Source organism: Lithobates pipiens, unplaced genomic scaffold (assembly GCF_037356315.1).
Source record: "Lithobates pipiens isolate NorthernLeopardFrog02 unplaced genomic scaffold, aLitPip1_a1.2 Scaffold_19, whole genome shotgun sequence".
Taxonomy (NCBI): Eukaryota; Metazoa; Chordata; class Amphibia; order Anura; family Ranidae; genus Lithobates; species Lithobates pipiens.
Window position 1 is genome coordinate 458,601,798 of NW_027507764.1, and position 63,515 is coordinate 458,665,312.

The 63,515-nt window shown below is 42.9% G+C and overlaps 1 protein-coding gene across 1 annotated transcript; it reads right to left on the reverse strand.

The window, feature by feature from the left end:
* Positions 1-11,756: 11,756 nt before the first annotated feature.
* Positions 11,757-60,416, reverse strand: GGH (gamma-glutamyl hydrolase). Its single transcript, XM_077492775.1, has 9 exons — positions 60,077-60,416; positions 39,052-39,166; positions 35,602-35,652; positions 29,704-29,788; positions 28,925-29,063; positions 20,825-20,931; positions 19,219-19,309; positions 14,880-15,017; positions 11,757-12,231 (listed from the first exon to the last, which is right to left on the reverse strand). The coding sequence occupies exons 1-9, from the start codon at positions 60,366-60,368 to the stop codon at positions 12,113-12,115; spliced, it is 1,137 nt and encodes a 378-aa protein (XP_077348901.1). The 5' UTR covers positions 60,369-60,416; the 3' UTR covers positions 11,757-12,112.
* Between the last annotated feature and the right edge of the window lie 3,099 nt (positions 60,417-63,515).

Here is a 63,515-nt window from a genome sequence, read left to right on the forward strand (position 1 = left end):
TGTGGCCTGGTACGGTTCGGGGGAGGGGGGTGCTCTCTCATCCCCCCCCTCTTTTCCTGAGGCCTTCCAGGTTGCATGCTCGGATTAGGGTCTGGTATGGATTTTGGGGGGACATCTATGCAATTTTTTCAACATTTTGGTGCAGGGTTCCCCATAACCGCTTGTTGACCAGCCACCGCAGTTGTACTGCGTCAACATGGCTTGGCTGCATGAATCGCCATCACGTTACGTCAGTAACATATTCGGCCCCCTGCTTGCCCATGGAGCCGATGCAAGTGCCCGGCGGTCACGATCACTGCCGGTCTCTCGCTGGGGGCACACCGAGAACCGGGATCTGTGTGTGTAAACACAAAGTTTCCGGTTTTCTGAGGGGAGGACAGACAGATCATCTGTTCATACAGTGTATGAACAGCGATCTGTCATTTCCCCTGCACAGTCCCCTCCCCCCTTAAGTTAGAATACACAATAGGGAACACATTAACCCATTGATCACCCCCTAGTGTTAACCCCTTCACTGCCAGTGACATTTTTACAGTAATAAATGCATTTTCATAGCACTGATCGCTGTATTAATGCCAATGGACCCAAAAATGTGTCAAAATTGTCTGACGTGTCCGCCATAATGTTACAGTCCCCCCAAAAAAACGCAGATCGCCACCATTACTAGTAAAAAAATTAAAAAAATAATAAAAATGCCAACGATGCCCTATTTTGTAGACGCTATAACTTTTGCGCAAGCCAATTAATATATGCTTATTGCGATTTTTTTACCAAAAATATGTAGAAGAATACATATCGGCCTAAAATGAGGAAAAAAATGTTTTTATATATTTTTGGGGGATATTTATCATAGCAAAAAGTGAAAAATAATGCGCTTATTTTTTCAAAATTGACAATCTTTTTTGTTTATAGCGCAAAAAATAAAAACTGCAGAGGTGATCGAATACCACCAAAAGAAAGCTCTATTTGTGGGAAAAAAAGGGCGTCAATTTTGTTTGGGTGCAACGTTGCAGGACTGCGCAATTGTCAGTTAAAACAATGCAGTGCCAAATTCGCAAAAGTGCTCTGGTCAGGAAGGGGGTAAAATCTTCCGGGGCTGATGCAGTTAACAGATAAAAGGTGAATGGTGCTGCGCTGCTTGCAACTAAAGTGCATAAATAAATGTAATACACGTGCAATATAAAATGAATTGCTATGCAACCTCTGCAATGATGAATCAAAATATTGTGCAAATAGAACAATAGTCTTCCAATATGTAAATGATGTTGTGTTGTTTACAAGAAAAATGGATCAACTCAATATAATAAACGTGCAATAATAAATAGAATATAGGTACAAACTCTGCAAAAATAACTGTGCAAACAAATCAATAAAAACTGTGCAAATGTAGCAATAAATTAAACGTGCAAACCATTGATAATTTTATATATACATAAATTAATAAAATATTCACTAATAAATCAAACTGTGTGACTTCTATCAATCTATATTTTGGACAGTAAATGAAATCCAGTGTTCTGTGTTGAAGTTCATATAGATTGTTTATATAGATTAAAAAGTCTCTTATATTCTATCTCTCCTGTCACCTTTATATAAGTGATTGCTTCTATGTTGTCTGGGACTATACAACTGCTGGCAAAAAGTATGAAATCAAAATGTTCATTCAATTGTTTAATTGTGTAGAAAACAAACTAATCACAGACATGCCTCAAAACTATTTTAATTTAACATTCCAACCTTCTGGCTTTAAAGGGGTTGTAAACCCTCAAGAGGTGAAAAATCTTTTGTGCTACAGCACCCCCTCCCCCCTTTTTTCTTACCTGAGCTCGACCGATTGTTCCAGCACCGGGTACGAGCACAGCACCTCCAGCCACTATCTCAGGTCCTCATTGGATAGATTTATAGCAGTGGGAGCCATTGGCTCCCGCTGCTGTCAGTGAAATCCAGTGACACAGGAGCTGACACAGGAGCTGGGGGATGGAGCCGAGTCCTGCTGTCTACATCAATGGACGCAGCAGCAGGACTTGGGGGCATGCCCGCACGAGTGCCCCCTTGGAAAGCAGCTCTCTGAAGGGGCACTCGAGAAGAGGAGAAGAAAGGAGCGACGCGGGGGGGCATAAAAGGAGGATTGGGGCAACACTGCGCAAAATCCATGCACAGAGGGGGTAAGTATGGAATGTTTATTATTAAAAAACAACAAAAAAAAAACCTTTACCATCACTTTAATAAACACTTAAAAAAAAAGAAAGAAAACTAGTAAGTTGCTACTGTTTTTGCAGATCAAGCAGATTGCTTCAGCCATAATTAATTATTTTTTTTGTTCTACATTATTCAACCCTTGTACAGCTAAGTATTTTCCAGTTGATTGCTGGTATGGAGCCCTCAGAGAAAATGAAAAATAGTTTTCTATACTAAACACAATTTAGGGGCTGTAAACCCTCATGTTTTTTCACCTTAAAGAGGAGGTCCACCTAAAAAATATATATATTAAAATCCAGCAGCTACAAATACTGCAGCTGCTGGCTTTTAATATTTTAATAACTTTTAATAAATGGACACTTACCTGTCCCAGGGTCCGGCGATGTCGGCAGCCGAAGCCAATCAATCGCTCGGCTCTCGGCAGCTGCCGCTGCCATACTCGGTGACAGAATCAGGAAGTGAAGCCTCGCGGCTTCACTACCCGGTTTCCTACTGCACATGCGCGAGTCGCGCTGTGCATCCTAACTAGTACCCGCTATCTCCTGGGATCCGTGTGTGTCCCAGCAGACAGCGTGGGGGGAGGGGAAGCATAGACTCCGTGGGAGTCTATGCCCAGAAGTGGGTGCAAATACCTGTCTTAGATATGCATCTGCATCCCTCCTGAAAGATGCCAAATGTGACACCGGAGGGGGGGAGGGTTCCGAAAAGCGGAGATTACATTTTTGTGTGAACCTCCGTTTTAATGCATCCTATGCATTAAGGTGAAAAAACTTTTGTCACTGAGCGCCCCCCCATTTTACTCACCTGAGTCCTGTATTCCCCTGCTGCAGATGAGCTCTTCCTCTCTGCCCAGGGTTCTCAGCTCTTGATTGGATAGATTGATAGCAGCGCAGCAGGGGCGGAGCCGAGTCCTACATTGGACATCTATGAATGCTGGACTCGGGAGCGTGCCCACAAGGTAGAGCGCTTCTCCTAGGGAGTTATACAATGTGGGGAGGAGCTACCAGCACAGCCGGTGGACCCAAGAATTCGAGGATCAGGGCCACTCAGTGCAAAATGAACTGCACAGTGGAGGCAAGCATGAAATGCTTGTTATTTAATTTTTTTTTTTTTAAAGCCTTACAATCACTTTAATGATAGCACAAACTCCCACCCAGTCTAAAATAAATTAGTTACATAATGCCATTCTGGTTGGGGGGTTAAAATTTATGAGTTATGATCTTGATTAGTGCAGGGGGTGAGCAGGACCTTGTCAGGAAAGAAAAATTGCGGTAAGTATATAAAAACAATTTTCCGTTTTCTCCACAAAACGAGCTTTAAAATTGTTAATCAAGTCTCAGCTGCAAAACCAAATCCATCCACTAGATGGCACTTTGTGACATTACCATAGCAAATAAACCTTCATCTGTGAAGTTTTCTGAATGAAGTAGCAAAATGAGACCAGCAGAAAAATCTTCAAAAAGGTAAAATAAAAATGTATGTACGTCGACAGCATGGCACGGGCAGGCATATTGACGTACATGTACGTCCCTTGCCTCCCGCGGGTCGGGGGCCCGATCGGGCCCCCGCCCGGTGCCTGCGGCAGTCGGTTTTCGTCCGGGAGCGATCCGGGACGAGGGGGCAGCCATTCATTCATGGCCACCCCCACGCGATCGCTCCCGACGAATAGGAATCCCCCGTGACATCACTTCCTCTCCTGTAATGTAAACACAGGAGAGGAAGTGATGTATTCTCTCCTCCGTGTCGGTATTTTTCGTTCCGACACGGAGGAGAGCGGATCGGTGAGTTGCACCAACACTCTACACACACAGTAGAACATGCCAGGCACACTCACACCCCCCTTTACCCCCCGATCACCCCCCCAATTACCCCTGCCCCCCAGTCACAGTGACACCAATGTCATTTTTTTATTTTTTTTTTATTTTATTTTTTTTTTTTGCATTGGTGTCATTTGTGACTGTAATAACTGTTAGGGCAGTTAGGGTTAGCCCCCTTTAGTTCTAATGTACCCCCCTAACCCCCCCAATAAAGGTTTAACCCCGTGATCACCCCCCGTCGCCAGTGTCACTAAGGCTGGGTTCACATTGCAGCGGTTTATGAGAACGAATGTGATTCGCACCGCACTGCAGTGCAAATCACATCCGATCTCTGTGCGATTCGAGTTCAGCCATTCGCCGCACCCGCCGCACCCGCCACACCCGCCGCACCCGCCGCAAATTCGCACGGGACCCTTTTTTTGGCCCGCAGCAGAATCGGATCGCATGGGTGTTCACACCATGCGATCCGAGTTTGCAGATCGCACTGCGATATGCGAACTGATCTGGGGGTGTCAGTAACATTTCACTGACACTCCCAGCAGTCCGCATAGGGCAGTGTGAACTGCCGCCGGGAGGCATGCGATGCGGGAACCCGCCGCGGATTCGCGGCGTTTCCGCATCGCTCCAGTGTGAACCCAGCCTAATAAGCGATCATTTTTCTGATCGCCGTATTAGTGTCACAGGTGACGCTAGTTAGGCAGGTAGGTATTTAGGTTCGCCGCAGCTTTTTATAGCGCCAGGGACCCCCATATACTACCGCATAAAGCCCCCTGATTGCCCCCTAGTTAACCCTTTCACCAGTGATCACCATATAACTGTTACAGGTGACGCTGGTTGGTTAGTTATTTTTTTATAGTTTCAGGGCACCCGCCATTTATTACCTAATAAAGGTTTAACCCCCTGATCACCCGGCGGGTGTCATTTGTGACTAATAACTGTTAGGGCAGTTAGGGTTAGCCCCCTTTAGTTCTAAGGTACCCCCCTAACCCCCCCAATAAAGGTTTAACCCCGTGATCACCCCCCGTCGCCAGTGTCACTAAGGCTGGGTTCACATTGCAGCGGTTTATGAGAACGGATGTGATTCGCACCGCACTGCAGTGCAAATCACATCCGATCTCTGTGCGATTCGAGTTCAGCTATACAGATAGTATGGCTGAATTCGTGTCGCACCCGCCGCACCCGCCGCAAACTCGCACGGGACCCTTTTTTTGGTCCGCAGCAGAATCGGATCGCATGGGTGTTCACACCATGCGATCCAAGTTTGCAGATCGCACTGCGATATGCGAACTGATCTGGGGGTGTCATTAACATTTCACTGACACTCCCAGCAGTTCGCATAGGGCAGTGTGAACTGCCGCCGGGAGGCATGCGATGCGGGAACCCGCCGCGCATTCGTGGCGTTCCCGCATCGCTCCAGTGTGAACCCAGCCTAATAAGCGATCGTTTTTCTGATCGCTGTATTAGTGTCACAGGTGACGCTAGTTAGGCAGGTAGGTATTTAGGTTCGCCGCAGCTTTTTATAGCGCCAGGGACCCCCATATACTACCGCATAAAGCCCCCTGATTGCCCCCTAGTTAACCCTTTCACCAGTGATCACCATATAACTGTTACAGGTGACGCTGGTTGGTTAGTTATTTTTTTATAGTTTCAGGGCACCCGCCATTTATTACCTAGTCTCACTAGTGTACCCCTAAATTTAGGGGTGTCTACTTTCCAAAATGGGGTCATTTGGGGGGGGGTTTGTGCCATCTTGGCATTTTATGGCCTTCAAAACTGTAACGCCCTTAGAAAGCCTGAAGGCGGTGCTTGGTTTTCGGGGCCCCGTACGCGGCTAGGCTCCCAAAAAGTCCCACATATGTGGTATCCCCGTACTCAGGAGAAGCAGCAGAATTTATTTTGGGGTGTCATTTCACATATGCCCATGGCATGCGTGAGCAATATATCATTTAGTGACAACTTTGTGAAAAAAAAAAAAAAAAAAGTTTGTAATTTTCCCGCAACTTGTGGCAAAATATAAAATATTCCATGGACTCAACATGCCTCTCAGCAAATAGCTTGGGGTGTCTACTTTCTAAAATGGGGTCATTTGTGGGGGTTTTGTGCCATCTTGGCATTTTATGGCCTTCAAAACTGTAATAGGTAGTGAGAAGTGAACTCAAAAATTTACGCCCTTAGAAAGCCTGAAGGCGGTGCTTGGTTTTCGGGGCCCCGTACGCGGCTAGGCTCCCAAAAAGTCCCACATATGTGGTATCCCCGTACTCAGGAGAAGCAGCAGAATTTATTTTGGGGTGTCATTTCACATATGCCCATGGCATGCGTGAGCAATATATCATTTAGTGACAACTTTGTGAAAAAAAAAAAAAAAAGTTTGTAATTTTCCCGCAACTTGTGGCAAAATATAAAATATTCCATGGACTCAACATGCCTCTCAGCAAATAGCTTGGGGTGTCTACTTTCTAAAATGGGGTCATTTGTGGGGGTTTTGTGCCATCTTGGCATTTTATGGCCTTCAAAACTGTAATAGGTAGTGAGAAGTGAACTCAAAAATTTACGCCCTTAGAAAGCCTGAAGGCGGTGCTTGGTTTTCGGGGCCCCGTACGCGGCTAGGCTCCCAAAAAGTCCCACATATGTGGTATCCCCGTACTCAGGAGAAGCAGCAGAATTTATTTTGGGGTGTCATTTCACATATGCCCATAGCATGTGTGAGCAATATATCATTTAGTGACAACTTTGTGTAAAAAAATAAAATAAAATTTTTTTTTGTCATTATTCAATCGCTTGAGGCAAAAAAATAAAATATTCAATGGGCTCAACATGCCTCTTATCAATTTCCTTAGGGGGTCTACTTTCCAAAATGGGGTCATTTGGGGGGGGTTTGTACTGCCCTGCCAATTTAGCACCTCAAGAAATGAGATAGGCAGTCGTAAACTAAAAGCTGTGTAAATTCCAGAAAACGTACCTTAGTTTGTAGATGTGACAACTTTTGCGCAAACCAATAAATATACAATTATTGACTTTTTTTTTACCAAAGACATGTGGCTGAATACATTTTGGCCTAAATGTATGACTAAAATTGAGTTTATTGGATTTTTCTAATAACAAAAAGTAGAAAATATCATTTTTTTTCAAAATTTGCGGTCTTTTTACGTTTATATCGCAAAAAATAAAAATCGCAGAGGCAATCAAATACCATCAAAAGAAAGCTCTATTTGTGGGAAGAAAAGGACGCAAATTTTGTTTGGGTACAACATTGCATGACCGCGCAATTACCAGTTAAAGCAGCGCAGTGCCAAAGTGTAAAAAGACCTCTGGTCATTTACCAGCAAAATGGTCCGGTCTGAAAGTGGGTATACTCAGTACTTTATATACTGTACAATCACATCAGTCCCTGCGAAACAGATTACATTCTTAAGAATTCCTTCCATATCCTATACATACACACACATATTGGGGCATTTGGAATGTGACATGAAACCCGTGTACATGGAGGAAACCCGTGTAAGCACAGAGAAAACATGCAGATAGTGTCCTGTGCGATTCAAACCAAGGACCCAAGTACTGCATACCCCACCTCTCCCCTTGCTTAGGTATGCTCAGTGCAGTTTGCTTTATTTTGTATGTGTTCCAACCATCCTGTTACTTGTATAGGTGCTTTTTTTTTTTTTAAACTTATCTAGCATAATAAATGTGAGATATTTCATTGCAATGTAGATGTCCGAGATTATGAGGCCAATTTACTAAAGAAGTTGAGAATATTCACACAATAAATTATTTTATGTTACTATGTGAAAAGTAAACTCCTGTGTACTTTAGCTGCAAATAATATTTGAAGTCAGTTCTCAACTCTTTAACCACTTCAATATCGGGCACTTTCCCCCCTTACTGCCCAAGCCAATTTTCAGCTTTCAGCGCTGTTTAAATGACAATTGCGCGGTCATGCTACGCTGTACCCAAACAAACTTTTTATCATTTTCTTCCCACAAATAGAGCTTTTTTTTTGTGGTATTTGATCACCTCTGCGTTTTTTATTTTTTGCTAAACAAATGAAAAAACGACCGAAAATTTTGAAAAAAAAAAAAAGTTTTTATTCGTTTGTTATAAAAGTTTGTAAATAGGTACGTTCTCTTCTTTACTGATGGGGCTGCACTGGCGGGCACCGATGATGGGCATTGATATGCAGAACTGATGAGACACTCATAGGCGGCACATATGGGCACTGAAAGGCTGAACTGATGGGTACTTATGGGTGGCACGGATGGGCATTGATGAGTGGCACTGATTGACACTGATCAATGGCACTGATTGGCATCATGGGTGGGCACACATTGCCACCAGGGATGCCATACCTGGTTGTCATCAGTGGTGGCCACCCCTGGCGGTCCTGGGTGGGCATCCAAGGGGGGGGGGCTGCACTGTTAATCTGCGCAGACCCCCCATCAGAGAAGCAGCCGATCAACTCTCCTCGCATCTGTCAAACATGTTCCTGTTTACATCGTGATCAGGTGTGATTGGACACAGCTGATCACGAAGTAAATAATCTCCGTCAGAGACTCTTTGCCTAGATCGGAGTTGCGGTGTGTCAGACTGACGCGCCACACCAACAATCGCCACGATGCACGCCCCCGGGCCCGCGCAGCAGCTTGTTATTCTGACCACGTCATATGATGTCCAGTCAGGATATCACAACCACTTTGCTGACATCATTTTGCTATATGGCGGGCGGCAAGTGGTTAATATTTGCTGATATTCCTTGCTACACTTATTACCATTCACTGTGAATAATGTACATATAAGGACTCTAAGACCACAATAAACAAAAAATCTCTGGTTTGATAAAACATAGATTGAACTCTTTGGCCTGAATGGCAAGCACCATGTCTGGAGGAAACCAGACACCACTCATCATCTGACCAATATCAGCCCTACAGTGAAGCATGGTGGTGACAGCATCATGCCGTGGGGATGTTTTTCAGCAGCAGGAACTGTGAGACTAGTCAGGATCGAGGGAAAGATGAATGCAGCAATGTAGAGAGACATCTTTGATGAAAACCTGCTCCAGAGCGCTCTGGACCCAAGACTGGGGTGAAGGTTCATCTTCCAACAGGACAACGACCCCAAGCACACAGCCAAGATAACAAAGGAGTGGCTACGGAACAACTCTGTGAATGTTCTTCAGTGGCCCAGCAAGAGCCCAGACTTGAACCCGATTGAACATCTCTGGAGAGATCTGATAAGGCCTGTGCACCGACGATCCCAGTCCAACCTGATGGAGCTTGAGAGGTCTTGCAAAGAATGGGAGAAACTGACCAAAAATAGGTGTGCCAAGCTTGTAGCATCATACTCAAAAACACTTGAGGCTGTAAATGGTGCTTCAACAAAGTATTGAGCAAAGGCTGTGAATATTTAAAAAAATAAATAAAAATCATTTGTTCATAAAGGAAATTTGCAAAGATTTCAAAGAAACTTCTTTCACGTTGTCATTATGGGGTATTGTTTGAAGAATATAATGAATTTAATCCATTTTGGAATAAGGCTGTAACATAACAAAATGTGGAAAAAGTGAAGCGCTGTGAAAACTTTCTGGATGCACTGTATGTCAATTAAAAAAAAAATTTAAAATGAAATATGCACTTGAGTAGTCCGTTATTTTTCTTATAAACCTTCACAATGCAACATCCAGCTATTACTATCGCATGTTCCTGGGCTGTTACGTTTTTTTTTATTTTTATGGAAGATTGAAACTTAGCCAAACCAAAGGCAAAACTTAAGGCAACATTTATAGAGTTTTATGGAGCGACTATGTGTTACTAAGTGACACAGCCGTTAGGGTTCAGTCACACTATGGATGACCTGCATTTTTTTGCACTCTAAATGCAGGGCACATAGAAAACAATTGCTTTCTATGTACCCCATTCCCATCACAATACTGGTAAGTGTGGAAAAAAAAAAAAAAGTAGCAGGTCTGCATTTTTCTGCAGTGCACTGGATGGCACTGATATGTCACAGCAGTGTAATGCACTGTGCAGTGACATTAAAGTGCATGTAAACCCACTCATCCTTTCTAAACTACTGCAATATTGGTTATCTAGAAGGATATACATGCCTCCTGCATGTATACTTATCTGTCAAATGTCTCCCCTCTGTCTGCTATGAGACCTGAAAAACTGCAGAATGTGTGGGTGGGTCCGTTTTCCAGGGCTCAGTGGGTGGAGCCGTGATGTCAGTAGAGTCCCCACCCACCTCTACACTCCCCTTATCAACATGTATTTTCTCCTGTGTATTTCTTACACTGAACTTCTGCTATGATCACTAACATCCAGTCAAAACCCAATAAAGTCCCCACATGACTTTAGCATGCCAAATCATGCTGAGGTGTGGAACAGCCAATCCTTGCAGAGCAGCAGAAGAAAGGAGTGGGAGGGAATTAAAAAATAATGCATGTCTCTTAGGCTAGTGCACGAGATATGTAAATCACCTGCCACTCACAGCAAGGGGGAGGATTTGACAAAGTTTTTCTCTGTTTGTCAAGATTTATCTCACTGAACAATAAAAGACGATTGTTCAGAGCTGGATTAACCTTTTGTGGCAAGACTGGGCTCAAATGATAGGAAATCTTATACACTACATTATGACATCAAAAAAAAAAAAAAAAAAATTGTGTTTACATCTACTTTAACCACTTGCCTACTGGGTACTTTCACCTTCTTCATGCCCAGGCCAATATTTTCAGCTTTCAGAGTGGTCACACTTGGAATTGCGTGGTCATAAAACACTGTACCAAAATGAAGTTTGCATCATTTTGAGACAGACAGAGCTTTCTTTTGGTGGTATTTAATTACTTCATGGTTTTTTGTCGAACAAAACAAAAAAAAAAGACCGAAAATTTTGAAAAAAAGAAATACAAAAAAAAGTGTTCTAAAATTTTGCAATAAGCCATTTTTCTTAACTGATGTGCGCTGATCAGGCAGCAATGATGATTACAGCCCTGATTATCAGTGTAAATGTCCCGTCACAGGATAGCTGGTTATCGGAAATGCAGATAACCGAGGACACTAGCAATGCATCGATTCATTTCAGCACCCCTAGAAATCATGGGGCAGTTTCTCAGCCTGCATAAAGGCCAACTAACTCGCAAAATCCATGCAGTTTTAGTGAAAGCTGTAAATTGTCACCATTTGCGAAATTGGAGCAATGCGTCAGTTAAAAACTCAACTTTAAAATATTAAAAACTCCCTTTAATTATGTATACATGAATGCGTTTTGAAATCTAACGAGCATACATAATTCAAAATCAATCCTCATATACGAGTTCTATCACCTGCAATCTGACTGGGGGTGGGTGGAGCAGCATCAAGGTTATAATGAACTGCACAGAGCTGTCCGTCTAGCACTGTTAACATGCATACAGGTCTGTATAGCAGAGAGAGAACCTGATCAGTATGCTGCTGCTCATTCATTGTTCAACCAGCAGCCTGGGGGCAGGTTGTGTTCCTTGCAATGGAAAATGTTGTCCCTATCCTGGCTATGAAGTGTGGCAGAGTGTGAGAGTCAAAAAAGCGGTTGAGCCGAATTACATTTTGCAGGTCAAATAGTAACCATATGTATTTTATTGGTATATGTACAGCGACTGTAGCTCTGCTTCAAGTATACCATGCAACTTTGCTTTTGCTCAGTCTGTTGCAGTAATACAAGCAATTGCAATTAAATAACCCAAAATAGAAAAAAAAACACAAGTCAGACTGGAGTGTCGTCAGCATTTAATTGTATGCAACAGTCCCATTAAAAAAAATTAAGAACAGCGGACACAGGACTCCCCACAGATATTAAACACAGGTTTACATTCATTCAGCGTTACTGACTGCTTACCAGTAACATAAGTGGCTTAACCAACCAATCACTGAAATGGTCATAATAAAAAAAATAAAAAACAGGATTGGCTTGACAGCTCTTAGTTGGAAAGGAGTTTGTAAAAAAAATAAAATAATAAATTATATTGCTTTCCTGCGATAATGCATTGGCGTCATAAAGTACAAAGTGCATAGCAAAAATATGTTCTCACCACAGGCTGCAGCACATTAAAGCAAGTTTTAATAAGTTCAGAAAAAATACATTTGTTCAAAGACGGAGATATTTCCAGTGTATGCTGGGCAGTAATTATATATTAATGGGTATGCCGTTTCTGCTTCCTTGGAGTATTGGTGCTGACTTTTTCGAGCTGTAAGAAGAAAATACATAGCAATTAGTAAGTGCATCACAAATTATTTATAGCATACACAAAAATGACTTCAGGGGCTTCTCCCCCTTGGGAGTCCAAGGTACATTCATTAACGGGGGTCATATTCAGGCACATTCCCACTGGCTTAAATAACCAATTTTCTGTGGGTCTAATATGTGGCAAATGTATGCAGTGAGGGACTTTGCGGGTCTTCTGCAGGAATCAATAGGAAATCTTTAATAAAATCAGTGATTCGCCATTTGAAAAACAGCAAATGTTTAAAAGGGTAACTCCACCATCGTGGGGGAAAAAATAGCAAATAAAGAAAAAAAAAATAATATATAATGTGTACAATTGTGACAAGTCACATTGTAATTGAATGCTATTAAAAATTACCTTTCCTTTTCAATCTGCAGCCACTGTGGTTTTTTGAGAATGCAATGAAATATGGCTACCTGGAGGTATTCTCTACACAGAATGTGTACTGACCACTCCCCGGAATCATCATTTCCTGCTTGTGTGATTGGCTCACCAATTTTCCCAGAAGTCTGCCTAAGATACAAGGCAGATTTCAGGCATCCCCTGCAACAAAAATGTAATTTTTGGTGAGCCACTCCCAGTAGGAACATGTCTAAAGGGATGCAGGCCCAGCATATTTCCTCATTAGAGCCCTGCAGGTGCACAGCTGATGGATAATTATGAAACCACTCCCATTAGACCCACTCATTACTGAGGCTCAGAGGAACACACAGGCATTTTTGGCCATAAAAAAAGTAAAACGCTTCTAAACGCAAACGCAGCAAAACGCAGCTAAACTGACATTTTAAACGTGGGTTACCATCTGTCAAGTTAAATTGTTCAGGAGAGGTTGTAAGAACGTCCCGTGTACATTAAGCCTAAGTATTCAATTTCCCTGATCAAATATACCCATCACCAGAAACCTCCAATTCCAGCAGTATGAGTAATGTGTGGGAAACCACATGGGCTAACAAGCTGTCACTATTCACATAAGGTTTTCACATAAGTTGGCCAATCTCTGTAAAGTACTGGGATCACTCTTCATAGAAGTGGGAGCAATCCCTTCACAAGGGGTGTCAACGTATCAGAATGTTGGCCAAGTTTAGGAGAAATGTTGCAGGTCATGATCTATGAAATGACGAGTAGATTTTCTGCAACCTGTTATTCTCCATTAGAGAAACCCTTATATTTTATTTTAGATTTGCAAAAGAGACAGATTTAACAGCTGCTTATCATAATCAGGTTATAAATCAGTTAAAGACAAAATAATAAGGACTTCCAAGCTTCAGAAAGGCTCATTACGGATTACAGACATTTTTTAGCAAGCCGTAGTTAGCAGTGACAGGGAGATCTCCTACCACCTGTTCCATGTAGCCATCTGTTGAAGTAGGGGCACTTCACCGAAAGTGTTGCTGAAAGCCATGCAATGTGACCACACACAGCACTAACACTGTGACAATCTGTTGACAACTGACTCTCATTCTAAAAACAAAAATATTCTGAGAGTACCAATCCCTTTGACACTGGATGGGCAAAAGAGGTTTTCCTTAGATGCACACGTCTATCAAAATTCTCAATCAGTATTTAAAAATGCACCCATATAGAAAAATGAAAAAATTGCATTTGCAATATTTTTGACTGGAGCCTGCAAAGCAATGCAACTGCAATCACTGCATCACAGGGATAATGCACAGTATTCCTCTAGGTCCGAGTCCATACAGGGGTAGGGACCTACCATTAATCCAAGTGGAGGAAGCATTTAATGAGACATCACTGCACTTACAAATCATGGAAATCTAAGTGTTCCTCTCTATGTTGGTCCTCTCTCGCAGTGTGCTCCCTCTGTGCCCTCAGTACAGCACATATCCAGTACAGTGTAATCCCTCCAGTATGTAGAGGACAGGAGTGGCAGAATATGGAAGGATTTATTGTAAATGGCAGTCTGTGGGGTGACCAGGGAGTGATGTTGGACAGATAAGGGTCCGAGTGATGTCCGTCACGTCAGCTAGATGTATGCAGTGGAACTGGGGTTGATGTAAGCTGGGGGAGGGGAGTTTATAATAATAATATTATATATATATATATATATATTTATTTTGTGCTCATCTAATATATACAATACCACTGTACATAATACAAAATTGGTACTCAAAGAAAATATCCTCCTGTTATAAGATGTAAATATGTCTATATAATCCTGCCTCTAGCACTCTATTCATGTCCAGATGATGTGATATTTATGACAATCTATTTAACCCTTGGGTCTAAGCTCTCCACTTACCCTGGGCCCTCAGTCTGCCCCTGGTCAGAATGCAGGAGGAGTCTAGGCTCCTTCTCACGGGTCCCGCTTCTGTTATCCTGGCCCCTTCCTCCTGTCAAGTGCCCTCAAAGCAAGCAGCTTGCTATGGGGGCACTAGAGCTGAGTCACAGCTCCTTGTGCCCATTCAGATGGGGCTCGGGTAAGTATTGGGGTGGCTGCTGCACACAGAAGGTTTTTTTTATCTTAATCATTAAGATATGAAAACCTTCTGCCTTTACAACTGCGAGGCACAATGGGTACTGCTACATGAATTGCCGATATTCTAAAGCTCTAAAATGTTCCCAATTATTTTTCAGTGTGAAATTGTTACCTTCATTAACAAAAAAGTCAGCCATGTAAAAAGCGACTTGTATGGCTTCAGCAGCATGGGAAATAGCAGAGGATTTCTTCCACTCGAATGGATTCTTTTCGGGGTGCCATTGAACTCCATAAAATGGGTAATCATATGCTGGAAAAGACAGAATACAGGTTGTCAGAACAGCAAACACTCAGAAGAATTTTGGTTATGCTTCTACAGACCAGCAGAGGTTACATTCACTGCAACAGAAACAAAGAAGTAAACTGTTGGCAGGGTGAAAAAAAAATAAAAAATTTTATCCAAACTTTACTACCATTATGATCTAGGTCTTATCCAACTGCCACTCCAATTAATAATTTAGACAGCTGTCCTTATGGGATACAGATGCCAACTATGAAAGCAATAGGTTTCTATTGGACCCATCAGAGCATCCACATTGCTGTTGCCTTTGTCGAGAATCCCCTCACCTTCCAACATGCCACTCAAAAGATTCAACATGCAATAAAGACCCCGTTTTGTTCAAAATGGCCATCAGCATACCTACTGTGTCTCACAAGGAAACTACATGCCCATTGGCTTGGATGTACATAACGAAGGTTGTAAAGGCTCGCTCACACCTACGTCTAAAGAATGATCCATGGTGGATCGCTTTTCAGAAAATGATGGGAGGCACAACTGATGGGTATTAGGGAGGAGATACTGCCACCTCCTCAATGCCCTTTTTTTTCCTTTAACAGCCAAATAGGGTATTTGAATAGGAATACCTGCACAAAAGCTTAATGTTTGGTTCATGGTTGCAGACCTATTCACTTGAATATGTTGCATTGGGTGGCAATACTGCCTCTGAAGAAGTAACATTTAACAGATGTAATAAACCTACACCAGTCCATCTGAAACAAAAATAAAAGTTTTTAGATGGAATTGTACTTTATGTGTAAACTCCATATCTGAACAAATGAAGATTTACAACTGAGCTGTGATTAAATCCAAGAATGTCCTTTATTAATATTTTCATGAGGATTTTTGAGCTTCCCATTTGCCGGCAAAGGCCTTTCCTGCTGGGGAGGGCACAGCCCGATAGAGGCACATAAGAAGTGCCAACTACACTCCATATCTAGCACAGAAGTCATCCTCTACTTCTCCCTGTGTGAAATACATAAACCACAAGGATGACATGTTCTGTATCGCAACCTCAATTTAGGAGTAAAAACACAATTATACTACAGGGAATTGGACTCTTTTAGGAGATCTAATTAAAATCACAAGATCTACATCTTAATGCCTTGTTTACAGAACAAATTCTCTCCCCTGAGATCTTCCTAATGTGACTGCATCATTCTGGCATTCACAAGTTAGGGATGTAATATCTCATATCAACATTGCATTCAATACATGAAGGGCTTTTATTTATTTTTTTTAAACAAAACTGAACTTTCACTTTGTATTGAAAAAACAAAACCAAAAACCTTATCCTGCAGATTTTCTTCTATGCTTGAGTGCCTACAATCCCCCCCCCCCCCCCCCCCCCCCAATACAGCCATCCTGTGCTTAAAGTGATTGTAAAGTCTTGTTTAAAAAAAAATAAAAAATAATAATAAACAACAACAACAAGTCATACTTGCCTACTCTGTGCAGTTGGATTTGCACAGAGCAGCTCGGATCCTCTTCTCAGGTGCCTCTTTGCTGCTCCTGGCCCCTCCCTCTGATGAGTACCCCCACAGGCCAGCAGCTTACTAAGGGGGCTCTCAAGCCGAGCTGCAGCTCTGTGTGTCCATTCAGGCACACAGCTGCCGTTTGGCCCAGCCCCCTCTCTCCCGATTGGCTGACTGACTTTGATTGACAGCCGCGGGAGCCAATGGCACCACGGCTGTGCCCCAGCCAATCAGGAGGAGAGCCTCGGATGAGGGAATTGTGGACATCACTGGTGAGAGATGGGGCTCAGGGTAAGTATTAGGGTGTGCTGAGGCAGCTGCTACACACAGAAGGTTTTTTTTATCGTAATGCATTAAGATGAAAAACCTTTTGCCTTTACAACTCCTTTAATGCGTTACCCTAAAACTTCATATTCCTGATATGTGCCTGCTGTACTTGTATGAGAAAGTCTCTTGTTCTCTTTCTATTGCTTCGTGTTAAAATCCCTGGTGTTTCTGGGAGTCCCTCTGCTTTCCTAATAAAAACTGACCACACTAAGGAGGATAACACATTGTGGTCCGTTACCTAGCTATGGTAGGAACTCAGCCTGCTCTCATCCAATGATCAGACTTGCCCTGATATACCCCTGCTGCACAGCCTTTCACTGGAAAGTTCAATGTGCTGCAGATTCTCCTCCCCCAGCTCTTATGCAGCTGAGAACACAGGGAATGTGATCACTTATAACAAAGAGGAAAAAAAAAAATATATATAAATACATTATAAACACTTTTATTTTTTAAATATGCAAAAATGTTTTGCCTTTCATTTCTATTTTAAACTGAAAGGGTGATTTTTAAAAGTAGATAGTTTACAATCACTTTAACCCTTGAAACTGTGAATCAGGAGGAGTCGGGTGATGTCACTGCCAGTCGCGGCTGAGACCGGAAGTCCTGCCATTTTCTTCCTTGGAAGATTCTGTTATGCTGATTGAAGGTTTTTTTTCCCCCATTATGAGAGTTACTACTTTTTAATAAATGTTTTTTAAAAGCACTTTACTATGATGATTTTTACTATTGCATGTTACATCCGCTGGAGAGGAAATTCTGCCTAAAGTGATACCTTGTGGAGGAGAACTGAGGGTACCCTGTATGAAAAATCTAGGTCTAGCTGCTAGTTTTCACGGTGGTGGAGCACAGATTTCAATTGGATTGGGATTATATCACTGAAGAAGAGGTTTTATCTTTGTTATTATTTAAGCAACACTGGACTTTGACTTTTTTGTTATGGGATTGTTTATAAGAATTGCAGCACTGGAAATTAGCTATACTATTTACAAGGATTATTATTTAGCTTTTATTCCATGTATCTATTTACTGGCACTTACTGAATGACCCTTTGTGGTTTGTACTTTCATATTAGCACTAGTTTGTCGTTTTCAATAAGATTTGCAGCACTGAAAACTGGCCTCACTATCCGGTAGGAGCAACGCCTTTTGCTTTACCTTATATCATGTTATTTTGATATTTTATTTTTTTGACAATTTGTAAATATACATCAAGATCCTTCTGATATTTATAGCACTGGCACACAATTCACAACCCAGCAGGGTAGAAAATCATTATTTTATGTGTTAATGTGTATTGTTTTGCATCTAGGAGTTGGCAGCACTGCATTCCTTTTAGGTTCATTACCTGAGCAAGAGTGCATGTATGCTTTTTTATATTATTGCGTTATTTGAATGTGTTTGTACTATGATTTAGTTATACATTTTTATTGGGCGTTTGAGGTAGCGCCACACTTTTTATTGCTACTTAACAATAAAAGCAATGATTTTAACACTATTGAATAAGCCCTACTAGATGGACCTTGTTTATATTTTTGCATATAGTCTAACGTGGTTGTAGTCTAAACTAGGAATTTTTATTGTGTTTGGCATACATCTTTTCTAGTGACTCCCCCTTATACTTTTTGTAATTATCCAAGTGGAATGGATTGGGAACCTTGGGGATTACAGTCTCTTCAGTGTTTTGCACTGTCAGAATACGCCAATTAATGTTGCAGCTGATTGGCTGTAGGGCTGATCCAACAAAAAATTTCCAAAAAAGCCAGTTCATGTGAAGTCAGTCATTTGATTGACTTCTCATGAATAGGAATGGCCATAGATGGGTTGAAATTTGACCTGTCCCTGCTGAACTGGACATATTTTGATCCATCTATGACTAGTTAAAGGGCTTGCTCACACACCACTGCATGCTAAACGTTCGTCTTAGCATGCAGTCTGCTGTCAGTTCAGGGGCAGTGGGCTGCACCATTTACATTTTTTTTTTAATTACACATTATTTAGTTCTCCACAGTGCGTTTCAGTACAATGCCGCATGTCTGCATTTTAGTACACCTTACCAAACCTACAGGCTGTGTTGCAGTCTTAATTAAGCACATACAAAACAATGGTTTTCTATATGCCGTATATTTCACCTTCATGTATCCAGTGTGGAAAAATCACAAGTTACTGTACTATCTGTTTTATTACACATTCTTAGAGCTCATTCACAAACTCAATTTAATTGTTAAATATCATAACATATAAATATTCACACACATTTGTTACACAAGATATGTTTTTAGTAAACGGACTACTCCTGAGTTATTCTAATGCAAAAATTCATGCAGCATTTAAGCCTTATCTTCCATAATACAGTAAGTGTAGTCCAAGGCCTACCTTCCATAGTGGATACATATTCCAAATTGCCATCGAAGTTTGTTGAAAGAACATTATAGAACTTCCTTAGCTTCTCATTTGCTGTATAATTCTATGAAATAAAACATTTACATGTAAGCATATAAATTATATACAAAAATATTAAATAGCTGCTTGTTGAATTCTTTAGACCAGGGTTGTCAAACCCACGGCCCAGTGGAGTTTAGTATGCAGCCCGGCAAGCCACGGCAGCCGGCACATATGGAGGAATGCAGGGGATAGCGTACACATATGCATAGTGGCCGAAGCAGCACAGAAAATGCAGAACGGGCACAGCTAAAGGGATGCCAGGGTGCTGTTTTTGTAAAAGCACAGCAGCAAGTGCAGGAATTCCTTATAGCGCCAGGTGACTAAATGCCACATAGCTGTATCCAGGGATGCTGGAGTGGGCTTTGCCCCCCAGATTTCAGCTATGCCCCCCAAGGCCCCCCTCCCACCCCTCACAGCACATTCCATGGTTGCCAACTGTCATTAAACTCAAGGTCAGTTTGTAAAATCCATGATTTCTTACATCTGTCCATGATTGTTTGTTACGGACAGGCAGTCTTCATGTCCGTAACAGATATTCAGACAGATGTAAAAATCTCTGATTTTACAAAAGGTCCATAAATTTAGGCCTGATTCAGACTACTGCAGGTGGTTGCGGGTATCACAGTTGTTCCAGCTCCAATCACCACCCACAGCCAAAAACACGTTGCTCTTTAAAGATGTGCGCAGCTGGCATTTATTCTTAATGGCACCCCCGTGTATCTAAAAACCCAGCACATTTTCAGGTACGGGAACTGCCAGGAAATGGCATGGTGCAAGAGCACCATGCCATTTCCCATCTGCTGCAATTCAAAAATGGCACAGGAACCTTTTGAAAGGGTTGCCGTGCCTGAGCAAATGTGGCCCAAGGCAATTCCTTTTCTTCCAGTGTGACCTAGGAAGGTCAAAAGGTTTGACACCCCTGCTTTATACTGTCAGAAAGTTGACAACGTAATTACCAAACAAACACAGAGAGTGTCATGTAGTTTAACAAGGAATAATTAAAAATAGATTCGTGTAGGTCAAGTGCATTTCTTTTGAACAATATAAGGTTTTCACTACTCCTATCAGGAGAGATTTTCCCTCATTTCCTATTCTGATGACAATGGCTCACAAGACAGGAAGTGAGGGGATCTCTCCTAATAGCAGCACAGACAGAAATAAAAAGGAGTTGTGGGAAGATTAGAAATCCTGTCAGATTTGCATTTCTCTCTGTGTCTCTGTTGCACCTTTATGCAAATGTTTCTTTAGTTGGCTATACACATTACAGCTACATAGTGTATAGGGCCTAAATAAACCATTCAACCTATATCCAGTCAGATAGGCCCACACACAGAAGAACTATTGGTACAAAAGAGATTTGGATTGCAATGTGTGTGGACAGCTTTAGGTATAGTTTGTTGTTATTCAGTATATGTGTAATAGGAAAATAAGGTTTATTAGGTTCAGATTGTGACCAATAAGCACCACACATGAACACAGAGATAACCGGATGAATTAATAATTTGACGTTTTTTTTTTTTCTTTTTATTTCACCCACCTTCACCGACAGGCTCCAGGAATGATAATGTGAAGATATTGGTTTATTTTTCAGCGACTGATACAGCGACGGGGAGATGTTTTGGAACAATTTGCTGCGTAACGCACCTACAAGACAGTACAGTATAAAGGCAGCGCAAATAAAAAAATAAAAATAAAAAAAACACATAATACAGGAGAAAAAAAAAATACATATAAAGAAAAAATAATAATAAAAAAAAAAAGTTCCACAATTGTACCACCATTCACGAATGAACAAACTGATTCTCAAAATGTTGAAAATAAATTACTTTTAAAGAAAGGTCTCTTCATCAGACCGCTCATTTTAGCAAAAGTCTTTCCATAAGGTTATACTGTATGTGCATTTAACATTTTATGAATGTTATTTTCCTGTAAAATCCTACATTGTGCAAACATCAAAAGTATGGAGAGTTCTGCTGGGTGCCATTTTGGATGCGAAATCAGCAACTCCAGCAGACTTAGAGATACTCTATTGTATTCCCCTTTATTCCTCCCTCAGCAGCTACATGAAAAGATTATGTAGGGAAAGGAGAGGGTTGAGAAGCTCAGCCAGCACAGTCAGCAATTAGATACTCCCAGAAGAGAAGAGGGCTATGACCTGCAAGGAGGGAGGTGGCTGTGCTAGGAAACGCTCCCTGACGTAGTCAACCCAACCCTTTAAATTAACTCTTAAAATCCTCCCCATCAGTTATCCGTAAAATCTTTACCTTTGTGTTTACCCCAACACTTAAACTGCATATATAGCCAAAACAGTTCTTTAAGCTTTGGATAGCGAAAAATTTAGTTTTTTTGTTTTTATCCGTCTGTCCCATTGGTGAGATTTCTCCTTTACAGCCCATCTTGAAAACTCAACAGGCAGCAAGATGAAATCTCTAAAAATTACATTGGCACTATAACAGGTGTTCCCAGTGGAATACAACCACTTACCTCTTGTTCTGGTGAGAACGCCTATTCACACCACTGCAGTCTGGTGCTTGTGTCAGTATGTGTTATGCCTCACATTAACCTGCATTGCATTAAGGCTTGCCATTCATTTGAATGGCCTTTGCACCAGAACACACAAACATGCCTGCCTCATTTTTTGCAACACAACACTACAGTGTTGCATTGGAATGCCATTCAAAATGAACACCACCCGGGTGAACTGGAACTTCATGAAGGCACCCTAGAACACATGGTCTCAGGTCCTCCATGTTGAGTTGGATACTGCCATCTAACATCTTTTTCCATATATGCAATGGCACGGGGTGTCCCTTACCCTCCTTAATATTTATACTTATCTTAGGAGCCCTTTTTATGGTCAGTAAGGACGGATGAAGGCATTGCTGGTTATCAAAAAGCCTCAGGGATGCACAAAGTGGCAGCATTCGTGGATGACCTGATCTTTTTCCTAACGGAACCGCTTATTTCCCTCCCGAAACTATTACAGTCTTTGCAAGAATATGGGGCTCTCTTTTTTTCCAAATCAATTTATCTAAGTCTTCTGTCCTAACATCACAGGGGACAGATACATGGCTAAATTACTACGCTCGACATTCCCATTCCATTGAGCGACTGACTCTATTCCATTACTTAGGAGTGGACATCACCTCTGACCCTTCTAATCTGTACTTGGCAAATTTCACCCGTCTGCTTGTCCACCTTAAAGCAGATCTACTCCACTGGCATTCATGGACACTGACATGGTTTGGCCACTGCAATTCCCTCAAGATGACCATGCTGCCCAGGGTGTTGTATTTGTTGCAAGCACTTCCCATTCGCCTCCCTCCTGTGTTCTTTAAATGTGTGAACGCTTTTCAGGACTTTGTCTGGTCCCATCGTTAGCCCCGCATTAAGATGCAACTTCTTCATCTTGCTAAACACATGGGAGGGGTGGGCCTCCCAGATGTAAAAGCCTACTACAGAGCAGCGAATCTCACTAGACTGGGCATTGTCACGTAGAGGCGAAACACTGGGTGGCCATCCTGGGCAACCCAGAATTTCCACCTGACCTTCGGAACCCTCAGTTCCAGAGGTTGGTTGCGAGTGGACAGCTCCATCTCTGCGACTTTGTGGGTCCTGATGGCCGACTCCCCCCCCCTCTTATGCGGTGGCTGCTGCGGGCCCACCATTGGATTTCTGGAGTGGTCTCCAGCTCCGTAACGTTCTCCATGGGTGTCTGCGGACCTCAACCATATTTTTTCAGCTTACAGAGCTGGAACACATTCGTCACCGGGGAGAGCCAATTCTCCACGGTCGTTCAATGATCTACACTTCTTTGACTCACCCAACGAAAGGGTTTGTTCCACCCTTCCTTTCCAAATGGGAGGCAGACCTAGGCATCCAATTCAATGACTCTCAAAAAGGAGAAGATCCTTCATTTTGCCCAAAAATATGCCACTAGAGTTTAGGAGACCTGTTGCAAGATCTTCATAGTTTCATAGTTAGTAAGGTTGAATAAAGACACCAGTCCATCCAGTTCAACCTGAGTGAGTGTCTACCCCTATCCCTGTACATTGTACACTCACATTGGTCCCTACCCTCAAGGAGCCCACAATCTAAGGTCCCCATTCATATACTAAGGCCAATTTTGGTCAGAAGCCAATTAACTTACCTGCATGTCTTTGGAGTGTGGGAGGAAACCGGAGTACCCGGAGGAAACCCACGCAGGCACAGGGAGAACATGCAAACTCCAGGCAGGTAGTGTCATGGTTGGGATTTGAACCAGCGACCCTTTTACTGCTAGGTGAGAGTGCTAACCACTAGACCACTGTACCATCTTGACCAGATGGTACAGAGTGCAGACTACAGATGGTACCAGAGCACCCACCATTCTACACCGTTTTTTTTCTCAGCTCTCCAGCTTATGTTGGCGGTGTGAAAATGCTGAGGGAACGATGCTCCACATCTTCTGGGATTGTCCCAAGCTTGAGCCCTTTTGGCGCGAGGTGATCTGCACGATCAAACACCTGATGAATGTTGAGTCCTCTCTCAAAAGAGGCAGATTAAGAAATACAAGGGCCCCCCTTACAATCCAGTTGCTCAATGTGGCTAAGGCATGCATCCCCCTCTGTTGGAGATCGGAGACCCCCCTTCCATATCCCTGTGGTTTGCTAAAGTAAATGAACTGAGAGATATGGAGGATCTCACCACTACCTTGCACAACCGGGGGGAGACCTTCCATGAGAGCTGGAGACCCGGCACCATTTTGTATACACAGATGCCTTCCAGAGATGGCACAATCAGAATGACCTTCCAAAACTAGTCCTATTTCCTGCGCGAGGGGCCCTACCTGTAAACTTCCTTTCTATTTCTCTTGCTTTCCCTTCTTTTGTACTCGGGGGACGCCTGATCCCCGAACCCCCTTCTCTTCTGGTAATTACCCTTTCCACGTATCCTTGGCTCGGTCATGGCCTATAGCATATGGACAAGGTGCGATCCCTGCTTGCATTGCACTCCCCTCATGGTCCCATTCCCAGGCTAAGCGGGCCATAGGTTTGCCATGTCTCCCGATAGATTGTTAAAGTTCCATTTTATTTTACATTATTTTAGTATGCTGATTTGCTATTAATGATTCTATGTCTTCGGTCTCCCATGTAATTACCTGTTGGCTTTCTGAGCATGACATGGATAATTACCTCCAAAACCATAATGTCTTCTCCTGACCAACCGTAAGGTGCAGAGCGGGGCTTGTTATATAACTGTGTGACCCGCTTTTTTGCCACTTGAGTCTGTTATCTGTTACTAGTACATACCTTGACTGTTTAATGCAGATTTCTTTGAAAAATAAAAGAATGAAAAAAAATAAAATAATATGAATGCCACTGCAGCACACCAGTCCACATACCATGCACTACCTGAATGCAATAGTGTGAATGGGCCCTAAACTGATGGATTCCCCCTCACTTTCTGTCTGGGTGGCAATGATTTCCAGGCAGCAATAAAAACGACATTGGATTCAAAACCACCACCATTCTACTTAAAACAAGAAAAACTAAAAAACATTTTGGCTATAGATACACTTGAAACCCAATATCTTTGAAATGATGAAAGAAGTCACAGGACTCTCTGAAGTCCAATTAACTTGACAAATTGCCTTCATCTTAACTATCTCCACAGGCTCTTAAATCAGTGGGGTGTAAAATCTAATGCTAGCTCTGAATATAGCAAATGCTTTCTGGTTGTAGTTTTTGCAAAAAAAGTAATTTGACATGGCGGATTAGGAAAGAGGTGGAATCTGTGCAAAAGGGGGCCTCCATGGTTGTCATTGTGATTAATTAAAACCACATGTAAATCAAGGTGTAAACAAAAAAACAACACACTTTTCTAAATAATGATGCGGTTTTGTGCAGAGCTTACAAACAATTGCAAATTATATAAACATTAATGAGTACAGACATCAAATCATATAAAAAGGTGCAAATCACATTGCCACCAAAAACATAATGTGAAAAATTCCATTATATATACACACACACACACACACACACACACACACACACGAAATTCCCCTAAACATGTGTATAAGTAGTCCACCACAACGAGTGCATATATCCGTAATTGTTCTGAAGTTAAGCGCGATAAAAAAAAAAAAATAAAAAAAAAATGTCCTCTCTTAGCCAAGAAAACAGGAAACACTTCACAAAAACACTACACTGCATGTAGAACCATGTTACCAGATAATAAGACCACAAATAAAGGTCGGTCAAACATTCTTAAAGCAGGGGTCCACTCAAGAAAAAAAAATATATATTAAAAGCCAGCAGCTACAAATACTGCAGCTGCTGACTTTTAATAAATGGACACTTACCTGTCCGGGGTGCCCGCGATATCGGCAGCCGAAGCCGATGAATCGCTCGGCTCTCGGCTGCTGCCGCCACCATCCTCTGTGAGGTAATCAGGACGTGAAGCGTTGCAGCTTCACTGCGCATGCGTGAGTCCCACTGCGCGTTCTAACTGGTCCCCGCTGTGTTCTGGGACTTATGTGTTTCCCAAAACAGGTATCTACACCCCCTTCCCACCTGAAAAGGTGCCAAATGTGACACCGGAAGGGGGGGGGGGTTCCATAAAGCGGAGGTTCCATTTTTGTGTGAACCTCTGCATTAATATCATCAGTGCCAGGACATCCCAGGGTCTCCAAAGAAACTCCCACATACAACTTGTTCAGAAGACGTCCACAAAAATCAAAGATGGATAGAGAAAGTGTAGTAAATGGTTTTCCAATTTTATTTAAAATGATTAAAAATACACACGGTCGGACATTCCATGGAAAATGTCCAATCAACCGCGTTGTCGGATAATCCGACCGTGTGTGGGCTCCATCGAACTGTTTCCGTCGGAATATCCGACCAACAAAGTTTTAGAGCTGGGCTATAAAATTTTGCGACAACATGATCCATTCGGACTTCGTCCGATCGTTTGCAGAGAATTTAGATCGGACAAAGTGCCACGCATGCTCAGATCAAATTCCTAGACCAAAGCTATTGGCCACTAGCATGAACGTAGTCCCGTCGTAACGAAATAACGTCATCACGTTACGAACGATCGGATTGTCCGACCGTGTATATGCAACACCAGTTTCAGACAAAATCCGTCTGATAAAATTCAACGGATTTTGTTGTCGGAATGTCCGACCGTGTGTACAAGGGCTTATAAAGCATCAAATTCTCTCCTCATGCTGCAAAACGGCTCACTTCCCCTGATGACATCTGCTGTAAAGAAACAAAATCAGGCATGTCAATATCAGGTGTCAACAGCAATCACACAAGCCAAGACCCGGAAGTGGGCTGTTTCACAGCACGAGTTCCTGTTGCGGTTGTTGCAGCACGAGTTCCTTTGGAGACCCTAGGACAGTGATGGCGAACCTTGGCACTCCAGATGTTTTGGAACTACAATTCCCAGGATACTCATCTACACTGCAGAGTGCATGAGCATCATGGGAAATGTAGTTCCAAAACATCTGGGGTGCCAAGGTTCGCCATCACTGCCCTAGGATGTCCTAGCGATGACAATATTAAGAGCGTGTTTGTTGAGAATCCTATGTGTCTGCATGAATAATTTCTGTTATGAATCCAGTATACAACTTATGTAATTGTAAAGTGACGTTAAAACTTTGTAAAAAGCAAATGAAAAAAATAAATAAATTATAAAACAATAAAGAGCATTTGACCACCCTTTATTGGTGGTCTTATTATCTGGTAAGGAGGATCTACATATACTGTGATGGAGGACATTTTTGAAAGGATTTATCACGCTTAAACTTCAGAACTATTACGGATACAGTGAGAGGAAAAAAGTATTTGATCCCCTACTGATTTTGTACGTTTGCCCACTGACAAACAATCAGTCTATAGCTTTAATGGTAGGTTTATTTTAACAGTGAGAGACAGAAATATCCAGAAAAACACATTTCAAAAAAGTTATAAATTGATTTGCATTTTAATCAGTGAAATTATTATTTGATCCCCTATCAATCAGCAAGATTCCTGACTCCCAGGTGTCTCTACATGTAACTAGCTGAGATTAGGAGCACTCTTAAATAGGAGTGCTATTAATCTCAGCTTGTTACCTGTATAGAAGACACCTGTCCACAGAGCAATCACATTCCAATCTCTCCACTATTGCCAAGATCAAAGAGCTGTCCAAGGATGTCAGGGACAAGATTGTAGACCTACACATGGCTGGAATGGGCTACAAGACCATTGCCAAGCAGCTTGGTGGTATTATCTGCAAATGGAAGAAAACACAAAACTGTCAATCTCCCTCAGTCTGGGGCTACATGCAAGATCTCACCTCGTGGAGTTTCAACGATCATGAGAATGGTGAGGAATCAGCCCAGAACTACAGAGGAGAGTCTTGTCAATGATTTCATTGCAGCTCGGACCATAGTCACCAAGAAAACACACTACGCTGTGACGAACTGAAATCCTGCAGCGCCCACTCTTGTTTACACACAGAGATCCCGTTTCTCGCCGTGTCATGAGCGATCACGGAAGCCCGACGGTCATCGAGACTGCCGGGCACTTGCATCGGCTCCAGGGGCGAGCAGTGGGCGCTAGTGGCTACCTAAGGAAGCAAAGTAACAGAACGTCGATTCACCTTCCTGTGCCATTCAGCTGCAGTAAAACTAAGGCGGCTGGTTGGTAAGCGGTTAAAGGTCCTGCAGTGGCCTAACCAATCTACAGACCTTAATTCCATAGAAAATATGTAGAGGGAGCTGAAGGTTCAAGTTACCAAACGTTGGCCTCGAAACCTTAATGACTTGGAGAGGATCTGCAAAGAGTGGGACAAAATCCCTACTGAGATGTGTGCAAACCTGGTGGCCAACTACAAGAAACGTCTGACCTCTGATTGGCAACAAGGGTTTTGCCACTACTAAGTCATGAATTGCAAAGGGGTCAAATACTTATTCACTCATTAAAATGCAAATCAATTTATAACTTTTTTAGCGTTTTTTCTGGATTTTTTTGTTGTCATTCTGTCTCACTGTTAAAATAAACCTACCATTAAAATGATAGACTGATCATTTATTTGTCAGTGGGCAAACGTACAAAAATCAGCAGGAGATCAAATTTTTTCCCCCGCTGTATATGCACTGATTGTGGTAGAAAGTTTACACATTTTTAGGGGAATTTCTTAAAATGGATGGACTTTTTCACATTATATGTTTTGGTTGCAATTTGATTTGCACTTTTTAGATGATTTGATGTCTGTAGTCAATGTGTATAGGTGCTGCACAAAAAATGGTATCATTTATATTTTGGGTTAGTGTCAAGACACTTGGTGTTAGCTGCTATATTTTCACATACATTTACACCTAAGCGCTTGAACCCAGAAATTGAGTGGTTGGATGGAGCCACTCAGCCATAACCTTCTATTTAACACTCAGGCTCAGGGGTTCTGCATGGAATGACTTGTGTGTGCAGATTTACACAGCAGAATCCACCTAATAGCAGTGTATACAGGTAAAGTGACACATTTGGAAAAAGTGACCCTCTGGGGACAAGTTAACTTTAACCTGAAAATGAATCCTTTTTTCCTAAATATAGTTTTCTTTTAGGTTGCTCAAATTAGTAGAGGCCCATTTCTATAAAGAACTTACTTTCAGTGAAGTTTAGAGGCAATAAAATACCATCTGTATGAGTCGTTGTTAAGAGGAGTTCCCCACTTGTTAGAACTGTCATTTGTTCAAATCCTAAACACGTTCCCCAAAAGGGAAAATAGTCACCTCGATCATTTGCCTGTAGGAGACACAATAATGAGAATGTATTTACTAGTTTGGAGCATGAAATGTGGGTGCAAGTTCATTTTTGGAGGTCACTTAAAATGTCTGTTTCTACAAGAAAACAAAAACAGAACAACTCGGTGCCAAAAAAAAATGTATGTAAATAAAATATTGTTTATGTGTACCCAGTCAGATAAGTGCAGGAGGTGGCATGCACCTTTTTGGACTTAACCCTTAGTATGCATGCACATATTTCAATGTAGTTGAATTCCTGGAGTTCTGCTTTAAAGGGATTGTAAAGCTTGCACTTTTTTTTTTTTTTTTTTACTAAAACAACAAACATGTTATACTTACCTGCTCTGTGTAATAGTTTTGAAGAGTACCCCCGATCTTCCTCTTCTGGAGTTGCCCACAAGCGCTCCAGGCTCCTCTTTTTCAGTGAGTACCTCCACAGAAAACCTCTATGGGGGCACTCATGTGGGTATACCCAGTGAGGCGGGAGAGCTGCTGCTCTTGTGCACATCGCTGGATCAAGATCGAGCTCAAGTATAAGGAGGGTTGGAAAGCTGACTTCTCAAAAGCGATAATAAATGGTTAAAATTTAGATGTTCATATTTAGGGGGGGGGGGGGGGAACTATATTTAATAATGAGTTACCTCAATGGCCAGGTCATAAAATATCTTGGACACTCTTGCATATTCTGAAGTTTCAAGGTCAACTCCACCACCTGGCAGAAGAACCCTAGAAAACAAAAAAGAAAAAAAAAAAAAAAAGTGGTAAACTAAAGTACTTTGATCTTGTTTTTTTTTTTAAAATACTTTTTATTGAGTTTTTGTGTGAAAATAAATAAATAAAAATGGCATAACAAAGACTCTGGGCATACCCCAGCTTAAACAACACACAATGCAACAGTCCTATAAGTTCTAATATATTTATTGTTACAACTACAACTCGTGCTATCAATTGGAAGGGATATCGGGAAGTATAATGGATCATATACTTTATGTGACCACTTTAGGGAGAGGTGCTGATTCTGGGGGGAAACTCTAGGTGTCCTGTGATCTCGTCTGACATAACTCGACTAGCACCAAATGCATGTCAACTTCCATTTTGGAAAGGGTCTACTAATATAGGATTTTTGTACTCTCCTTAAAATTATTTTCTTGGAATCCACTGAGGGACATAGGAAGTTCACCCTTTGGGTTGTTCTGCTAATTACAGGAGGACTGGACACTGGCAAACAAACCAAATGTAGTCAAACCCAAGACAACACCTCCCACTACCAGCATGCTTCACCATTGTAGTAAAGCAGTACTGAGAGCACAAATAAAAAAATAAAGCAAACCTGCGTCCCTCAGTAGGCTTTTACAATTAGTACAACTCTAATTTTCTCATTCACTGAGGGACACGGGTAATCTTTCATCTTTGAGTCCAGGGCAGCACATGCAATCGCTATCAGGTCCAATAAAAAAAAAAAAAAACACAAACGAGGATCAGTCTATGCTCAAAGGCCACTTGAAGATGCTTGATGCCAGGAAAATCAAGTACACTCACAACCAGTGAAGTAGGTCTTGACAAGAAAGAAGAAACTGATCCAAAATGCAGAGCTTGGAAACCTGTTACCTCGACCAGTAAAAAGGTGAAATAAACTGAAGCACCCTACAGTTTCCATCTGGGATGAATAAAAGAGTCAGTAGCTGATAGGTAGAGACTCGCAGCCTGATCCATAGTCAAACAGAAAGAAGCTCATCTCAGAGAGTGACAAAGAATGGTGTCCCAATTGGCAAGATATGAAACTGTTCTTAGACAGGAAAAAGGTCTAGGTCTCAACTCGCCTGATCCAATCACAGGCCCAATTGAAATGGAGTTTCCATGCATGGAATACTATCAGGTCAGACACTTATTGTGCAGGAGGCAACGACTACCATGAAAACTTCTTAAGGGTGAATTAAAGTGGTAGTAAACTCTCATTCATTATTTTAACCTACAGGTAAGCTTATAACAAAGCTTACCTGTAGGTAAAATTAATATCTCCTAAACGTACAGTTTAGGGAGATATTCTAGCTAGCAGCAGTCGGCGATATCACAGGCACATGCGCTCTGAAGGAACAGCATACACATTTTGGCTCGGGCCAGTCAATCGGCTGCAGTGGACGAACCTCAAAAGGAAGATTAGATAAAGATGGAAGCGCCTACAATTGGTGACAACGCGCCACTGGAGGGCTTTGTTTTCAGGCAAGTCCTTGATAATGTGCTTAGTAAGCGATGCATACTACCACATTATGGCTTTACCATGCAGGGGGGAATTTTATATATTTTTTTTCCCCCAGAGTTTACTACTGCTTTAAAAGTACAAATACCTCCAAAGAGAAAAAATGGTGATTTATGAAAATGCAGAGAGAACAAAAGTTGGATTCCATGGAGTCACAAGGGACAAAATGGGGGAAGGTACATGGGGTTACCCAACACAAGGCCAAACAAAGGATGGAAGGTCTCATAGTCTGCAAAGTAAACAAGGAAGAAGTATTACGAGGAAAAGCCTAGCATAGTGATCCCTCCAGAGCAGCTACTGCTACCACTAGAGGATTGCTTCACTTGGAGATGGGCCTGTTTAGCAGGTACTGTAGTTGAACCAGGATTTCACGGGGTCCATATTCTTCACTGGCAATACAGGTCCTGAAACACACTCGGGTGTATGAATTGCTCATCCATCTCCAGATGCAACCATTTGTGAAAGCCTGTCCACACCCGAGATGTGCAAAGCAAAAACAGGATTAGAACATGAAATTCTGCCTAATTTGTTACAGCAAGATCTCCTGTTCCTCCTTGATTGTTGAGGAATCCCACTGCCATAACATTGTCAAACTGGATCTAGAGCAGATGACCTGCCAAGAACATAAATCTAGTGATATAGAAGGAACAGCCTCTCTTGAAACTTCAGGATGTAGACCAGCAAATGAGAATTCCAATGACAGGGCCATCTAGAAGATGGAAAAGGAATAACTGCATGGCCTCAAAGCATTGAACTAACATGGTTTGTGATGTAGTCTTTTCAAAAAAATGTTTGGACCACCGATTTCAGATCCGATTATGTTGTAAGCCATTTGCTGACACTAGCCAACATGTGCTGGCAGTTGCTACAGCACTCTCAAACCTCAGACCTTGCCCAAGAATTTGTGCGATTCAGATATATTGCATGCCAAAAAAACTTCAACTTGAGAGCTGGAAGATCCTCTATACCATAACTATTTGATCTTTAAATAACAAGGTGGTCTGCTCAGAAACTCACTCAACTTGTCCCACCTTTTGGCTGCACGCCCAATGTTTTTGGACTTGCAGCACCAAAAAGAGGCAGATGTTCCTTTTTGGAAAAAAAAAACAAAACTCAGCAACCAGGTCAGAATACAACTACTGAGACTGATCTGGCACAAAAGCTGCGACAACACCACCTTGGTTTAGGGGACCAAAAAGGGGTAGAAATAGGGGTGCAGTGACACAGGAAGGTTGAAAGTGAAGAGTCGAACAGAGAGTTGAAGGTAAAAAGTGAATCCCTGGAATAGTGCACTCTGCACCTAAAGGACCTCAAAAGGTAAACGCTCAAAAAGTCCCCAATAATTACCCCCCCCCCTTATTTTGGACAGTGAATGTGCATCTTTATGCTGATGAAGAATTTTCTGGGGGTAAGGCAAGTTTCTTAACCAAGACTTTGCGGGCAGCCAGGGAACCACATTTGAGAGGTCAAGGATGTCCATACTCCAGAAATTAAAACAAGTGGAATGGCGTCCATTGCCATCCTTGATAATTATATAAAAGGTCAGTCAGAAGGAACATGTTGCAGACCATGCGGGTTGGGTACTCCTTGGTGCAGGGTCTGCAGACCAGCACTTTAGCCAGAGTGCTCTGAGCATGTGTATTGAAAAAAGGCTATCACAGCTGAAGGGTAAACCCTGGTACACAAGTTTTTTTTTTTTTTTCGTTCAACCCAGTGGATTGAACAAAAAAAAAACCTGACAGTTCACCATATCAACACAAGCGATATTAATGCCCCCACTATGCCTTTGTGTTCTGACAGGGGGACACCATTGGCTGCCAGAACTGAATGTGGGTTAGATGTTGCTTTTCCAGCATGCCCATTTGACAGCAGCAAGACTGGCTTCTGTAGAACACACAGCTGTACACAGGCCAAAAGTCGGCTAGTTTCTGCTGAACTGGCCGATTTTCCACCCATGTGTAGAAGGCTTAAGGCTTCAGCCATCTGTACCATCAGTGAAGGAGCCACTGTCACAGTCTAAGAGACGTTTGACCATTCTGCCATGGCTTGACAAAATTAGAATCACAGCCAGAAAAGGACGAAGAACAACAAGAATAAAAGAAAAAAAAAAAAAAAAAAAAAGCTACAACTATAGATTGTGGGAACTTTAAAGCTTTTCATACACTTTACATAGTTCACTTAGGCCAAGCTGGCCCAAACAAAAGATGTCCCTCACTAACACGTAAGGCCACTGGATGTGCTGCGGCTACATAAAGCATACCGCATTATGTTCCGGGTGCGAGTCGAATTTTCCTGTCTGATACCCAGAACACAAGAGCATCTGATCAGCGCTCAGCCATTTAGAGAAAGCTATGTATTCTAGCAATGAATACAAAGTTTCCTCAGATTGGCCGAGTCAGAAAGGCAAGCCGATGATGTCACAACCTCTGACTCAGCCAATCAGAAGAAGCTTTGTATTCATTGCTAGAATACATCACTTTCTCTGAATGGCTGAGCGCTGTGTTCCGGATATGAGACAGGAAGTCTCAGCTCAAACCTGGAACACAATGCGGCATGCTGTATGTAGCCTCAGCTACATCCCATTTATACAGCACATCCAGCAGCCTTACACGTTAGGGAGGGACATGGTTTGTTTGGGCCAGCATGGCCTAAATGAAATATGTAAAGTGTATCAAAAGCGTTCGGCTTTAAATGCAAGAACACCCTTCATGGTTTACAAACAGATTTAGTCACTGGGACAAACCGATCTATACTCTTTTTCCACCACCACTTTTCTATGACTGATCACTTGTAAGCAGTCAAGACTGTAGGCAGATCAATCAGTCTTCAAGGGAAGGCACGGGAGAATGCTTAAATGGTCTGTGGTCTGAGTCTTCCAGGAGTTGGGTGAATTGGGCCATAAAGCCTTGTGTGACTGTAGTAGAGTGCCTGCCATGTTCAGTTAAGCAGGATTCAGATGCGGCACTCTAAAAGCCATGCTGGGACAGATGGCTGCAATTGTACAGACTAGCTCTAGCAATGTTATAAAGAAGAGTCATGATTGAGGCCCAGCCTGTTTAGACAGGGGTCTCTACTCAAAACAAAAAGGGTCAATTTACTGTCCTTCAGACTTTAGGAAGGCTGGACTTTGCCCAGTGGGAGTCGAAAATGGCCCAATGTCGTGGATATAACCAATGCCCCATTACTGGTATTTAGAGGACTAGGGTGCCATTGTTTGTATCAATGGGAGGAATAGCGCCTCATATCAGTGGGAGTAATAGTGTTCCATTGTTGGTGTCAGTGGGAGAAAGAGTGCTAAAATTTGGAAAGCAAAGGGCCACAGTTTGGCTGTAGTTTGAAGACCACTGTCCCAGGTGCTGGCAAACAGCTGAGGTTTGTCCAATTCTCCTACCGGAGGCACTATAATCTGATGGTGAAGACTTTCTATGTCCCTCAACGGATGAGAAAGAACATCTGTTTTGTTTCCAGTATATCAGGTTTATATATTGCCATCTCCATTCCTACTGGGGGAGACTCCTATACTTCCTGCCACAGTGACAGTGGGCAACCAGGACAGCATGCAAGAAGAACCCTTCCCAAACAGCAAAAATAGTTCCTTCACCAATCCACAAAAAAAAGGCATTACTACTTTTTCTATACATCTTGATATTAAGATTTTTGCATGGTTTAAGAGATATTTACCATTTAACATATATGCTTGCGCACAAAAGAAAGGGCATGATTGTGCAATTTCTATAGGGCCCGTGCCGTGACTGTCGGCTCGGGAGTGATGTCACATGACTCTGACTCGGTCACTGGCTGGAGTCCGGGGCCTCGAAAGGAAGAGGGGTGAAGAGGGATGCGGCCACCAGCGGGGACATCGTGGGCTTCATTTGCAGGTAAGTGCAAAATAATAGGCTAGCCCATTATGCTTTTACTTTTCAGGGGAATAAAGAAGAAGTAAAACCCATCAGGGTTTACTTCCTCTTTAAGTAGTCAGGTGAAGGCAGCAAGATGTCTTCTACAAGCCATCCCCAGGGCTGTCTGCAGTTCTTGGTCCTTGATTTGAACTTGCTCATCATCAGTGATACATTTACAAAGGGGAAACACAAACAGTTTATTTTCTTTTTATATCTTACACAACTAAACCACTGTTATAGCAATAGAGAGAGGTTTTTTTTCTCTAGGTAGGGTTGGTGGATTTATAAAAGTGCACTGTAGTTATTATGTTATATGGACAGTTTCATTGGAAACATAGCAGAGTATGGAATGCTTCTTAAAGCGGAAGTAGCCGAAGACATACCCATTTATTGCATTGAAGATCTTCACATATTCTTCCTTAGGTAAACCGATTCTAGAAAGCAAATATATATTTGTTAATATCAGACACACAACAGGTATTTGCCGATTTGAAATGTGTGCCTAGACTGAAGATGCTTTGTGTTAAGGCATGCATTAAACCCAATTAGCCATAACATTAAGATCACTGACAGGTAAAGTGAAGAACATTGATTATCTTGTTATGATGGCATCTGAAAGTCAGTGGGATTCATTAGGCAGCAAGTAAATATGTTGACCATAATGTGTTGAAAGCAGAAACATTGGCATTTCAGTTTGTTGTGCATGGGGCTATGTAGCCACAGACAGGTCAAGGTGACCATGCTTACCCATGTCCAAAGCCTAAAGCGCCTACAATGGGCACATGAGCATCAGAACTGGATCATAGAGCAATAGAAGAAGGTGGCCCGGTCTGGAAGATCACGTTTTCTTTTACATCACGTGGGTGCCCTAGTGCGTGTGTGTTGCTTTCCTGGGGGAGAGATGGCATCAGGATACAGTACGGGAAGAAAGCAAGTGAGACGAGCCAGTGTGATGCTTTGGGCAATGTTCTGCTGAGAAACCTTGGTCCTGCCATTCATGTGGGTATTACTTTGGCACATACCACCTACCTAAACATTGTTTCTGACCAAGTGCAACCCTTCACAAAAACTGTATTCCCTGATGGCAGTGGTCCCTTTGGCTGGATAATGCACCCTGCCACAATGCAAAGATGGTTCAAAAATGGTTTGAGGAACACTATTTTAAAGGTGTTGAGCTGACCTCCAAATCTCATTCCAATCAAGTATCTGTGAGATGTTCTGGAAAAACAAGTCCCATCCATGGAGGTCCCACCTCGCAGATTACAGAATGCAAAGGATCTGCTACTGACCCCTTGATGTCAGATACCACAGCATACCTTCAGAGGTCTAGTGGCGTCCATATCGTGATGGGTCAGGGCTTTTTTGGCAGCCAAAAGGTGGACCTACTCATTAGGTGGGTGATCATGTTATGGCTGATAGGTGTATATCACAATTAGGATACATTACCGAGAAGTTTTTGAAGTTCTATGGAATATGATCAAATTACATAAGAGATCAACAAGTAGTATATAGTGGTGTGTAGAACTGGACTATGTTTAATATGGTCTGGACTAAACAATCCGATAATTATTACCAGGAAGCAGGAGGACTTTTAGGGCTCTTTAGGTCTCATGCACGCTGCTGCTCCTAAACTAACATTTTGGAGCTTTTGGCTTTTTTGTTGCCCAAACCCCTGAGCGCAGCTCAATAAAAGCCTATGTGTCCATGCACACATAGGCTTTTACCAAAGTTTAGGAGCAGCAGAGTTTGGAGGCGGTCAAAGCTCCTATCCTAAACGCAGAAGGATCGCGTTCAGGAGAGGAGCTTTTGGGCATAATCATCTAAACACTAGGCGCGTTTAGCACTTCATCATTCCTTTCAATGGCCAGAATAAATTTAAATTCTGGCCAATGAAACAAACCCCAAATGCTGCTAAACTCACTTAAAATGGTATGCAAAATAAATGCAGCCCTACAGTTTCTCCTTGCTTAAAAAAATAAATAAAAACAATTGCTGAAAGAGAGACCAAGTCTGGCTGCAGTGACTTTGCGGTAGGAGACGGTGCAGTTTGATGCGTGTTTCAGCTCATTATATGGCTCCTTTTGTTTTGTACCAACATTTGAAGTGCACACTTCATTCAGGTCACTGTTCAGGATTTCGCTACTGTACAGCAACATGCGATCTTTTCCTGTGCGCTGCAAAAAAAACGTCTGCATTTTATCACAGCTCACAAATATGCAGCGAATAAGACACTTAGAAAACAAATTGTGACATGCATTCAGTGTGCTTAAAACACAAGTCACAGCACTGTGTGTGAACAGAATCTCAGACATATATCCCTCGACATAATGATGGGACAATATCTAGGAAGTAGGAACAATGCCACATTAACACTCATTTTATTCACTTTTTAAATCACAACCTCCAGCTTCCTCCATGTCAGAAATGTCTAGCTGGGAAGAGAGACTCAAGTCTCTGATTAGAATCCACAGCACTAGACATGTGCACTGACAAAAAAAATATTTTGTTATTGTTTCATTCGTTTTTTTTTTTTGTTTTTTTTGGAAATCCGAAAATTCTGATTTCCGAATTTCCAAATTTCAAATTTCCGAATTCCCAAAAATTCAGAAATTCAAAAATCTGAATAAAAAGAAAGAAAATCAGCAAAATTCGAAATAACTAACTACTAAATTATAGGTATTGGAATTTCCTTTCAAATTTGGCTGTTTGTGAACGTAACGAATACAAATTTATTTGAAGTTACTAATTATGTGAAATAACGAATTCCGCATCTAAAAAAATGGAATGGAACAAATGAATAATAATAATTATAAAAAAGGTATTATATTGTTACGTTCCATCGTAACGTGTATGTTTACATACGGCATTTGTTATTACGGATGATTCGTAACTTCGGATAAATTCATACTCGTTACGTTCACAAACAGGTAAATTTGAAAGGTAATTTCAATGCCTATAATTTAATATTATTAGTTATTTCAGATTTTCAGTTTTTCAAATTTTCATTCTTTTGAATATTCAGATTTTCATTCTCATTTTTGAGTTTCCTAAATTCCAAATTTCCGAAATTCTGAAATTCAGAATTTTCGGAAATTTAAAACAAATACGGAAATTCACGAATTTGTCAAAATTTGTTAAAACGAATTCGGAACTAAACGTATTGCACATGCCTACTCAGGACTACACATCTCATCAATCCAAATGTCGCCACACATCATTAAATGGTTTTATATTCTTCTGACTGCCCGAGCATCTCCAGTACAGGCAGTGGCAGCACATAAGTGTGGTTCTAGTGGGGCTCCATATGACCCTGTAAGCCAAGAAGCCACCCTTTACAATGGAAATTGGGGCCAGCGATCAGGATACAGGGTGATAAAGGACAAAACAAAATCTAGTGAGCGTCTTACTTCTTGTAGTGAGCTGACAATGCTTTTGAAAGTTGGCATGTGTTCTCCCTGCTGCACTAAAGAACATCCCCCCTAATGTTATGAAAATTAGAAAAGAAGGTGCTCTATATAGTCTGGAAGGGAGAACTGGGCAGGGCCGACTTGGGATTTCAGTGTAGGCAAGATGGCATAGCTATCAAGCATTGAAAGCGACCCATTAGCGACAAATATGTAGACTTTACAAGTGGTAAGGGATGGAGCCAAGTACCAACCTTTCATACAACGTGTATATAAAGTCACCATTTCTATAACACAGCACCCTGGGTTTCAGGTGTGCGACAAGCAAGAGGTAGACATGTGTAGGCACTTCTGGTAACCTAATTTTCATCTACATGGACCTATTATAAGCCACTTTTTTTAAAGGGTTTATTCACCATTAGTCCTCACCTTATAGGAATGACTCTGGCTCCAGCTGATTCTAGAGTCTTTATGTAAGAAGCAGCGATGTATGACCTCCCATGTGACATCAGGTTTTCAAAGTGGGTCTCCTGCGCCACTACACCTGCAATGGAAGAAAGGAAGCAATGTGAGAAAAGGAAGATTTAAAAAGCGAAACCATCTATATACATCATTTAAAATGTTCATGTATTCATGCCAGGGTGATCGTGTGCTGAACAATTGTTGGTGGCACACACAAGGCTTACCTCACAAAGCTAACACACCAGGATAAAATTTAAAGTATCATAAAAGTTACAGTCCAACAGCATTTGAAAATTAGTCACATGACCAAAATAAAGAGATACTTATTCCCGTGTTAAAGCTTTGTGAATAGAGCCTATGTGTGTACAGCAACTTGGACGCCTTGCGCTTTTCACACACTGTAGTCTCCTCAACTTAGAGCATGCTAAATAAAACCTCCAGTAAACAAACATATGTCGGTAAAGATGAGGGGAATTTGTTACTCACTGTAAAATCCCTTTCTCCGAGTTAATTGACGGACATGGTTGACTATTCTCGAAAACGGGGTTTATAGTGTCACCTACAGGAGGAGAAATTAGGCACCACGTCCTGGCTGGTAGAAACCCCCTCTCTGCTACAGGCAAACCAATTCGTAACATAACTGTACAAACCAAAAAAAAAAAAAAAAACACAACTTTGTGGCCAACACAAGCATCCAAAGATGTAAGAACATCCATCCTGTAAATATTAGTGAAGGTATGCACAGACGACCAGGTAGCCACCTTACAAGCTTGAGACAGACACCTGATGCCAAAAAGGCACCAAGAGCCCTGGTGGAATATGCAGTAAAAGGGAGGAACCTAAGCATTAATGGTACAAGCCTAAACTACTGTCTGCCCAATACACCAAGGAATGGTGGCAGAGGAGGCCACCATACCCTTCTTAGGCCTAACCGTTAAAAAAAGAAAAAGGAAACCCGATCTCTGAAAGGACTCTGTAGGTAACAGATAAACCTGGAGCAAATCTAGGGCGTGTAAACCTCTTTAGAATGTGGGCATAGGGAAGGCAGGACAATATCCTCTTTCAAATGATAATCAGACACCACCCAAATAGGGAGACCTACAGGGACACCCTGCATACATAAGTGATGGCCACCAAAAAGGCAACCTTCTGAGAGAGCAGAATATCCCTACTATTCTCAAAAGGAAGGCTTCTGAAAGACCAGGAGATTCAAGTGCAAGTCTCGTGGTGGCAGCTGGGAACGCACAGGAGGAGCCATATGTCAAACCCCTTGGATGAAAGTATGGCTCAAAGAATGCTTGGCCAAGTAGTATTAAACAAGATCACCAGGGTTGAAACCTGGTCTTTGTACTTAAAGCGGTAGTAAACCCGCACATTTTTTTTTTTTTTAAACCTGCAAAGCAAAAGGCATAATGAGCTAGTATGCACCGCATACTAGCTCATTATGAAATACTTACCTTAGAACGAGGCCCCGACATCTGGCCCGATCCACGCCGAGGGAGCTCCCTCGGCGTTTCTTCCGGGTATCGCGGCTCCGGCGCTGTGAGTGGCCGGAGCCACGATATCGTCACTCCCGCGCATGCGCGTGGGAGATTTCATTCCGGCCGCCGGCCATTGCCGGATTTTCAGGCCGAGAATCCCCTTGTGCGCATGCGCCGCTGCAGTCAGCGGCACATACCGAGGGGGATATCTCCTAAACCGTACAGGTTTAGGAGATATTTTTTTTACCTACAGGTAAGCCTTATTATAGGCTTTCCTGTAGGTAAAAGTTTAAAAATCGAGTATACAACCACTTTAAGGCCAACTTTTGCTCAACACACCCCGTTGCAGAAAGACCAATATCCGAGCAACTCAGAAAGATAGTGGGTGGACTTTTGCAGTCTCACACCACGATATGTAGGCCTTCCAAGTACAATGGGAAATCTTCCTAGGAGGTAGATTTTCGCATTTTTAGCATGGTAGAGATAACTGATCCCAACAGCCCCCTCTCAGAACCTGGCTTTCTATAATCAAGCCAACAAAGCCAGGGATGGTAAATCACAGTGAAAAATTGTCCCTCAAAAACAGAAAATACTTCCCTTTGAGGCAGCTGCCAGGGGGCGTCCGCTACTAGCTGTGCCACGTCTGAGTACCAGGGCCAATCTGGAGCCACCAGAATGAGAGTTATTCCTTCAGCCTCTATCCTGCTCAGTAGATAGGATAGAAGCTTGAGAGAAGGAAATGCATAAATGAGACGATACTGGCTCCACGGTGCCATCAAGAGGTTTCTTGTGTACACGAAAGGATCTCTTGACACAAACCTTGGCACCTTCCTGTTGAAACAAGATGCCAGAAGGTCCATGTCCAGAATGCCCCACCGTAGGTAGATCTGACAAAACACATCTGGATGCAGAGATCACTCCCCTTGATCCTATGTCTGCCACCTTAGGCAGTCTACCTGCCAATTTTCCATGCCTAGAATGTATACGGCAGATAGATCCAGAACGGGAAATCCAGCTGTCAGTCTCTTCATCCCGCTTTGGTGGTTGACTGTAGTGGCATTGTCTGACTGGATCTTGACCAGGCACACCCGAAGGAGCTATGTCTACTGTACCAGGCATAGTCAAGATTCCTTCAGCATCCAGAAACCCTGGGTCGAGCATGACTGTGTAGGCAGGACTGCTGGTAGACAAATCGCCATTTGAAGCTTGTCCAGGGGAAGAAACATCTTGGCCTGTGTGGAATTGAGAGTGGGGCCCATGCGTATCTGACAAAAGTGAGTACACCCCTCACATTTTTGTAGATATTTTATTCTATCTTTTCATGTGACAACACTGAAGAAATTACACTTTGCTACAATGTAAAATAGTGAGAGTGTATAACAGTGTAAATTTGTTGTCCCCTCAAAATAACTCACACAGCCATTAATGTCTAAATTGGTGGCAACAAAAGTAAGTACAGTGAAAATGTCCAAATTGGGTCCAAAGTGTCAATATTTTGTGTGGCCACCATTATTTTCCAGCACTGCCTTAACCCTCTTGGGCATGGAGTTCACCAGAGCTTCACAGGATGCCACTGGTGTCCTCTTCCACACCTCCATGATGACATCACGGAACTGGTGTATGTTAGAGACCTTGCCTTTCTCGTCCTTCCATTTGAGGATGCCCCACAGATGCTCAATAGGGTTTAGGTCTGGAGATATGGATATGCTTGGCCAGTCCATCACCTTTACCCTCAGCTTCTTTAGCAAGGCAGTGGTTGTTTTGGAGGTACGTTTGGGGTCGTTATGTTGGAATACTGCCCTGCGGCCCAGTCTCTGAAGGAAGGGGATCATATTGTGCTTTAGTATGTCACAGTACTAAGGATGCACCGAAATTTTGGCCGCCGAAACATATTGGGCAAAAATGGCTTTTTCGGCAAAATGCTGAAAAGGAAATCACGCCGATAAACAGCGCAAAAAATGGGTGGGGCCCTGCCCCTGGTGCCGCCCAGTACGGGGGTGTCATTATGGTGCATCCCAGTCCAGTCCTCTCCTTTCCTCCCTCCTTAACGAGGCGGCTGAAAGCAAAACAGTGCTCTAGCTATGGAGGAAAGCTGTCAGCACACCGCATTAAGGAGCAGCTTGTCGGTATGATCACCGGGAGGAGCATTATCAGTGTGCAGCGCTGTTGTTTGACATGCTGTTAGAAACAGTGAGCCTGCTCGATTCACCCACATGAGCTCACTATTTCTACCAACAAGTCAAACAAGCCCTGAACACTTAACCCCATCCTGATCCTGTCTGACATACTAAGGCAGGCTGCATGATGGGCACTGGCAGGCTTAATTTAAAGGAACCTGGTGAGGCTGAATTGATCTCCTGTAGCAAGTCTGCAGTCTCTGACCACCTCCTGTACCACGTCTGCAGTCTCTGACCACCTCCTGTACCACGTCTGCAATCTCTGACCATCTTATGTATAAAACATTTTTTTTTAAATAGTCATTTTCGGTATCGGTTTCGATTTAAGGCATAGTGCATTTTCCATTTTCGGTTTCAGCACGAAAAACCCATTCGGTGCACCCCTACACAGTACATATTCAAATATATAGTATATGCAATTCCTAGATCATACACAATGTAAGATATACTATATTGACAGCACTAAATATGGTTTCATAGAAAATAGGAGAAATTAAAGTTCATAGACTCCAAGAAAAATCCCAACAGGTGCAAAGTCCTCAAGGTGCAGATAAGAGCAGTCACATCAAATGTTCATAAGGGGAGAGGAATGAAGGTCCAACTCCAAGCCATCCACCAGAAACCGTCAGTGTGAGTAGAACTCCACGCGCAGTGACACTCCCTATGGTAATACACTTACCACACTTCTAAAGGTTTTAGGCACATCTGATAACACCTGGTTCCTAGGATTCCTCAATAGTACACCTCAAATCCCGCGGCTCTCCACCCAGCATCCATTCACATATAAGGAAAATCAGAAACACAATCCATAGTGCACACTGGTTTTAATAAATAAAAAATTCCTCCACTCCTTAAAAATATACGTACACAAAACAGCTAGGTTCTGTCACATATTCAAACACTTGCAGAGGTCACAGTTTGTCTGACCGCGGTCCGGATTCTTAGGATGGTAACAGACCTCCGCAACTGCGGCGATCCTGGGAAAGCACAACAAACGTTCACTCTGGAAGGACATATGGCTGCTCGGTCACGCCCATACGCGTTTCGTCACTACGTCTTCATCTGTGGGCGCCTGCACCTTGAGGACTTTGCACCTGTTGGGATTTTTCTTGGAGTCTATGAACTTTCATTTCTCCTATTTTCTATGAAACCATATTTAGCGCTGTCAATATAGTATATCTTACATTGTGTATGATCTAGGAATTGCATATACTATATATTTGAATATATCTGAGCCTTTTATGATAGCTGCTTACTAACTAATTGGCATCCTACTGAGAGCGCTGGGATCAGTGAGGAATATCTGTTTTGTAAATACTTTTCAGTGATATTTGTATTACCTACACAGTACATGTTGGAATTTATGCTTCCCTCAATGAGCTGTAGCTCCCCAGTGCCGGCAGCATTCATGCAGCTCCAGACTATGACACTCCCACCACCATGCTTGACTGTAGACAAGACACACTTGCCTTTGTACTCCTCACCTGGTTGCCACCACACGCGCTTGACACCATCTGAACCAACAAAGTTTATCTTGGTCTTATCTTCTTTGGTTGACCATAGCGAGGCCTGTTCTGAGTGGAATCTGTCCTGTTAAACCGCTGTATGGTCTTGGCCACCGTGCTGCAGCTCCGTTTCAGAGTCTTGTCGGTCTTAGCCTAGGATATCTTTATTATGTAGAGCAACAATTCTTTTTTTTCAGATCATCAGAGAGTTTTTTGCCATGAGGTGCCATGTTGAACTTCCAATGACCAGTAGGAGAGACACCGATAACCCCAAATTTACCACCCCTGCTCCCCATTCACACCTGAGACCTTGTAACACTAATGAGTCACATGACACCGGGGAGGGAAAATGGCTAATTGGGTCCAATTTTTTTGTATAATGTGAAAGGTGTTACTCCGAGAATCGTGACCTTTATTCTAAGCAAAAAAATTGTGATTCTCATTTTATCCAGAATAGTGGTAGCTTTAGCGCCTGTCCACACTAGATCCTAGTTGTACAAGCAATGGCTGCTTCCGCAGTCCCCCATTTCTCTTTGCAAACTCTGTGGAAGTGGTCTAGCTTAGCGTTACTGAATCGCCGCTTTTCGTGAGCCCATTGTATTGCATGCATACACGTTAGAAACCCAGTTATAATGACAAGATTTTAGTGCATTTTTAATGAAAATATTGTTTTGGTAAACCATTGCGCAGCTATCATGGGGCATACAAAATCAGCAGCACCATCTTTTAATTTTTATAGACTTTGCACTATAAAGGGTAAACAGGAAAACAAACTAGCAAAACAATTCTCACCACCTGAGGTGAAAATGAGGGGGCAGGGTCTGGCATGAAAGGGTGTGTGTGTGTGTGTGTATTATTTTTTTGATATGGGGGGGATGTGTAGCTCGAGCAGAAGATGTTTTTGAAATGAGTGAACGTCAGTCCAAACTTTAAGGGCCTAGTGGTCAACTTTTATTAAAAAGGGAAATGCAAAGCAAAAGTGCAACATCAATGGGTTGCCCATGCAGTGGTCCAAGCTTCACACAAAACTGTATTTTAAAAAATGCTAAGGCCAGCTGGCTCTTCAGTCTGCAGCATCACTGCTTGCTCCGGTCTCCCCACCCTTGGGTTCCTCAGGCTCACTCAGGCTGTGCTTATAGTACCTTACTGTTCAGGCCCCACTGAATAAATTGCTCCAAGCTCCCCCGGCTCTCCCGTTTCTCAGGAACACAGGACACCCTCCAGCCCCCTTTGTGGACTTGCTAGTCCCTCAAGCTTTCCCAGTCTCTCCGGACCCATGTAGCTGCCTGGACTCTCCCAGTGTTCTGACAAAAATACGCAACTTGCCAGAATCTCTAACCATGCCACTTCCGGTTTCTTTAAACCAGGGGTTGACAAATTTGCTTGGAATCTAGGAGCCAGCTAAAAAAGTTAGGAGCCAGGTCACCGACGGCGATCTGGACCTGTCCCTGGCCTGACATGGAGACGAGTGAGGGGAAGATAGCCCCCAGCCCCCCACCTGTCTCCAAGTCATTGCCCATAGCTCTTAGAGGGACATTTTTAAATTGCATTTTAGTGTAAATATGAGATGTGAGGTCTCTCTGACCCCAGATCTCATATATATAAGAGGACCTGTCATGGTTTTTTCTATTACAAGGGATTTTTACATTCCTTGTAATAGGAATAAAAGTGACACACATTTTTTTTTTAAAAGAACAGTGAAAAAAATAAAAATAAAAGTTAAAATAAGAAAAAAAAATGTTTTAAATGCGCCCTGTCTCGCCAAGCTTGCGTGCAGAAGCGAACGCATATATGAAAGCGGTGTTCAAACCACACATGTGAGGTATCGCTGCGATCGGTAGAGTAAGAGCAATAATTCTAGCCCCAGACCTCCTCTGTAACTCAAAACGTGCAACCTATAGAATTTTTTAAACGTCGCCTATGGAGATTTTAAAGGGTAAAAGTTTGTCGCCATTCCATGAGCGGGCGCAATTTTGAAGCGTGACATGTTGGGTATCGATTTACTCGGCGTAACATTATCTTTCACAATATAAAAAAAAAAAAAAATTGGGCTAACTTTACTGTTGCCTTTTTTTTTTTTTTATTAAATAAAAAATTTTTCCCCAAAAAAAGTGCGCTTGTAAGTCCGCTGTGCAAATACGGTGTGACAGACAGTATTGCAACGACCACCATTTTACTCTCTAGGGTGTTAGAATAAATAATAAAAAAAATGTATATATATATATATATATATATATATATATATATATATATATATATATATATATATATATAATTTTTTTTTTTTTTTTTTTTTGTTTAGGGGTTCTAAGTAAAGGGATGGAGAAAGAGACTGGCAGGCAATCCCATTAGCATTGTTGGTTGTAATTCCAACGGGCACCACAAGAGGGCGCCAGATTCCAGAAGGAACCACGTGATCGCACGGGGGGGGGGTCCACGGAGACGGGATACCCCCAGCTATGCTGCCCCAGGCGCAAGGACGCTGATTCTAGTCGCCAATGCGGCCTGGCGACCGGGTTTTGTCGAGCAATGCTTTAAACCATTATTAATTGCAGATTTCTAAGCATTAATTTCACATTTTAAGGAATAGGTGTTTGAACACAAAAGCGGCAACCAGATAGAGTCCGATGCACACTATTATGAGCGGAGATTGTTACTCCGCTCCAACACTAAAAGAATGGCCACCACCGAGGTGGTGACAACTTTGTCCACATTAGCCGCTGTGCCATGAAAACACCAAAATGTTGCTTTACCAGACTGCATTCGATTGCCGCTCGTGTCCAAAACACAAATTCGTCCAATTACTGTGAGGTTAATGCAACGGGAATTGACGTGGTTCGATTTTCTGCCGAGTTGAGTATTTTGTCAGGACACCAGAGCACATTGCTATCTTCACACTCAGCCTGTGTCTCTGAATGGCAGCAACTGCTCCGAGCTATGCTCCTATCTGGCTTATAACGATCCTGACCTCCTGACCACCTAGCAAAGCTTGGACACTGAAATGAAGGTTCCGTCCCACCCAAGGCACTTTGGAACATTCAAGCTCCCAACCCGGATCAGGAACATATGGCACAGCTTCCTTTGTTCACTATAAACATACCAGAGCCTCTCATATTGCACCTTTGCCAATCTGATGCCCTTTTTCCACAAATTCACTACATTCTCAGCCTTGCACTATAATATATACCTGAAGCAGGACATATAACACCAACGATTCATGATTAAAATTAGCCTTTCGCAAACAAGTTTTTTTCCAACAGCTTAGAAGGAAGTTGTGCCAAGGCGTGTAAACCAAGGAAAAACAAACACAACCCTATGACTGATAATGTGATTGCTTCAGCAAACTTCTTGTCTAATCCACAGAATTGAATTACCAAAGTATTGGGAGTCAGAGAAGACGACGAGCTTTAGAAACACAAAAGGGACTTATTTTTACACTTTCATTCACCTTCTCACAGTGGCCTTCTAATCATTTCCATGAAGGCAGATGGAGCTCCATCGTGATCATATAATACTCACAAAGTCAGTGGCAGAAATCAGAAGGGCAGTTTCTCCTCCGATTACCTGCAGGTTTTGGTTGTACACATCCATGAAAGCACACATTGTTACCAACAATTAGCACATATACATCACGTGCCCAAATTCCCATAGAAATACCAACTGACAGAAAGGCCAATTTTAGAATTGCATTACTAGAACTACAGGGCCATCATGTGATTTCCTTTACACCCCAAGATCAAGAGGACCATCAAATGATAAAGCCTATCTGAACTCATTAAACATATTCACAGCTGAATCTGTGAATAAAGCAAATTTTGTCAAAATTTAAGCCAGAGTGAGTTGGGAAGGCCGGTATAGGACCATCATTAAAGTCTAAGGCTATGTGCATGTTCCTGACCCGCAGGCAAAATGCATTCTTTAGCAGTCATCCGGGGGCCATTCTTAATGTAAAGTAATAGTAAAGGCAGAAGGTTTTTTATCTTAATGCAGTCTATGCACTAAGATAAAAAGCATTTGGTGTGCAGCAGCCCCCCCCTTAAACTTACCAGAGCCCCCTCTCTATCTAGCGATGTTGTAGGATTGTCTCGGCTGCTCGGGACTCCCCTCCTCATTGGCTAAGATAGAAGAGCAGCGCCATTTGGCTCCCACTGCTGTCAATCAAAATAAGCCAGCCAATGAGGAGAGAAAGGGGCGGGGTGGCTCCATGCCTGAATGGACACATAGAGCTGAAGTTCGGCTCAGGAGCCCCATAGCACGCTGCTATGGGGCAGAAGAGCCAAAGAGGGACCCGGGAAGAGGCACCCCACGCATCAGCAAAGCACCCACATTTTTTGCCTGTGAAACCGAATAGTGAAACAACAGCATGTGATTCTGTGCAGTGCGATTTTTTTTTTTTTAAATGGTCATGGACTATACTTATGTTTCTACAGATAGGGCAGCCCACTGAAATGAATAGGCTGCACTACCCGCAGAACGCAAGCCGCATTGCTGAGAGCGGAGCCTTAACTACAGAACAAAATGTTACTAGCTTTCCAAGCTATCTTCTGTGAATTGCAAAACAGATCCACTTTAAATAAAACTCATTCTCAAGATCTGGAGTTGACATCATTCATGAGAACAAGAATAAGCTAGCTGCCAATGATGTAAACATTTACAATGGGCGCCACAAGAGTTACACAAGTGGGTGAACAGAGTCATGGTATTTTCAGAAAAATTACATTACTAAGCAAGTAACCATCTGATTCTGGATGTGTTTGCTAGATAATCTCTATGGATTTGGCAGTAAATTAACAATGCGGGGGGGAGGGGGGGGGGCACGGATGCCCTGTCAACCATAGATAGTGATCTCTGCATTCTTGGGTGGCACATTTTGGACAATTTTGTTTTTTATTTTTATTTTTTTATGCATAAAATAAATCTTAATAGTCAACGTATTGGGCTTTCTACACTTTAAAAAGGTAAGTTCACCTTTACAGAAAAAAAAAAAAAAAAGTGTAAGGTGAACTCACACTGGACTCTCTCCTCATCTAACCAACCCCCCCACCCAGTCCCGCTGACCTGGAGTCCGAGGATCACCCGCACTGGCACATCAGGTCGTCCCTTCACCAGTCTGGAGCTTAAAAATCCCCTGCGTCTGAAACGCATACATGTACCTTGTCAGGGGGTACGTATAGGAGCATTCTAATTGGTCAGTGCCATCACATGGGCGACGCTGAACAATCAGAACCCGCGTAGCCCATCCTGTCCCCGCAGGCGGAGCGAAAGCCACAGGGATTTCAAAACCCTGGACTGGTAAAGCGTCAATACGATCTGTCAGAACAGGAGATCACCGGTCTTCGGGTTAGCGGGATCAGGTGCAATGGGAAGGTATGTTAAAGGTGAACTTACACTTTTAAGCACTGACACAGAGCAGTGCGCAGTTTACAGTAGCGTATCAGCGTTTTTTTTTAGTACTCGCCGATACCAATTACTGTTACCTACCGCAACTGTTTTGTTTACACTTCAGCTGCCAGCAATGATGCAAAGCAGTGAAAAGTTATTTACAAATTAAATAAATCGCGCTAGGTGTGTGCGCGCATGCATATGTGTGTGTGTGTGTGTGTTTGTGCGCGTATGTGCTTGTATGCGCGCGTATGTATGGGTGTGTGCATGCATGTGTGTTCATATATGTATGTATGCATGTGTTTATCAGTTGCAGTGTGTCCAAAAGGGTGCACAGGTGACACCCCCTCTCTCCAGCCACTCCCTCTAGGACCAATGGATACATTTTTGCATAGCATAGCATGAATCTATCCATGGCCACCGGTGCCACCCCCATATTTAGGTGTCCGGTCCCTTTTGAGAAGCCTGAATTACAGTGGCGGGGGTGTTTTGAACCACCTGATTAGAGCCGTAGGCTCTAATAGGCTTCAAAATAGGTGAACTGTGAACACCATGCTTGACGCTCACAGTGATGTGTTAGGAAAGTGAATTAATATTCACTTTCCTAACACTGAACCGCCTCTCCACCAATCAGGTGTACGGGCTCTATTACCCTGGCTGAAACGATAGGCGCAGCTATTGGACGCCTATCAGGAGGAGAGGACGGGAGATGAGGATGGCAGGAGACACATGGAGGACCCCGCTCGTGGCCTTCACCAGCTGCCCCACCAAGACAGGGTAAGTGCCGGGCAGAAAGCGAGCGGGCGGTGGGGATTCACAGTGGCAGCATTTGATGGGCACACCGGCAGAGATAGAGAGATATATTATAGAGATATATATATATACACACACACACACACACACACACACACACACACGTGTGTGTGTTTACACATGTATGCACATTTTATGTAAAATGCTGTTCCTCCGAAAAGCGATCCATGCTCAGATAGCTTTTCAGAGGCATTTGACAGCCGCTAGAGGCAATATGTTGCCTACTGACACCTGTTTTAACCCCTTAAATGCATCATCACTATGCTGCAACTCTAGTTACGCCACTGAAAACTGGAAATCACTAAATCTGGTGCTGCTCTGCATAAAAAACAGATTCCAGGTTTTTTTGTCAAAGCCCAATTGAACAAGCTGAAGTTAGAAGTGAATTACCTACCATGCACAGCTGCACCAGATTTACTAAAACTGGAGAGTGCAAAATCGACACCTTTGTGTTGCTTCTCTCCCAGTCTGAGATTTGCAATCAATACAGGAATTGCAAGAGGCTGATAACATTATGAAGTCAAATACAGGTAAAAAAAAAAAAAAAAAAAAAACACACACACACACACACACACACACACACACACACTTATTGATATAATAATAAATATGTAACCACAATAATAATAATAATAATAATAATAATAATAATATCGGTATTTTATATCTGTCAGGAGTTCAGTCTTAAAAACAGATCTCCAGACTATAAATAGGGACTCAGAGGCAGCATGACCATTGAGCATGTATTGCACTAACTAGATGAAACCCGGCAACTCTGAGTGCTCTTGCAAGAAAATCCTTTATTGGCTACATGTATAAACGCATAATACAGTAGATGCTAACGCATTTTGGCTACACAGCCTTCCTCGTAGCATGCATTTTTACAGCTACTGTTTTCTGGCTTTCATCACGTAAGTGCTTGCTATTTTGGGAGTGGAACGCCTAGCCAGAGCACCGGTCTCCAGCTCCTGGAGGCAGGATATAGCAGTTGAGATTGGGTAAAACTCTTTTCATTTTATTGTGCATATATTGGTCTACGGCCCTTTAGCAGAAGGCAAGTAGGTGCTGGATGTCTGTGGGCTTTGACAGAATGGTACTGCCTTGTATGCCGCTGGCTGTAAGTGGGTAGCTGTGTGATGGCCAAGGAGACCCCAGTGACTGAGACAGGGTGCCCCTAGCCACAGAGTCCTGGGACAGACAGGGTGCCCCTAGCCACAGAGTCCTGGGACAGACAGGGTGCCCCTAGCCACAGAGTCCTGGGACAGACAGGGTGCCCCTAGCCACAGAGTCCTGGGACAGACAGGGTGCCCCTAGCCACAGAGTCCTGGGACAGACAGGGTGCCCCTAGCCACAGAGTCCTGGGACAGACAGGGTGCCCCTAGTCAACGAGTCCTGGGACAGACAGGGTGCCCCGAGCCAACGAGTCCTGGGACAGACAGGGTGCCCCTAGCCAACGAGTCCTGGGACAGACAGGGTGCCCCTAGTCAACGAGTCCTGGGACAGCAGAACCTCTATGTACAAAGCAGAGACTCACCCAAGTCACACTGCTGATCCATACCGTATATTTTGCTCTAGAAGACACACTCCCCCCCCCCCCCATAAAAATGGGGGGAAATGTCTGTGCGTCTTATGGAGCAAATACTGACCAGGCCTTCCCCCTCGCCATGTTAGAATACCGGGTCTGCCACCTCCCACAAGTGTCAAGCAATCTCCTGGCTGAGCCTGTCATAGACAGAAGACAGAGAAACCCCAAGCGGATGTGATGACATCCTTGCCAGGCACAGGTCAGGCTGCATTTCATGGGCACAGTTAAATATTTTATTACATCACTTGGTTCAGAATATTTTTTTTCTTGTTTTCCTCCTCCAAAACCTAGGTGCGTCTTATGGAGTGAAAAATACGGTAAATAATTTAATGTTCTATGCTTTCATTATCAGAACCTGCCTATTATTGTTTCACCTTCTCATTAAAGACTCAGGGCTCAATGTGAAGTGCGATTCACGATCTGCCTTTGACTGGTGAAATTAGATACACTGGTTAGGGCGGATTTTCAGGTATTACACGGTCCTTGCTGACTGATCTCCAACAGGAAATGATAATCTTTGACGTCAGCAAACCTATAAAGTGAGAGGAAAGGTGCACTGGACCAGAGTGCGATAGATTAGCAAATCAGAAGTATATAGAATACACCGGCAATGACTGCTCCTTTAACACACATCTCCAGAACAATTGTTTGCGTTCCAGAGAGGTGCAATAAATGCAATGCATTTGCATTTTAGTGCAAAAAAAAAAAAAAAAGCATCTATATGCACAGAAATGTAAAAAAAAAAAAAAAAAAAACACCTTAAGGCCGGGTCCACATCTAGTGTGGATGTGGCTCACAGTAGGGGTCCGGTGCGTCCCTGTTCTCAGTTCCAAGGATGAATCAGGGGCAAATTTTTTTCCTAAATTCAGAACTGAAATGGAGCCATAAACACACAGGACCTCTGTGCAAGCCGCTCCGCAGCCACGGATATGTGTGAACCAGCTCCATTGAGAGCCGGGCACACTCTCCTGTCATGTGAATTGGATGTGGGGGAACCCTCATCCAATTCACACTAGTGTGAAGCCAGCCTTAATAAAAATAAAAAAATAAATAAAAGCTTCCAACACCAGTACAAAAGCACATGCAGCTACCCAACCACCACCAAGATGGCAGCCCTGGTGATGGCACAAAATCACATGGAGGCATACCACATCTCAATACTACACACACGTGGCCAATCAGATGGAATGCATGCCTGCAAAAACGTTACAAGCTGAGATTCGTGTGAATGTGGCCATATAAGAGTAGTGCATGCAGCAAGCCTTGGAAAGCTTTTGGTAGGTTTCAAGCAGTTTTGTTGGAACATTTAAGTAGTTCCTCCCTTTGGGCATGTCTGTTACATCCAAAGTGTGAAAAGGCTAAACAAGCTCACAGCCACAGAAGGAGCCTTGAGGATATTCCCATTTTTAATCAGTAGGCCCAGCGCTGTTCTGTAAAAGTGATCCGAGTGGCTATGAATAGCTTAAAGTGATTATAAAAGGCAGAAGTTTGTTTTTATCTAAATGTATTCTATGCATAAAGATAAAAAATAAAAAAAAACCTGTGTGCAGCAGCCCCCCTAATACTTACCTGAGGTCCCTCTAGATCCAGCGATGTTGCACAAGTGACCCCACTGTCCAGGACTCCCCTCCTCATTGACTGAGACAGCAGCTCAGCGCTATTGGCTTCCACTAGTGTCAAAGTCGGTAAGCCAATGAAGAGAGAAAGGGGCCGGGCCATGGCTTTATGTCTAAATGAACAAAGGAAGCTGTGGCTTGGGTGCCCCCATAGCAAACTACTTGCTGTGGTGGCAACAGGAAGGAGGGGCCAGGAACAACGAAGAGGGAGCCGAGAAAAGGAGGATCCAGGCTGCTCTGCATAGAGCAGGTAAGTATGTATAACACATTTTTTTGTTTTTTTTGTTAAAAATAACAAAAGTATCACTTTAACGTGACTGCCACGCAATCCCCCAGTAGTTCCCAGTCTCTCCCACTCTTCCCAGGAGCCCAACAAATGATGTCAAAATGGAAAGCCCAGTCCAAACCCACCAGGAAGCTGTGACTGTACTGAGCCAATCATAACCAGTCGAGGAATTCCCAGCCTTTTTTCCCCATTTGGCATTGCGCTAATTTAACTGGTAATTGTGCGCTCATGCAACGCTGTACACAAATGAAATGTATATAATTTTTTTCCAAACAAACAGAGCTTTCATTTGATCACCACTGGGTTTTTTGTTTTTATTATATAAATTCCAATGAAACCAAGTTTCTTTACAAATGTAGGCCAAAATGTATTCTGCTGCATGTCTTTGGTAAAAAAATAAAAATCCAAATAAGTGGGATTTATAGTGGGACTGTGACAGTGACCAACTGCCACTAAAATCACATGACACTAATATAGTGATCAGTGCTAATATACACTGTCACTGTACTAATGACACTGGCTAGGAAGGGGTCAACTATGTGGCCAACAAATGTTAATTTGTGTAGTATGTGCCGTTTTTCATATTTTTTCTTTTTCCTGCAAGTGATCGTTCCCTTTGTTCAGAGCCCTGTGTTTGTCAACGCAGGTCTCTGGGCTGTAATTCGAAAACAGCCGATCAGCAAGTCATGGCCATGAATCATTGGCCGGGATCAGGAATCATTGACCAGTATATTTGTAGAAGTGGATATGTGAGGCTGCAAGTAGGAAGTAGTAGCCCCAGCTGAAGATGATTTGGCCCAGTACAGTGACAGCTTCCTGGCAGGCTCACTCAGGTGGATTTGGACTAGTTTGACCGTGCCCGAGCTAATCCATAAACATCAGATACATTTTTTATGCTAAGTACATACATGCCAACGTGCATGTGTAACACTTCCAGGTATTCATCATATCTTCAGAGATCACTGTACTCTCCCTAAAAATACCTTTTATTGTTTTTTGTTCCATAAGGACAGCACCATCTTCGTCCAAACAGCATTCTAGGTCAGCATCTACTTCCTGGTCTCAGATACAGACTCTGAACTGACACTATATATACCCTGGTGACGGCGTCGTTCTTGGTTGTGTTTACCAGTGTCTGAAACAGATCAAGCCCCATGCTGCACTTTTTCACCTTGTGACTTAAAGTAGTACTATGGGCAACCCCCCCCCCCCCCCATTTTGGGAGGGTTAGAACCTGTCAATTTGTTTTTCACCATCCTTGTCTCATTGCAGAGATTTCCCTTCACTTCCTGTCCCATAGCCAAACAGGAAGTGAGAGGAAGTCCCTGCAAGGGAATCCCTTGGGGACCTCCAGGTCACCAGAACTAGTGGTCCCAAGGGAAGATTTCCCCTCTTCGTTTTCTGGGGACAACCTGAAATTTGGGATTTTCCTTTACTTTCAATTATAATGGTACAGGACAAAGAGAGGGTGGATCGCCTTAACGGGGGCACAGACAGCAGTAAAACCTGACAGGGGTTCTAATCCCTCACCACTCTATCCAAAACTAGAAGAAAAGAAAAGAAATTTTTTTTGCCTTTAGTTATACTTTAAAGAGGAGCTCCAGCTCCTTCTCACCCCCCCCCCCCCTCCCCAAAAATAAAATAAATAAAAACGTACCTGTCCAGGGATGCCACGTAGTCGGCACCCCATTGTAAGGGAAACCGTTAATGAAGCCATTTCCCTACTGAGCATGCGCAAAGCTCGCTGTGAATAGTCTGGCGGCGGGGGAAGGAGGGGGGCCAAACTTCTGGAAGGACCTCGACAGAGTGAGGTTCCTGGAAAGTGGGGACGGGTACCTGTCAAAAAGAGGTACCCTTCCCCCCCTCCCCCCCCCAAAAGATGCCAAACGTGGTGGGGGGGGGGGGGAACAACTGGTGCTTCCCCTTGTGGGAGGAGCGCTGCTTTAATACAAATTCACAATGTACAGTCTGATCACTGTGGGTGGGGGAAGGGAGAGAAGAGACTTGAGAAATGCTTCCTTCCCCTGCAGCTAACATCTCAACCTTGGCAAAGTCACCTTTCTGGAGCTCCAGAACTGCTTTGGTAATGTCAACTTTCTGTCTGAGCTAATGTGAAAGATTCCCCAAGTAGAATGCAAAAAGCTGAATCAAAAAAAAAAAAAAAAAAAAAAAAAAAAGGGGAAAGGTTAACACTGCACACAATTCACACAGTAATCGCATCGCATTCCTGTGCAAATCGCATGTGATTTAAGCCCATTCATTTTGAATGGTTCAAATCGCACTGCATCTGCATGAAAAAGGTGCAGGCAGATTTTTTTTTGCTCGCACTGGAGCCAGATCATGTGTGTTTACACATCCGATTCAGGTAAATGCACTGCGTTTTGGAACCTGCTTTTGGGGTGTTAACTTTTAATTGGCACCCACAACAGATCGTACGAACACAGTGGCATCAGTGTGAACCAGGGCTTAGTGGGTCCTCCCAGCTAAGACTGACCAAAGTCCTGTTTGTTCCATGGCACAGCACACCTGTACAGGATCACACAGGGCTGTACTGTATACCCGTCATTACCAGCACTACATCTAAGAGTCACACTTCACAGCAACGTCACTAATAAAACAGTTCATGCCTGGAGCATTAGTCAGAATAAATATCTTAAATGTTTGATGACATGTCTAGAAATAGTTTGCCGTATTAGGAGGTTCTCCTGCCATTTCTTGGATTTAAACCAAATACATGAGAATAAAGACAAATACAGGATTTTACATCGTTTACACACATTTTATTTTTCCCCTGATCTTAATTTGTTTTTTAGATCTGGAAAGAGATAATACAGGAGATCTGCCAATTCTGCCTTTTTGCCGTGGTATATGGCGTTGTATCCTTCCCCCACCTATACCAACGTAAGGGCTCATTCACACCAGCAGCGGGGGGGGGGGGCGACCACATTACTGGTATGCGTTGGAAGTCAGTGGTGCTGATGTACTATACAGAGCACATCATGCGGTCTTTTCTGGTGCAAACTTAATGGAAATGTTAAAAAGTGCCATTACATAAGGTCCTACTGGTTGTTAGGGGGTGCAACGGATCAAAAAAAAAAAACTCACGGTTCGGATCGTTCCTCGGATCAGAGTCACGGATTGGATCATTTTTCGGATCAGCAAATAATAATTGAATTTGCAAAAACCTGTGAAAATTCCACCACCATATAGTCCCCACTGTAATATCCACAGACATTTCCCCCACTGTATACAGTATAGGAAGACTAGTGTTTAGGCTGGGTTCACACTGAAGCGATGCGGGAACACCGCAAATCCACGGCGGGTTCCCGCATCGCATGCCTCCCGCCGGCAGTTCACACTGCCCTATGCGGACTGCTGGGAGTGTCAGTGAAACCTTAATGACATCCCCAGATCAGTTCGCATATCGCAGTGCGATCTGCAAACTCGGACAGGAATCGGATTGCATGGTGTGAACACCCATGCGATCCGATTCTGCTGCGGACCAAAAAAAGCCATAAGCCAAAGAATTCAGCCATACTATCTGTATTGCTGAACTCGCATCGCACAGAGATCGGATGTGATTTGCACTGCAGTGCGGTGCGAATCACATCCGGTTCTCGTAGCCGCTCCAGTGTGAACCCAGCCTTAGTCTTACCTTACCAGAATAGAAGCCAGTGTCCTGCTGAAAAAGTTCCCTTGGTGGATAAGGACCCCCCCCCCCCCCCCCCGTACTGCGCAGGCGCAGCTCTTGCGCAGTACGAAGGCCTACAGAGCTGCCGAAAATTGCTGAACCTAAACAGCTGTGCGTGAGCTTTACACCGTGCATGCGCAATTAACATGTCATTGTACGAGACTAAGCCGCATGCTCCCGGTGCTCGTTTTACTCTGCAAGGTGGACCTCCGCTTTCATTACTTTCAGTTTTGTTATCCATGAGCTAGAGGTTATTCGTTTTTGATTATGGTGCAATAACAGCACCACGTTGTAAAAGTGGTGCTAGACTCACCTGAATCTGCCATACCGCCAGGGCCATCTATTACTAATTGAACTCTGAGCAAACATTCCCTCCCCCCCACTCTGACGCATAAAATAATTAGCAGCTAGACTCAAAATCAATTTACTGCAGCAGATATGGCAACAATTGATTGTTAGAGGTTACAGCGTATCATTACTACTCTTCGACTGGTTGCTAGAGGTTATAGCCCACATAATGGCTCACCGATTGGTTGCTAGAGCCTCCAACACATAATTTTTGCTTGCTGATTGGTTGTTAGAGGTTACTGCACATCATTACCGCTCACCGATTAGTTGCTAGAGGTTACTGCAAATTATTTTTGCTCACTGATTGGTTGCTAGAGATTACAGCAGATCATCCCCAGACTCAGCACTTCTATATTTACAAGTGACAGAAGTGAACAGCGCCGAAGGTGGCGAAACTCCAGCTACAAAAAAACCCTGGCAGGCAGCGTAGGCTTAAGGGGCAGCTGCTTTGGGCCCCAAATCAATGAATGGCCCTGGGCATATGCCCCTTTTGCCCTGTGTTAAAGACGGCCCTGCATACCGCCAGAAAAGTGGTGCTAATGCTTTGCTGGATTTCTTAGAATATCCTCCACTACAGGAGAGAGTAGGTCTGCACTGAGTTTTGAGCACAGCGTGACTGTTTGCGCCTTTTTAAACAAACAGTTTCTGTCGAACTCCCTTTGACAGCTATTAGATTGTGTGTTTTCATTAAATCGCATTAAATTCCTGCATGCTGCATCTGTGATGCCCTTTCAGAAGATGCACATTCTAATAGAAGGCTGCGCCCAAACTGCAATGCACCAATGTGAACACGGATTTCCCTGACAGGGTGTCTTTAAGACCTTTATTAACAAGCAGGTATGGAAATCTGAACCTGGCATGCATCTACCTCACAGTCTTATGTTATAGGGGTCCTTATAAGGGGAGCTGATCAGGTCTTCCTGTGGACCGACTGGATCGGAGGCAAGTAGGTGTATCACTTCACTTCTGGGGTCACAGCTGTCATTCCTTGGCTAGTGTAGCAGAAGAAGATGCAGCTATCCCACAACCATATGTGCTGGAACAGCTGCACTGGAGGGCAGGGGAGACATGGGGGGGGGGAGTCTAGTAGACGCCTTACGTCTCTTCAAACGCCTCTCTCCTTGCAATACAATAAAGTAAAAAAATAAAAAAAGGGGTAAAAGCAACTCTGTATATATATATATATATATATATATATATATATATATATATATAAAAATAAATAAATAATGTAAAATAAATGAATAATAATATGCCGTTTATCCCTTGTAATAGCAATAAGGTTGGGGGGGGGGGGGGGGGGGAAGGGGGAAGTATAATATGTATATATATATATATATATATATATATATATATATATATATACACACACACATTTTTTTTATAAAAAAAAAAAAAATGTAAAATGAAAAAAAATATAATAATAATTTAATAATAATATATATATATATATATATATATATATATATATATATATATATATATATATATATATATATATATATATATATATATGTAAAAAAAAAATAAAAAAAAAATCATAATAATCTTAAACAAAATAATGATATATTTAAAAAAATTATGTATGTATAGTCTCCCCCATGGTTGCACACAAAAAGGTGAGCGCATACGTATGTGGCGTACACATATGTAAAGGCCGTTCATATCACAGATGTGAGGTATTGCCACAAACATCAGATTGATTGCAATAATTCTGGTGGCAGGCCTCCCATGTGATTCTAAACTGGTAACCTGTAGATTTTTGGGCACCGTTGTTTGGTGCTGTTCCATGATTGCAATTTTTTTGTTTGGTCTCTATTTACTCGGAGTAACATCTTTTATATTTTACCAATCGGGTATTTTATTGTGTATTTTTCCCAACAAAAATTAGGGTTGAACTGCTGCGCAAATACTGTGCGACATAAAAAAAATTGCAACACCATTTTATTCTTTAGGGCTTCTGCTTAAGAAATGATCCAATGTCTGGGGTGATTTTGTAGCATATAAAGCTGATGTTTAGAGGGAAATGGTGAAGAGCTGTGCAGACAATGATGACGCTTGCCCCCGGCAGACAAGGGGTTAATGATGGTCCCTGCCCCCCCACTCACCGATCACCGGTCTGTCATTGATGGGAGGGTCGGCGCTGATAACAGACGAGCTCCAGGATCTGGAGAAGAGGAAGACAACGAGGAGGATCATCATCAGTCCAGCGGAGCCCATGATGACAGAGTGTCGGAGGATCCTCTCCTTCCTGACAGGTAGCGGCCAGCAGAGCCTCCCAGCAGGGAGCACACAGAGACTATAGTGATCCGATTCCTGAGGATACCTGGAGGGGACACATCCCTCCCACCCTCTCCTCCTCCACCGCCCAAATTCACTACTAAAAATCCCGCATTGCATCAGAGGGACCGTCCTAACAGTAATGGAGGCTAAAGGGCGTGTCCTCCGCGTCTGCTGAGCCCGCCCCCCTGTCATTCACCCTCCCCTCTGTGATCCGCCCAGCCTGCTGACTGGCTGAGGCGGGACGTGGATGTGCGATAAGAAGACGGACAATCCATATTTACTAAATCTCCAGCAGTTGTGCATACTAACCAATCAGCTGCCATCTTCAGCTTATACAGGCTTTTCAAATGAAAGTTAGAAGCCGATTGGTTGCTATGCACATCTCCAGTCAAAACAAAAATTCCCCATTTCCCCAGTCATTCCTCCTGCTGTTACCAGTTAGAGCCCATTCGCAACTCTGCCCACCATTCCAAATCATGGGGCAAAACACGTAATGTGCGGTCACTATTCAAGCGCAATGTGAATTTGCAGCGATTGTCACACAGCTAATCAAAGCTTCTTTTACTGCTCAACAAACATGCATAGCGCATTCCATTCAAGCTGACACCAACCGCGAGGAGCCACTCCTCCCGCCGACACCAACCGCGAGGAGCCACTCCTCCCGCCGACACCAACCGCGAGGAGCCACTCCTCCCGCCGACACCAACCACGAAGAGCCACTCCTCGCGCTGACACCAACCGCGAGGAGCCACTCCTCCCACCGACACCACCCGCGAGGAGCCATTCCTCTCACTAGCACCAACAATAGGGCCCTATTCCTTCCACTGAAACCATCTATGACAGACTATTGCTCTTATTGACAACAATAATGGGGCATTATTCCTCCCAGTTACACCAGCTATGGGAGGTTTTTCTTTCCACTGACACCAACCATGAGGGAGCTATTCTTCCCACTGATGTGAATGATGGGGCACTATTTTGCTTTTAATTAACATCAAACATGGGGCACTATTCCTTCCACAGTCACTAATGATAGAGACTGTTCTTCCTACTAACACCAATAATGTAGCACTATTCCTTTCACTGATGCCAACCGTGAGGAGCTATTCCTTCCACTGAAACCAACAATGGAGCCCTACTCCTGACACCACCTATGGGGCACTATTTCTCCTACTGACACTGATGGGACACTATTCTTTCCACTGACACCAACAATGGGGGGAGGGCTACTACTCCCACTGATACCAGTGGGCCCTATTCCTTTCACTGATACCAACAATGGGACACTATTTCTTCTAATGACGGGGCACTATTAGTCCCACTGACACCAATGATGGGGCACTATTTCTCCCATCAACACCAATTGGGCACTATTGCTTCCACTGATACCAACCATGAGGGGCAATTTCTCTGACTTTTCTTTCCACTGTCAACAACAAAGTGGCTCTATTCCTCACACTGTAACTAATGATGAGGCACTATTAGTTCCACTGACACCAACAATGGGGCACTAGTCCTTCCACTGACAGCAATAATGGAATACTATTCCTACTACTGACACCAAAGATGGAACACTGTTCCCCCCACTGACACCAATGGCAGGGCATTATTCATTTTGCCTCATTTTTTGCTCCCCTTGCTCACCAACTTTGGGGCATTTTTTTACTTCTACTGACTACCAAGCCTTTGCATTTTGTGCTTAAACTGGCCACAGTCACACAGTAGTAAGTAGCTCAATAATGAAAAAAGTACAGTGTCTTGAAAAGGTATTCATGCCCCTTGAAATTTTCCACATTTTGTCATGTTACAACCAAAACATAAATGTATTTTATGGGGATTTTATGTGAAAGTGGCACATAATTGTGAAGTGGAAGGAAAATGATAAATGGTTTCCAGTTTTTTTTTGACAAATATGTGAAAAGTGTGGTGTTCATTTGTATTATTATTGTCCATTTAGCTGGCCAAAGACCAGAGCAATTTTTGCGATTCGCGCACTGCGTCGATTTAACTGACAATTGTGCGGTCATGCGACGTGGCCCCAAAACAAAATTGATGTCCTTTTTTCCCCACAAATAGAGCTTTCTTTTGGTGGTATTTGATCACATCTGCGGTTATTTTTTGCGCTGTAAACAAAAAAATAGAGACAATTTTGAAAAAAAAAAAACGCATTGTTTTTACTTTTTGCTTTTTGCTATAATAAATATATAATAAAATAATAAATATATATAAAAAAAAAATTTCCTCAGTTTTGCCCGATATGTATTCTTCTACATATTTTTATTAAAAAAATAAATAGATAAGCGTTTATCGATTGGTTTGCGCAAAAGTTATAGCGTCTACAAAATAGGGGATAGTTTTATGGCATTTTTATAATTTGTTTTTACTAGAAATGGTGGCGGTCATTTTATCGTGACTACGACATTGTGGCAGACAGAACGGACACTTTTGGCGTGATTTGGCGTGATTTTGGAACCATTCACATTTGCAATTAAAGCAGTTGTATAGTCATTTTTGTAACTTTTTGTAACTTTTACCTACAGGTAAGCCTATAATAAGGCTTACCTATAGGTAAAAAGAATATCTCCTAAACTCTACAGGTCCATTGAGATGTCCGTTCTGTCTGCCGCAATGTCGCAGTCACGATAAAAATATTATATGATATTCCCCTCGCAATGAGCCCCTGACTTCAGCAGTGCATGCAACGCACTGGGGATTCTCGGCTGAAAGTCCGGCAGACTCTGCTGGGAAGAAACTCCCACGCGCATGCACGGGAGTGACGGCATCACAGCTTCGGCCACTCACAGCACTGGAGCTGCAATACCCAGAAGACACACTGAGGGAACATGTCAGCTCCCTCGGCGTGGACCGAGTGAGATGCCGACGCCTCGTTCTAAGGTAAGTATTTCATATGCGGTGCATACTAGCTCATTATGCCTTTTCCTTTACAGGTGTAAAAAATAAAAATAAAGTCAGCGGGTTTACTCCTGCGTTAAAAATACACTGATTACTGTGTAAATGTGATTGTCAGTGAAGGGGTCAACCACTAGGTGGCGCTGTAGGGATTAAGTGTATCCTAGGGAATGATTCTAACTGTGGGGGGGAGGGGCTGTGTGTGACACGACACTGATCACCGCTCCCGATTACAGGGAGCAGAGATCAGTGTCAGTAGGGAGAACGGGGAGATGCTTGTGAGACGATCGTGGGTATCCCTGTGGAAATCAAGTCCATGAGACCTACGATCACACTCATGGAGCTCGTCTGTGC

Bases quoted from the DNA above. Each gene is read 5' to 3' on its own strand.
- GGH (XM_077492775.1), bottom strand. From the start codon at position 60,368: ATGCAATGCGGGATTTTTAGTAGTGAATTTGGGCGGTGGAGGAGGAGA. The intron at 39,167-60,076 runs GTGAGTGGGGGG...CTTCCATTGCAG, and splicing joins CAATGACAGACCGGTGATCG to GTGTAGTGGCGCAGGAGACC. The intron at 35,653-39,051 runs GTGAGGACTAAT...TTTGCTTTCTAG, and splicing joins GCCAGAGTCATTCCTATAAG to AATCGGTTTACCTAAGGAAG.